Raw genomic sequence first — 72,089 nt, forward strand, 5'->3', positions numbered from 1 at the left:
TATGCCTAGTAAGTCTTGGGTTTTCTGGTGATGAAAGCTTACTTTCATAGGGCAACATCGCGTATGATACCACAGTTGATTTTTTTGTGATCAGGGTGTGCGCAATGAGGGAGAAGAATATGGGAGAGAATGAAATTGGATTGTGATTAACAGCTTCAGGAGGGATTTTCTCAATGCAATTATCGAGCTCTCTTTCTGCAAAGGCAGAATGTAGGAATACTTATCCTCCCCTGGGTAGCCGTTACTCAATCGTAATCGTGAAATCCAATGTGATGTGGGGCCCACTACTATCTCAATGGTTCATAACTCAATGACCCACTATATAAGTGGGTCATTAGATTTCTGGTTTACTACTCTGGATCTAATACCTAGATTTATATTTCAGATCCAATACTTGGATTCATCTTTGAATCTAATATCTAGATCTACTTTGACTTATGGGTTTCATGTACGAGACCACCACATTGGATCTGTACCAAGATCCAGCATATCTGTCTATTTTCTCTTGACCACGAATCTTAACATCATATATAAGGAAAATTTTCATTTAAAATTTCCTACTCGCGATGTATATATTGCTTTCTTGATAACCAACACTACTAATTTCAAAAGCTGCTTTTATATCCAACTTATAATAAAATTGATAAGAATCACTAGAGAACACATCTAAACTGATAAACCGATGCATGTGCATCAAACACAATTTCCTTGGGTAGAACAAATTGACTTTCATGCAACAACCTGAAGGAAATTTTCGTCCTTTAAGTGAGCTTAAGCATAGGACCAGATCTGTATTACATAGCACATATGTATTGTTCCTTTATGACTTACATTGTAAAGTTATGCCTAGAGTCTATTTTGCTTTTGTCTGCTCAGTTTAGGTTAATCAATACCCCGGCGGGGCAGACCATATACTTGAACTGTAAGAGGCCTACGGGCTAAAATTATAAATGAATCAAATATGTTAACCTTTCTTTTGTTCACCCTCATTGTGATTGCTTCTTGTGATTGCAATTCTTCTCCCTCCATTCTCTCTTGCTCTCTTGCACTCTAATTACAAGCTTTCGCGACTAGCAAGCGAGCGATAAGTAGTCTTGTGGCGGTAAGAAAGGACCATCATGTTGTGCTGGCCTATTGAAAAAAATAGGCCCATGACAAGTGGTACCAGAGTCCGTTCTTATGCTGAGGAAGGGACTCCAGAGTCGGTGTCGACAAACGCACCGTCAGGCTACGATTTGTGAGCCCTATCAAAATTTGTGTAACACCAAAGACAAGACAATTGTTAGAGCTGAGGAGATGGGTTCACCTTGGGGCCAAGAGCAGATAGTTGTAACTGTCAATAAGCTGGTGGAAGATGTGACTTTGCACGAAGAAGCGATTTCACATGTAGTTGAATCATTCAGTGGACTGAATGATGTGGTGGCGAGCCTGTAAGAACAGGTGATCTTACTAATAGAACAGTTCACTTCATTGACGACAATAGTGTTCGACTTACAAACTGAAGTAGGGGAGCTTTAGTTGAAGAACCATACATTGCAGCAGACAATGACCCTAAATAAAAGAAATAATAAAAGGCCATCAAGGATTGATGTGCCAAGACCAACAAAGTTCAATGGTTCTTGCGATAGTAAGGCCATTGAGAACTTTTTGTTCTAAGTAGAAGACTACTTGGATATTCAGAATGTGACAGTTGAAGATCTCATGATTAAGGCTACAACAACTCTACTGGATGGAGATTCTATTGCTTGGTGGAAGCGTAAGCACAGTGACATGGAAATGGGTCAATGCATGATAGACACCTTTGACGACTTCAAAATGAAACTGCGTAACTACTTCATGCCGAAGAATATGCAAAGATAGGCTTACAGGATGATGTCAGATCTTAAACATACTGGTTTGTTGCAAGACTATGTCAGAACGTTCCAGAAGCTTATGCTTGAGGTGCCTAACATGCCAAACGAGGACAAGCTCAACTAGTTCATTATGAGACTTCAGCCATGGGCACAGTCTGAAGTGAAAAGGAGCAACCCCAATACTTTGGAAGATGCATACGTGACGGCCGAGCGCTTAGCTGACACTCAACATAAGCCCTTCATCCAATCAACCAAGGTCGGGAAGAAGCATGACCACAAAGGCAAGAAGGATAAGCGACGTGACAACAAAGGTGAGGCGTCGACATCCCACCAATTCGATAAGAAACAAAACTTCAAGAAGTATAACAATAGCAACAATAGAGTAGTTGTTACTTGTTGGTTCTGTGGCAATAGGCATATCGCAAGGCAATGCCCAAAGTGACTCACGAAGAACGATGAGCATGCCAATACAACGTAGGCAAAATGCAGTGATATTAAGACCATGCAACCAAGGATGGAGGCCATGTGATCGATTAACGCAGCTAGAAGTTATGCACTGAAAATATATAGGTCAGTAAGGGACTCATGTATTTAAAAATCATTACAAATAGAAAGTCTACTTCAGCAATGGTAGACTCTGAGGCCACATAGAATTTCGTCTCACGAGAAGAGGCAAAGTGGTTAAGCATGAAGCTTGGGCCAAAGCAGAAAACCATCAAAACAGTGAACTCTGAAGCCAAACTCATCCTTAGTGAAGCAAGAGATGTGGCTATCCAAATTGGGAGTTGGGCCAGCAAGACCAACTTCTCTATGCTGCCCCTGGATGATTTTAAGATAATTTTGGGTATGGAGTTTCTACGCAGCTAGAATGTGATGATGCTACCAAATTTTAACTCATTGACGATTATGGGGTCAAACATATCACACAGAGTTTAATGCCTTACTTAGAAAGACAAGACTTCAGTGTTATCGATAATGCAATTGAAGAAAGGTGTCAAGCGTGGAGAGCAAACATTCTTAGTTGCCGTGTACGTAAAAGAAGAGAAGGTGCAAACAACAGTATCGTCGACCCTAGCTCCACTGTTAGCAGAGTTTCGGGGGGTGATGCCTCCAGAATTGTCGAAGCGTCTACCACCAAGGCACGATGTCAACCATAAGATTAAGTTGACCCCGAGAGTGAAGCCTCTCGCAATGGTTTTATACCATATAGGGCCAGCTGAGCTGAAAGAGTTGTGCAGGCAGTTGGAGGAGATATTGGATGCAGTCATCGTTCATCCATCAAAAGACTCATTCGATGCGCAAGTCCTATTTCCGATGAAACATGATGGCTCTAAGCAGTTGTGTAGACTACCGTGCGTTAAACAAGTTCATGGCAAAGAACAAGTACCTGTTGCCACTAATAATAAACTTGTTTGATCAGTTGGGCAATGCCTGAGTCTTTTTAAAGCTAGACTTGAGATTGGGTTACTGGCATGTGAAGATTGCAAATGACGATGAGTCAAAGACAACTTGCGTTACCCGCTATGGCGCTTACGAATTCTTAGTAATGCCATTTGGGTTGACGAATGCTCCAGCCATGTTCACAATCCTAATGAATCAGATTTTCTACTCTTACTTAGAAAAGTTCATGGTACTCTACTTGGATGACATCGTGATCTATAGCAGCAACATGGAGGAACATGTTGAGCACTTGCGAATAGTGTTTTAGGTGCTAAAGGTGAATGACCTCTGTGTTAAACAAGAGAAGTATCTATTTAGACAAGAGGAGATCACCTTCTTCAGCCACGTTGTGGGGCATGGTGTGTTGTGCATGGATGAGCAAAAGATAAGAGCCATCCAGGAATGGGTTGCGTCGAGCGAAGTACCAGAGTTATGGTTATTCCTTGGTTTGGCAAATTATTATCAACCATTCATTGAAGGTTACTCTATCATTGTTGTGCCTCTCACTGACTTGTTAAGGAAGAATCGGGTATGACTCTGGACAAGAGCATGCCAAGATGCTTTTGACGGCTTGAAGAAAGCCTTAATGAGAGAATCAGTCCTATGCCTGCCTGATCACTCGATACCCTTTGAGGTCCACACAGACGCCTCAGACTTTGCCATCAGTGGAGATATTATACAAGACGAACATTCGATCGCATATGAGAGTCGTAAGCTAAAAGATGCAGAGAGGTGTTACACGGTGCACGAATGTGAGATGACGGTCATCGTGTATTGCCTCAGGACCTAACGGCACTACCTTTTGGGTGTCCAGTTCATCGTTAATACAAATAATGTTGCCACGAGCTATTTTCAAACACAAAAGAAGTTGACGCCTAAGCAAGCTCGGTGACAAATATTTTTGGTTGAGTTTGACTTTGCCTTAAAGTACAAGGTTGAAAAGACCAATATAGTTGTGGATGCTCTGAGCCGCAGTGTAAAACCCATGAATTTTAAGGAATTTTCAATGAAATAAAAATGTGTGTTTATGTGAAATAATATGGTTTATGAAATATTCAATGTAATTTTGAGGCTTGCGGGCCAGTAGAGCGAACCCGGTAACGAATATTAGAAAGGGTACTTGGATCCGGACTTTAGCAAGATCCGATGATCCGACCCGGTTCATGAGGTCAAGTGGGGAAATTTGATGGTTTCGAGATAATAGCGTGAGATCCGAAGCACATTTAAGGTAAGAGAGTGCAAGTTTAGAACCAACGGGTGAAAAATCCACCTGAAAATGGAAGAAATCCACTTGAAAATGGAAGAAACCCATCAACAAGGAAAAATGTCCAAATATGACATAAATAGAATTTTCTTGCAAAAATAAACACCAAGTGATGGTGTGGTGTAGTGGTAGGACGCATGGTTGTGTGGAGCTACAACTCAAGTTTAAAACCCCGAAGTGCCCACATTGAAAAAAAAAAAACATTGTTTTTTCATGAAATCCAGAACGAAACTGAAAGGGTTAAATACAATTTAATCCACATACTTTGCAACGAAAAACAATGTAGCACAAGTGGTGGGGCTCGTTACCCTTTAGGATGAAGACCTTGGTTCAAAACCCCTTGTGCATGGTTTTTTTTCCTTTTTGCACAAAAAGAGGATGATGGAGATTTAAAAAAATAATAATAATAAATAAATAATATATATAGGAATGGTAAAAACGTGGGAGTTGGGTTAAGCCTACATTTTTGGCTACTTTTTCCTCTTTTCCAAAAAACAAGGGGAATCCCATGTGACATGGAAGAGGGGTACCCATAAAGTAAACTGAAAATGGAAGTTAGAGAGATTCTAGTCATGGGAAAAAGAGGGCAATTGTGGAAGCATAACCACCCACAAAAAAATCGTGGATGTTGGTGGGGCTTGAAAGTTTGAAAAAATTTGTAACTCCCCTAATTAAGAGGAGTCATATGAGGGGCTCAAGAATAAAAAAAATAAAACATGCAACCACTCTCTCTCTCTCTCTCTCTCTCTCTCTCTCTCTCTCTCTCTCTCTCTCTCTCTCTCTCTCTCTCTCTCTCTCTCTCATCTCCATTTTCGTGAGTTTGGACCTCTCTTGCTGGACGTGTAAACCTTCTATTGCTGTGCAAGTGGACCTCCATTAGCGGCATAGTGCGCCGCTTCAACAAAGATAAGGAAGTGGGGTGGTTGTCGTCGTGAGACTCCAAAGAGGTAAGGAGTATTTAACTTTATATGTGCGTGTTTGACGTCTCGTGGCACAAACATGTTGCAGTGTCGTCGAGCGATCTATGAATGGACGTCACTATAGACCCAGATAGAAGTCTCCATTAGAAAAAAACAGAAAAAAAAACTTAGTTGTGACATATGTTGTGTACCCATTAAAAAAAAAACGTCATTTTCTGATTCTAAGAAACAGAAAAAAAACTTAGTTGTGATATATGCTGTGTACCCATTAGAAAACACATCTTTTTCTGATTATAAGAAACAGAAAAGAAAAACTTAGTTGTGACATATGCTGTGTACCCATTAGAAAAAAAAAACATCATTTTCTGATTCTAAGAAACAGAAAAAAAACTTAGTTGTGCTATATGTTGTGTACCCATTAGAAAACACGTCTTTTTCTGATTATAAGAAACAGAAAAAAAAACTTAGTTGTGATATATGTTGTGTACCCACTAGAAAACAATCTTAATAATGTTTGTTTGATGGATCAGATCATTTGCAATCAAAGAAGGTTAGGTATAGGTTAACTCTGCAACAAAATAATAATGTGTAAGACTTGGACTATTACTATAGTCATTGACAGTGGAATATTCAGAATTTCGATTTTTTATGTGACTACAAGCATACCAAGTTATGCTGGGACGTCATTTGTCATTTCTTCTTGTATATTGTCATGTCACGAATGTCTACTTTTAGGATGGCTATATATGTATTTTTGAGTAAAGTTCTTACTGATCTGTACAAACATGCCACATTTTAACGCATAACTGTCTAATTTGATCTTGGGCATTAGGCCTTTATTTTATTTATTCCTTTGATTATTCTGCTAGGTTGGATTAGTTTGACATAAAGTTATATATATATATATATATATATATATATATATATATATATATATATATATATATATATATAGCTTATTTAGTGAATGAGGACTCAATCAATATGGTCTTCTACTCTGTGGGCTTGGGACAGATTTACATATCTTGCTATTTGCCAAATTTATGTTGAGCATGCTGGACCTAATGATTCTAAATTTATGCTGCCACTGATCTGATTAAATGTTTAGACCATAAAAGTCTGTAATCAGAGCAGTATGGCTAAGGGAACAATAGTGTGGGTTGTGAACTATTATATTTTTGTCTTAAACATGGGAGAGCCCTAAAATGCATCTTTGTCATGTTCTAAGTACAATATGTTCTTGATCGAACTTAATGTTTTTGGGCCAATTTACTGCTCAAAACTCAGTATGCTAGGAACTCATTGAAATATTCGTGATCTTAATGCATGCTCTCTGATATGTCCTACTTCCAGCTAGTTTAAAGCTTCGGAGTTGATCGATCTCACCCGGGCAGTGTGCCAGTTTTAAAGAGGCAACAGCGGGGGCGAAGGACACTGATTATGATGGTCGGTCGACCCATAAGGGTGTGCTGTGACCGATAGGATCCAAATGGTGGTGTTGCACCACTAGCAGGGGTGCGACAATAGTAGGAAGAAAACTCACTTTGGGTGTGTGATGGGCCTTGCACACATAGGTGGCAGGAGGGCTCCTCAACGAGCGATAGCGATGGTTAGCAGTTTTCGTGGATGGCGTCACCTGGAGGTGGCAGCCACAAGGCCACAACACAAGAGGGCTCATGACAGCCCAACTTGTTACAATGAGTCTCTGTGACCTTAGAAAGGGCACTCTTGAAGATATATATATATATATATGTAATATAAATCAAGCAAACCATGCCACGTGGATGGCTTAGTTTGTGGGTACGAACGCGTACGCCATAGTTCGTAAACAAATACGTAATTGTGGGATCTGAGTCAAACCTTGTTCTCAAAAATGCTATATTGATGATGCTTAGGGAACCTGGACAAAAAAAATGCATACAATGTATGTGAACCCAATGGCGGGTTCAGGATTTTGGAAATCCCTTGTGGTGCGATGGCTTGCACAGGAAAATAAATGAGAGATAAAAATGTATGCATAATCATAAGGTTCACGAGGCTCTGGGTATACCTGAAAGAAGGTATATGTTACTGGACCCCTCGTTGTGCGATTACTCGCACCTGGTTTTAAAGAAATGTTAAATGTATACATAAATATAAAAAACTTTTGAGATTCTGAGTACACCTGGAAGAAGGTGTATGTTACTGGATTCTTCGAGCTCTGGGTATACCTGAAAGACGGTATATGTTACCAGACCCATGATCTACCTTGGAGAGGGTCGGATACGATGTAGAATGATTATGCGTACCCATAGGATAATGGAAAGATAAACATAAAACGTTTACATTGTTCTCGTAGATGTTTGTGAATAAATGTTGTAGTCCTTGTAGTGGATCTTGTAAATGATAAAAACACATAGTGCGTGTAAGAATGAACACACACCTGATATTTTCTTATTTCATAGCAAAGTAGAAAGCATGCCTATTTCAGTAGAATTTTCCTTCTTAACAAGTTATATTTCCTGGAACTTTACAATTATGATATCTGCAAATGTTGCACATATTTGTACAGAGGACACTGAGCACAACATATAAATATAATACTTCTTACGCAGACAGGGGAGTCTGACCCTTCTGCATTAAAATTTTTCAGGTAACGCATAATTGGAGCATCGTGGCGTCATATTTGGAAGCAGTCAAGCGATCTCAGTTTTTCAGTGTTTCCTGTTTAAACTCTGAATAGTTAGATTTGTATTTCCATTTATGAGATGTACTTAATGCTTTAATAAATGAATGAAAGGATTTTAGTACCTCTTTGGCTTACCTGTAACTCGCCCGATGCTTGGACTTGTCACTTCCGCTATTTCAAAAAAAAATTACTCCAAAATTTTTATTATAAAAAGTTGGGGCGTTACACGCAAGGCTGAACTGGTTGTTGCACATGCATAGCCTTCTTAAGTGCATTTGGAGGGTGCTTTGCTAAGCCGCATCTACGAAGGTATGCAACAAGATCTAATGGAGCAACACTTTGTTTCTCTATTGCAGGTAGGGAAGACTCGGCGATTTTGGCTACGGGATGACCTCCTCGTGACAAAGAGAGGATATGTCTTCGTGTCGTGGTGGGGAAGCCTCCACCGTGAACTGCTTAAGGAGTCCCATGATACACTATGGGCCGGTCATCCTGGTCAGGAGTGGGCCTTAGCACTCCTTCAGCGAGGCTACCATTGGCCACAAAGGAGGGACGATCTGGAGGGGTATGTGCGAATATGTCTCGTCTGCCAGCAAGACAAGAGGGCCAACCAGAAGACTGTCGGCCTCCTTCAACCTTTACCGATTTCATAACGTCCTTGGGAAAGCATCTTCATGGACTTCATCATTAGTCTGCCGAAGGTAGATAACACCAGCTCAATCCTAGTGGTGGTGGATCGTTTATCAAAGTATGTCACCTTCATCCCAGCTTCGAAGGAGTGCCCTATAAAGAAGACTACAAAGTTGTTCATGAAGCATGTTGTGAATCACTAGGGTGTACCAAGAAACATTATGAGCGATCACGATGTTGGCTTCATAGGCAAATTCTGGCATGAAGTATTTTGACTACTTGACTCTGATTTGTTATTTTCAATAAGATTCCATCCGCAGACCGATGGGCAAATAAAGCGCATCAACAGGATACTTGAGTAGTACCTTAGGCATTGTTAATGCCAATTAGAAAATTTTGGTAAAACTCCTTGACATGACACAATTCTGTTATAATCTGCAGAAGAGCGAATCTTCAAGCTACAACTCATTTAAAATAGCCACGGGGCAGCAACCACTGACCCCACACTCTTGTTGTGCAAGAAAAAGAAAGGTCATCCTTCGCCTATCAGTTTGTTTGAGACTGACACAAGCAGAATGAGTTGGCGAAGGCATTCCTACACATGGCGGTAAAAAGAATGAAGAAGTGGGCAGACAAGTATCGTCGACCTACTGGGTTCCAAGTTGAAGACCAAGTGTTAGTGAAGCATTATTCTGGTCGCACAGGCATCTTCTACGGGCGACATCGTTGACTGATCAGAAAGTATGAAGGACCATTCACCATCATAAAGAAGGTGGACAAACTGGCGTACAAGCTGGAGTCCCCCCCCAGATTTCAAGGTGCACCCGATGTTTTATGTGTGCAACCTCAAACAGTTTCATATAGATGATGAAGATCTGAAACGTAGCATGCCACAACGCACTCTCATCATGTATAGAGCCCCGACAACAGAATGGGCTAAGAAATACCTCAGTCAGATCCTTCACCATAAGGTCAATTACTTGGGCGAAATAAAGAAATACCTACTACAGTGAGAGAAAACAATGAAACCTATGTGGGAGTCAACTTTTCGGATGAACAACCGCTACCCAGCTGAAGTCAGGGCTTACCATGAAGCAGACGATGACGTTGAGGACAACGCATGATTTGAAGGGAGAGCATGTTCTCTTATGCCTTACATTATAAAGTTGTGTTTAGAGTCTGTTTTGCTTTCGTTGAGTCTAATGTAAATTGCTCAGTTCAGGTTAATCAATACATCGATGGGACAACCCATATACTTGAACTGTAAGAGGTCTACGGGCTAAAATTGTGAATGAATCAAAATGCGTTGAGGCTTTTGTTCACCCTCGTTGTGTTGTGATTATAATTGTTCTCCCTCCATTCTTTATTGCTTTCTTCCACTCTGATTACAAGCTTTCGCGACTGGCAAGCGAGCGATAAGTAGGCTTGCAACGCTAAAGAAGGATCGTCGTACTATGCTGGCCTATTGAAGAAAATAAGCTCGTGGCATGTATCATCGTTCTATTATATTGGACGATTTTTTAAATCACTAGTTGTTTAGCGACTCGTAAGAAAACATCGTTAACATATGGTGAATAGCAAGCAGGCAGGGAGGGGGATGAGTTTTGTGTTTCGGGTGCCTGAGTAGCTACTCGGCTCAATCATTGCACCCTGCATCCAATTACTCCACCTAATGGTTCTTACGTTTCTTTACCCTTTTCAAAAGGTATTGTATTGGTGAGACAGTATGAGTGACATCCTTTACTATCTCACTTTACCACGGGAATGGCTGCTGCTTATTGAGCTAGCTCACACGTCCTCTTTTTTTTTTGCCAGTTTTAGCCTCTTCATCAAATAATAGTCTTGCTCTTCTTCTCTCTCTTTTTTTTTCCTATGCCAAAGTGTCCTGAAGCCAATATTTAAAGGACTTTGGAATTTGGATTAATCTTACGCCTTACAAACACATGGAGTACATTGGTGGGTGTTGCTTTTCTGTCTGCAATTGCACTTTTGGTTTCATCTTTACTCGTTATTCTGCTTCCTACATTGTAATTTTTCAATGCTTGTTTATTTTGTTTTTTAATTGTAAGCAATGGCTCTACTCATCTGGTATGGGTAGGGGTATCAAGGGGTTGGGTTTACCAGACCCAACCCAAACCCTATCAGACTCGGACCAAAACCTATAGGTCCGGGTATGGTGATAAATAATAAGGCCCCATTAAGACTCGGGTCTGGACCTAAAGGTCCAATTAATACATGGTTTCGGGTATAGTTTGTGAAATTTTATACCAGACTTGAGCCCGACCCGAGTTCCGATTAAGAGCAGCAAATTTTCAATGTAAAAATGATTCATATATTTCTTATCGGGTCCGAGTATGGTTTCTCTTATAATTGACCCGATTAAACTTGTGTCCGGACCCAATACCATACCTAAAAATGGGGCAGAGGAGACTCCCCTATGATAAATGGGAAACTCCAAAAAGCTGAGCCCGTTCCAATTAGGTGGTCATGGAATGGCGTAAATGCCCTTAAGAATGGGCTGGCTTCAAGTGGATCACCAGATTCAAGTTCTGAAAATCAATGACCTTGGAAGCGGTTAAAACTTTGGAAAGATTCCGTTTTAAGGCTTTGTTTTTTCCTGTAATTTCAGAAATAGGCATCACGTTTCTGAATTTTCAGATATAGGCCTACGACTTTTCTGAAAACTGCGAACAAAACCCTGCCCTTACCATTATACATTAACTCAAGTTAAATATCAATTAAGTTGAATCAAAATAGTAACGATAATACCCTTCATAATCAAATGACCAAAAATGCTTAACCTTCTCTTTTCTATGTGGGTACATAAGTGTTTTTTCAGCTCCAAATGACAACATGGAAAAACCAAAAAAATCACATGGATGTTAATCTGTGGTCTTTATTTGGAAATTCCTCAGAAACTTGCCCTGTATCTGGAATGTCAGAAGAGTGAAACTCGTTTTTTGTAAACAAAGGCAAATGGTGGCCCTAAATGGAATTTTCCTAAAACTTTGATGGAAAATTTAAAAGCTTTCTTACAAAAATAAAGGATAAGTCCTCAGTATGCACGTTCATAAGGTTAGGGGTGTCAAAGGGTCGGGTTTACCCAGACCCGACCCAGACCAAACCCTATAGGGTCCGGGTATGGTGACAAACAAAAAGACCCAATTAAGACCCCGGTCTGGACCCAAAGGTCCAATTAATGCATGGACCCACGTATAGTTTGTGAGATTTCATACCAGATTCGGGCCTGAACCGAGTTCCGATTCAGACCCTCAATTTTTCAATGTTAAAATGATAAAAAATATTATTTTACCGGGTATGGTTCATGCAGTTCTTATCATATCCAGGTATGATTTCTCTTAGTGGGGGATCCACCTTTGGATTATTTTTTTCTTATATATATATATATATATATATATATATATATATATATATATATATATATATATATATATATATATATATATATATATATGTATATATATATATTTGTTTGAGCCAAACAATTACAGTTATTGATTTTTTTATGTGTACATCAGAATCCAGTAATCCAAAGGCCAATCCTGAATAAACAAAACTTGTAGATCACATCTACGGTGTCAAATTGAGTCCAAACAACTCATGCCGCCTATGAATTTCGACTCATCCAAACCTTATGGGTGCTTACTGTGAAAATTTGTTGAATAATTTTTAAAGATAATTTTCCTAATATGATCTGTCCTTTTACCTGAATTTTCATGTCATGTACCACCTTTTCTAAATTCCTGACATGGACCCAACTTCTACTCAAATAAAGACTTGGTCTAACCTGCCCTTACCCTCATCAAAGTAAAATTATCCTTCTATCCTTTTCTTTTCTCATTCATTAATATATTTGTTATGAATTTAACTAGGAGTGTCAACATGTCTGACCTTCATCGGATCTATGTAGGTCCAGATCCGCATTTGACTTTGTGCAGAGACCCAAATCTTTGCAGACCTATCATGGAAAAAACTGTGATCGGGTCCTATAAGGTTTACATAAACCTAATCTGATCCATAACAAGCAATATTCTGTATGTTTTTAACATTGAAATTTGTGGATCTTAGCCAGGACTCATGCCAAACCAAATTTAGTAACCCATGCCCAGCTCCTTTTCCCAATTCGACCCAACGTGAATTCTTAATCGAGCATCCACAAATAGAATGTTAAGCAGCCCGTCCATATGGCCGGGATCTAGATATGTATGATTTATGTTAAAAAATTTATTATAAAGACAAATAAAATTAATGTGTATATAAAAACAAGTATACAACTGAAATGAAATGTTTCTTTATCAAAGAGAGATATATCACTACAAGAAAACACGTTGTTAGCGACGGAATATTTCCGTTGCTAGTTAGCGATGGATTAACGAGCGAAAAACATCTGTCACTATAATGAACGAAGCTTACGAAAATAGCGACGGAATATAGTCTGTCGCCAAGTCCGTCGCTAATTAGCGACGGCTTTTGCGACATATTGTTTTGTCGTTACGGCTGCACCATTTGGCGACGACGTTTGCGATAAAAGTTGTTCTGTCGCTAATTAGCGACGGACTTGGCGACAAAATATAGTTCGTCGCTCATTTTGTAAATTTGATTTGTGTTGGCTTAGCGACAGAATTAATCTGTCGCTAAGCCATCGCTAATTTTTGAATAACCCTAATCTCAGACAGCTTTTTCTTTTCTTCTTTCGCTGCTCTCGCCGTTCGCTGCTACCGCCGTTCGCCGGTCCCACTCCCGCCATTCGCCGATCCCACCATCCGCAGGCCCCGCCACCCGAAGACAGGTAAACGTGCGTTTTCCGGCAGGGGGTCGACCCCCTGCTGGAAAACGCAGGGGGTTAACCCCTTGCCTTTCTGGCAAGGGGTTAACCCGCAGGGGATTAACCCCCTGCGTTTTCCGACAGGGGGTCGACCCCCTGCCTTTCCGGCAGGGGGTTAACCCCCTGCCCAGTGTAAAGCGCAAAACCCTCAAGGCGTGTGCCTCATAGGACTTGAGGCGCACGCCTCGAGGCGAGGTGCGCCTCAGGCTGAGGCGTACACGCCTCAAAGCCTTTGGTCAAATGAGGGTCAAAACCCTCATTCGACCAAAAATTAGGGATAAACCCCCGACCCTTTATGTGTTGAATCAACAATTTTCGAACCCCTCTTTCTGTTTTTTTTCTCACAGCAATCTCTCCCTCTTGGCTCTCACAGATGCAGCATTCTCTCTGTCTCTCTCGTGGTGTAGCCAAAACAGGCACGCCTCTCTCATGGTGGAGCCAAAACAGGTACGGCTCCCTCTGGGCTTTTAGCCGGTTCTCCTGGCAGATGATGGCGTAGCGGGCGAGCCCGTTGGCATTCTCGTGGATGGAGAGCCCCAATCGTGATAAAGTACCAACAACCCCAATCAGAATGATAAAACCTATGGCCATGATATAAGCCCCAAACCTATATTGTGCAAACATTTAGGAAATATACTAGCCTCTAGATATTAGTCATCTAAGGTTATCTAATTAGGACATTTATGTATCAATTTTTTTTTTTACTGTTTTCATTTATCTATTCTCATATAGAACATAGTATCTGTATACTGCATATTTCACCATATTCTTGTTTATGTTTTGCTGAATCATTGTGTCCCCATTACCTATCAAAATCGAGTTTCCATTACCTGTCAAATCCCTATTTTTTTTTAGCCACACAAGCCAAGGGAATGTGTTGTAGATAAGAATATATGTATTTCTAAGATTGAGTTTATTACAAATAGGGATATATGTATGTATATACTACAGTCTCCAGCATGATAAAACATTCCTGGTTTGTTATCACTATCCCCTGTACATTATCCTTGTTTCATATATATATGTCTGTGCATTTATATAATAGTCCTAACTTCAGATTTATATTCAGTATCTACTAAGTTCATTGAAAATTGTAGCTGCCATATGAGTCATCCCTGCACATCAAATGTCTATAGCATATCTGCATTTATCATCTGTCATTTCCTGCATCTTGTTTAAATTTCAGTGTTTGTATATCATTGTATATGTGGTCTACTGTTGCACTACCTTTGTTATGTATATATATTAACATCTCATCTCAAATCATCAATAACGTGTGCATATATGGCATCGACTATGTATGTCCATCAGCATATTATCAATTTTGTACTGGTTTTATTCCTTGACTCCTTGCATTGGCTCTGTCATGCCTGCGTGTTAGCTATTATTTAATTGTCCCTTTTATGTTTACCCTATAGGGCCCATCATTTGACATTTGTTACCATTATGCTATCATGGCATATGTCCCCACCCATTGTATAAATATAGTTAGTGCTATCATGACCAACGTCGGTTGAATAGCAGTAAGGATGTGTTTCAATAAGTTATCAGACTGCTATGTATTAGTCGGCTGCCATTAAAAAGCAGTCCCTGATTTTACTGCAAGGACTAAAGGTGTTCTAAAATCTGCAGGGCAATAATACCCACTCCATAGCCCCCTTTTGTATAGTAAATGCTTCCTTTCACAATTACATGACTCCCTCATCGTCTATAGGTATCATACCATGGCACTTACCTCCATTTTATCATAATATACATGTGTCTCCTTTAGCATAGATATCATCCTTAGGCATGATCTTGAAAACTCTGGTCACTACAAATATATTCCTTCATTAACATAGGTCCAATCATACGCATTTTAATATAAATACGAGGTTTCCAATTTTCTTTATATGTTGTATCTCTTGTGCTAACTCACTTTGCAGGAGGATGCCAATTATTTGATTCTCCTTTTCTTTTGTTTTCTATCATTTTGCTTTATGTCAGTGATGTAATAATTTTGGAATAAAATTTACTTTTCCGCTTAGATTAAGATTCATATCATATAGTTTGAATTTCTGCAGTACCTGATATGAATGATTTGAATGTATTGTAATACTTGTTGCGAATCATTTAAATGTATTGCAATACTTGATGCGAATGATTTGAATTATTGTAATACTTGATGCAAATGACTTGAATGTATTGTAATACTTGATGTGAATTATTTGAATGTATTGTATGACATATGTTATTTGTTAGAATATGGTTCATGGAGGTTACAGTGGTCGTTCATCCAGTAGAAGTCAGGCCCAACCTTCATCTTCACGGGCTCCTGTGATAGGTATATCATTTAACTAATTGGATGCTTGATTAGTTCAAATGCGCATTATGAGAATTTCTAACGTATTTTTTTACAGATGATGTTTCGCCTGTACACGACCCACCTACACCAGTTGATCACACAAGTCATGAGCCAACACAGGAAGCAGGGTCTTCTCAGTCTGGCACAAGAAGACTCATTCGAATAGTGTATATCGATAATCGGCCGTAAGTATTTCGTTTTCAATTATTGCATATTTTATAAATATTTTATATTGATATTTACTGTGTACCAATTCATGTGCAGCACGAGGTTTGAGCCACAAGAAGTAGTACGGGAGATTAGGAATTCACTTCTTCAACATCTACCAGGACCGGTTGCTCAATGGAAAGAGTACCCAAAGGAGGTGTTAAATAGATTGTGGTCCTCATTCACGGTATATAGTTGTTCCTCATAGTTAATGTTTTTCATGTTTAATTTTTTTAAGTAATGTCTACTAACTTTCTGAAAATATTTGTAGGCTTCGAATCGCTTCGCAACTACTGTGGAAGAAAATGATGCAAGGAAGGTGTGGCAGAAGGTGGCTGCCAATCGATTTGCAGACATGCTGCACAATATGAAGACTGCAGCAAAAAAAGCATCTGGCGTAATAGATGATCCACTACAGTGGAAGGGCCATGGCCCAATTACTATCAGAAGAGATTATTGGGATGAAATGTGCGATAAGTGGGCGGGAGATGCATTTCGAAATCGCTCTGCGAAGGCTGCACAAAATCAAGCGAAAATGCCCGAAGCCCATCTACACACAGGTGGATCTAAGACATTTGGGAGCCACCTGAAAAAAATGGTAACTCATCAATATATATTATTAATTTTATAAGTATTGTTGCAAACTTGTGAACTAAATCTTTTGTCCTTTAACTTCGCAGGAAGTAGAAAAAGGAGACATTGTACCATATAAGGATGTGTTTGTTGAAACACATAAACGGAAGACCACGGGAGTCTTCGTATCAGAGAAGGCGAGAACGACAACGGTATGTATTTATTCTATTAATAATCATTGCAATATGCAAGTTATCATAATGTTATCATTAATTATTAATGCATACTTTAAACATTATTTTGTAGGAGGCATATGAGCAACATATGGTAGAGAGATATGGCGATGACGCTACTCAGCATCCATCATTTGATCCTGCAGCATGGGTGACTGTAGCAGGTGAACCCAAAAAAGGTCGCGTGTTCGGGTTTGGGAGTAATCTGAACACTTCACCAGTTATTGCTTCTTCTAGTTACGGCTTACAGACTTCTTTCGCCGACATAAGCTCCAAGCAGCAGCCTATTCTTTCCGATGATGATGTACGCCAGATCATTAAGAACACAATGAATGACTACTTCCATGACACCGGCGCCCCCTTTCTTCGAGATGAGATCAACAATCTTGTGCTGAACAGGGGAGCTTCGATTGTAGGTCCCTCTCAGGTATAATCACATATTCAGTTTTTTGTCTGCCTTAGAACATATATGAGCATAATCGAATCACATATATAACTTTTTGCCTGCCTTAGAGCACATATGAGCATGATAGAATCACATATAGAGTTGTTTGCCTGCCTTAGAGCACATATGAGCATGCTATAATCACATATAAAGTTTTTTGTCTGCCTTAGAGCACATATGAGCATGATAGAATCACATATAAAGTTTTTTTGACTGCCTTAGAACACATATGAGCATGCTATAATCACATATTCAGTTTTTTAACTGCCTGAGAACACATATGAGCATGTTATAATCACATATTCAGTTTTTGACTACCTTAAAACACATATGAGCATGCCAAAATCACATATAGAGTTTTTTTACTGCCTTAGAACATATATCATTCATGATAGAATCACATATAAAGTTTTTTACTTTGCCTGCCTTAGAGCACATATTAGCATGATAGAATCACATATAGAGTTTTTCTGTCTGCCTTAAAACACATATGAGCATGCTATAATCACGTATTCAATTTTTTGACTGCCTTAGCACACATACAAGCATGATCGAATCACATATATAGCTTTTTGTCTGCCTTAAAGCACATATGAGCATGGTAGAGTCATATATAGAGTTTTTCTAGCTGCCTTAGAACTCATCTGAGCATGATATAATCGCATATAAAAAATTTTTAATGCCTTAAAACACATATAATTCATGATAGAAACACATATAAAGTTTTTTGCCTGTCTTAGCGCATATATGAGCATGATAGAATCACATATAAAGTTTTTTTATTGCCTTAGAACACATATGAGCACATGATAGAATCACATATAGTGTGTAATTCATTTCATTATATTTTGTTTATCAATACTGACTGTTCTTTTCTTGTGTAGGCTGCTAGCGATAATCAGCGTAGCGGAGCTGAAGGGACAGATAAAGTCAATGAACAAGAAGACGCACAAAATCTTGGCGATGATTAGAGAACTGTGTTGAAGAAGTTCTATTTTTTTTTTGTTTCCTAATTGTAATTGTTGAATTGTAAATAATTAAACTTGTTAATTTTAAGGTAGAACGATTAATTGTTGTAGGTTCCTTTTATATGGAATTTTTTGTGTAGTTTGTTTTTTATTTACAGAAAATATAAATTGTACAGGAAATATAAATTGTATCGTTCTCGGTATTTAATTTTCAAATAATTTAAAAAAAAAAAATCATGTTTGCGACGGATTAACGATGGAAACATCCGTCGCTATGCATATAAATCTAGCGACTGCTTAGCGACAGACATAAATTCGTCGCCGTTTAGTACCGGCGGATTGGCGACGGAATACATCGCTCGTTAGTTTATCGCAATTAGCGACGGACCTGGCGACGAATTTATTCCATCGCCAGTTAGCATCGAAAAATTTGCGATATAAGCATACTGTCGCCTCGTCGTCGCTAAGACGGGTAGCGACGGAATAGCGATGGAATGTGGTCGTTGCTAATCCACTACTTTGTTGTGGTGTATGAACTATATATTAAAGCAAACAACTAACCTTTTATACTACTTGTATGAGATTAAGCATGGAAACAAAGATATTCCCACCACCAACTGTTCCAAAAACAGACTTGGAAGAATCCAATGATGTGGCAACCACAATCCTCAATCTAAACTCCAAATTCTTTGTCACCAACAAGAAAGAAAAAAGAACAAAAAGATTCATGAGTTCATATGCCAATGCAAACAAAAGTTTTAAAAAGCAGTGTCATTATTTTGTTTTTACCTGCCAAACTTTAATGATCTCACCATGGCCACCGAATATCCACTAGGGAAGAACATCAAATTGGTTTTGTAGGACTTGAACCCATCAACTCGTTGAATATCTCAAAACCGCTGATTTTTCATTGGTGGTGGTGGAAAAGAAGGCATGAGAAATAGATAGGCCCCATGAAAAGATTAAAAAATAAATAAAATATTTGGTTTCCATATCGAGAGAGAGCGAGAGAAGTGGGGGGGGGGAGTTCAACAGTTGCCTGTTTTATTGTGATTATTGTGATTTCATGATAGTTACTAAGAGGGAGAGGGAGTTTTAAATGGGAACTCATCGGTCTATGCAAATTTACAATCTGCCATGTAACAATTTTCTTCTTTTGAAAATTACTAGAGCGGGACGGGCACGGACAAGTGTGTGTATATATATATATATATATATATATATATATATATGTGTGTGTGTGTGTGTGTGTGTGTGTGTGTGTGTGTGTGTGTGTGTGTGAAATGAAAACCTACTAAACGGAACATATGTCTCTCTCTCTCAAAGCACTACATCCTGAGACTGGAGATGTACCTTCACTTTAGCCCTTTTGTGCTGCAATTTCTCTGGGAACTGTTCTATTGAAAACGATGGGCCAGGTCATAAATACCACCAATCTCAAACAGATGGTACATAAGGAGGACGGTTCTCAATAACTCCTATCCACACTTCTAGAGAGGGTTGTGTATGTTCGCCCCCGATGATTCACTGAATCCCACGTCCGTATTCGGGGGATCGAATGAGCGCCACGTATTCATGCACATGGGGCTCGTATTCCCGTGTATGTTGACATAACTTTGCATCGGACTCTGGTGCTGTTGCAAAGACTTAATCACCCTTACTTGCTTTTCTTGCCCTGAAATGACGGTTCGAGGAAATGACAAAAATATCCTCCATTCAAAAGTTGTGAAACGACGGGTGGGGAAAAGGACAAAAAAGTCCTCCTTCCAGAAAGTTTGATGTTAACCATTTAAAGTGGAGACGTTCGCCTGCGCCATCTGCTGTAACAGTGCTCCCATTATCAACGCAAACTTTGCCTTCGTCTCCAGTCGAGCTTTCCGCCTTGTTTTTTATCCTGTTGTACAACACACTGTCGCCTTCTCGTGTCTGCCTTGTGTTACAAAACATTCTAGTGTCTTCTCTTCATTTCTGCTGTCGTTAGGCATCATGGAAGAAAGCAATGATTTACAAACATTCCAACCAGTGCCATTAAGGCACCGTGAGTAGCTTTTCATCTCATCATGCTATCGATGAAGAAAGCATGTCGTCTTGTGTGCCATTAAGGCATTGTTTGGTTATTGCAGGTAGATCTTGTTATTACGAAGGTTGGAAACTTATCGATATTTGTAAGACGCTGGGACCTGTTGACAAGAACGCTTGTTTGCAGATGCTAGGAAGGGCCTCTACCCCATCAGGTATCCTACAGTCACTCATCATATGCATTGTATCTCAAACCGCTCTTCTATAGGGCACTGACCTCATTGAGAGGAGCTCTGTTGCTTTTTCCTCTTCTTTAAATGGGCAAAGCTTGCCGTTCTGTCTCCTAGACTTGTGGGTGGTATGGTATCGTATTATTCATGCGGTCTAGGATTCGAGAGCTGGTACTTGAAGGAGAAGATAACCAATACCATGAAAGCAAATAAATGATACAGCATAAGACTTATGATACTCCCCACACTCCAACCATAAGGGTTGGCTGAAACAAAGAAACCCCGCTATTCTTCATGCTTCCTAGGAATTTTAGTAAGGTTAGATCTGTGGGGCTGTCAACGGGTCCAGATTTGTATACCTGACCTAATTCGAACCTGAATTTTCAAGTATGAGCATAAAAAGTGCAGACCCAAATAATATTTGAGTAGACCCCAATCCGACCCGAGCACCATGCAGGCTGGCTTTGGGTTATGATTTCTGCCAGGTATCCGACACAACCTGGCTTTTTTGTTGGGTACCTGATCCAACCAGAGTGTTTTATATGTATTTTTGGGCCGGTTCAGGTACATGCTGATGGGTCAGGTACCCAACCCATTGCCAGCCCTACATTTGGGGGCTTCCCAACCAAATTCTACCGAAGACAGATCGTGGCTTAATCTCTCACTCATAAGATAAAATAACTCTTTTATTATTTTATTTCGTTCCCGCAGTATGTATAAGGTCTAATCTATTAGACTTCTAAAAAGGATTACAAACCCTCGACTTTTCAAGGAATCCTTCAGTGGATGTGAACGACTTAATCAATTGCAAAATTAAAAAAGTTATTTAACTGCATCCACCAACATGTTCGACAAAGTTGATATCATGACCCCGGTTTTCACACTTCTCAAATGACTTCTAAACTTTAGTCTTTTGGACAAGTACCTCTATTTCTTTAATGTTGATTATGGAGTTAAAATTACCATGTTTCCCAAGTAGAAATGCATAATTTCTACACATTATCTCTTCTGCTAAACGTACACTTATCACATAAGAAACATCACATGTTCATTGTCTTCAAGTGTTGGAGATTAGCATAGGAATGCAAGGTTTTTATTCGTCAACGCTTTTGTTGATGGAGACAATGAATTAAAATGTTGGAATTGTAACTGAATGCGCTTTAGTAACTCTGTACGAGTAAACCGGTGATTTTGATATACCAAGTTTAATGGTAGTTGCTCATGTTTGGTACTTGAAAAATGAAATATTTTTGGTAGATATAAAAGTTTGGTGGTTATTTAAAAGCTGCAAAATTAGATCTGCCAACACTCTTGCTAAAAATCAAGCACAGAAGGAGGGCTGATCTGCCAGCCCACTTTCCTGGCCTTTTCGCACCTGTTGGCACTAGAATGTGTTGGCATGGTGTAGTATATTATCGGTTACAATAATCACAATAATTCTATAAGTGGCTTCATTGGAAATGCACAGGAAGTTTTATTATCTAACCAACCAAAAATCATGTTACAAAGGATACATTGTGCAATATGATTGAACAGAAATTTGTGCATTAAGCACCCATCACCCTCCATCAGGTCTTGGGTCTCACACCTGACAGGCCCTGTCCCCAAGATGGAGGGTGATCAGGTGCTTAATGCACAAATATTTGTGCAATCATATTGCACCTGATCTTTTCACCACTGCTCCCATGTCGTGTCCTTGTGAATTTACACATGCACCTAACTCAAGGCATAATTATGTTTAAACAACTATATCTTAAAACTTGTAAAAGATAAGCGCCTATCTTTTCAAGAAATTGCTCAAATAACCGGTCACTTTTTCTTGGAAAAATTTTTTGTTTGGCTTTAACTGTATTTTTTTTCTTGGAGATGAAGAACCCTCGCCGAAGCAAGAAAAAAAACCTGGGTGGGGCCCCATGACCATCGTGCCTAATGTGGCCCACCACTGAAAGCTAAGGACACACTCGTGGGTGCGCCAGTGGAGTTTGATCCAGCACCCACACAACGTCTGAACTGCCCTTTCTGTACAGCAAAAACTATTATCCGATATTGTTTACAAGGATACACTGCTCCCACGTCGTGCCCTTAACACAAGGTGGTTAATTTTTTTTCCTTTATTGGCTTTTACCTTTTCCAAATCCATTGTAAACAACAGTTACTGAAGGTTGAATTTTGACGGATGAGCTGGCTATTCAAACAAAAACACAAGGCTGTTTGCCTTTTCAAATCAAGATTCAAATTACCTATGGTTGGACTCAACGTCTGAACTGCCCTTTCTGGGTCTGTTCTTCTTCTGTTGGTACTTGGCATAAGAGTGCCATCAGCCGTGTTGATGACCAAACCGGTCACGTTCAGTGCATGCACACTGACACCACCCAGCAGCACAAACCCAAGCGTCTGAAGAGGTACAGTCAGTATCAGAACGCGGAGAATCTTAAATCAGAGCAATGTGCAAAGACAAATGATGTCCCACCCCCTTGAGAACTCCGACAATGGTCGTGGTGAGAGCAGAGTTGACTATCGTACACAAGAACATGGTGAAGTTAAGGATAACGCCCATCAACAATGAAAGGATGAGAATTATTGAAAATGAAAAAGAATTAGCCTGTCAAAGGAAGGCAGCAACCCATAAGAAGATGATCTATTATTTATCAGCCACCAATCTAATAAACTGTCACTTAGAAAATTCTGGAAATACCATAATCTACTAAAATCCAATCATTCAAGAGTTGCGTTCAACTTAATTTTTATCTAGACGAAGCATTTCTAAGGCAAAGGAGTAATATGGGGACTCTATCCTATTGCAGCAGCACCATGCTCTCCTTTCAAAATGGTATTTCAGTGATAGTGACAAATTCTTATGCTAAAGGTGCGCATCAGATCTAGAATAGTTTAAAGAATAAAAATGCACAAGCACTCTCCCTCTTATCTCTCCTGTAGTAATCACTTGTGTTACTAATTTAAATCAGGAAAGACTCAAAGCAGGTTATATGTCCCCCCCCGAACAGGGACGGTACTGAGATCTCATGTTCGGGGGTTCCAAATAGCGCCACGTATAAGATCCAGACCGGCATGTATCCCGATGTCTGTCTGCATCATACTGCATCGTAATTTGGTGTCGCAGCAAAGACTTAAGTACCCTTTACCGCCATTCGCTTCCTCTTCCTCGAACGGACATAAATGCCCTCCTTCTAGAAAACTGAATCGTCGGTTCGTGAAAAGGACAAAAATGCCATCCATCGTTATCGCGCCAAAATGTTTCGCAGAGTTTGCGTATGTAGCAAGCGTTATGTTATAGGATTCAAATAGTTCAAAACAATCCATTCTCTCTCTAAGCACTCTACCGGAGATTCTTTGCTTTCATATGGAGTCATCGAAGCATCATTTCCCTTTGTTCCAGAGCATCGATTTCCGTCTTACGCGCAGTCGCAGCATAATAACCACCTTCTGTTGCGTATTACTTGTTACCACTGCTTACTCTACAGTTGGAATATCCAAATTCCCATCGTTTCGGTGAGTTTCGTGTAAGGTTTCTTTCTTCAATATGAAGATTGCTTCTTATACAACGATTTGTTTCTTATGAACCCAAATATTTCGACGATTTCTAATCATGATGATCGTGTAATGTGTTGTGCAGGTTAGCAATGTCTGCGCCTCATCAGATTAGAGATACCCTGTCGTTCTATGGGTTGTCTATTAGAGAAGTGATCTGCCAGTCCCATCTATCTAAGGTTTTTGAAAGATACCAAAATATACTTAAGATTGAGAACGATGAAGACAGGAAAAAAGTCTTGGAATCGTATTATGCGGAGGATTATCCATCAGATATCGAGGCTGCGGACCAAAGGAAGAACTCTGAATTACGAAAGATGTAGAACAAGGATGACGAATTGAAGGCAAAGGCAAGAAATATTGATGAGAATATAAATAGAAGGCGGAGGATTAACGCACAGGTGATGGAAAAGAGGAAGAAGAATGTGGAGGAGTTTCAAAGTTATGTTAGCTATTTAGTGGATGAAACTGTGGCACAATGTAAGAGGAGAGACTTGGAGCGTAGTGCAATGCGAAACAAGGCAAGGCTACTGAAGGAGGCGGAGGAGAGGCGAAGGCAAATGAATAAGGAGGAGGAAGAGAAGGAACAAAATATTCCTCAGTATGAGGAAAAAAAGGAAGGCAAATGAGGGAGAAGGAGTTTGAGGAAGCTAAGGAAATGCAAAGGCAGGAGAAGGAGAATGAAGAAAAGAAGGAAAGGCAACAGAAGGAGAAGGAGGAAGAAAAGGAAAGAGAAAGGAAGAAACAGAAGGAAGAATTGCAGGAAAGAAGGAAACAAGAACTGAAAGAGAAAGAAAGGCGGCGGAAGGAGAAGGAGGAGGAAGAAAAGGAAAGGGAAAGGAAGAAGCAGAAGGAGGAAGTGCAAGAAAGGGAAAGGAAGAAGCAGAAGGAAGAGGTGAAAAGGGAGAGAGAAAGGAAGCAGAAGGATGAGGAGAAAAAGCAGAGAGAAAGGAAGGAGGAGGCAAAAAAGGAGAGAGAAAGGATGCAGGAGGAGAAAAGGGAGAGGGAAATGAAGCAGGAGGAGGAGAAAAGGGAGAGAGAAAGGAAGCCGAAGAAGGAGGAGGATAATAGGGAGAGAGAAAAGAAGCAAAGGAAGGAGGAGGAGAAAAGGGAGAGAGAAAGGAAGGAGAAGAAGGAGGAGGAGAATAGGGAGAGAGAAAGGAAGCAGAAGAAGAAGGAGGATAATAGGGAGAGAGAAAGGAAGCAGAGGAAGGAGGAGGAGAAAAGGGAGAGAGAAAGGAAGGAGAAGAAGGAGGAAGAAAATAGGGAGAGAGAAAGGAAGCATAAGAAGGAGGAGGAGAAAAGGCAGAGAGAAAGGAAGGAGAAGGAGGATGATAAAAGGAAGGATAGAAAAAGGATGGAAAGGATGGAGAAGGAGGGCGAGAAAAGGAAGGCGAGAGAAAGGCATGCGATGGTGGAGCCGGTAAAGATGGAGATTGAAAGGCAATTGGAGGCAGTGGACCCACCAGAAAGTCTCAGGTTGGATGGAGAACAGGAGAAAATAGCGACCAAGGTAAATATATCCGTTCTGTCTATGAAGATTTAATAACATGTTTAGCGATTTTGGTATAGCGATTACTGTGTTAGGTATTAATATGTATAGCGATTACTGTGATAGTCTGTCTGCAACCAATATTATTTATAGCGGTTAGTAGAATAGTATTCATAAGTACAAATAGAACTAATTTACAATTGGTAGGAATAATATGTTATTTTGTGTTATAGGGAGTTCACAAGAGAAGTAGAGCAGCAGGTGAAAAGCTCGAAGGTCGGTGTCAATGGTCTGTAGTTCTGTCGTGGTATGGTTAGCTAAGTTCATATCAGAAGGACCGATTACGAAATATGCACTTCGGTGGCCTTTTGGACCAACAATATTTTGAAACTTGCTGGAATACCATGACCCACCTGGTAAATAAATGGAATGATAAGACGAACACATTCCAGTTTGATTCTTTTGAGATCACCATGACTCTAGAAGATGTGACGATGATCACTGGCCTTAAGTGCGATGGCAGTGTTGTCCTGTTACGGCATTCAAACTATAACGCAAGAGAGAAATGCACGGCCCTATTAGGAATGTCGAAGGACGAATGGAGTAAATGTATTTCTGGTGGAATGAATTCCACATCAATGAAAGTCTCATTTTTTCGTAATAAATGAGAAGGCCACTCCGCTACTTGTGCATCTGAAATAGTTGACCAAGAGTTGCGCGGCTTCCTTCTATATTTTTTTGGTCTTACATTATTTTCTGATTGTTCTGGTTCGAGAATAAGTTCCATGTGGCTGTAGTACCTGGCAGACCTAGACGAGTCGACGACTATGCATGGGGTACCGCTATGCTCGCACACTTGTACAGTCAACTCCACCGTGCGAGTAATGGTACGAAAACTGTTGGTGGATTTTGGTCATTTGTTCAGGTATTTGTTGATTACATACTTAGTAATTGTAGACAAATCTCATTGCAGGTTGTGGTGTTACTAATAATATTGTTTTTGTTAGGCTTGGGCATTGGAACATATTATCCCATTGCGTCCACGTTGTGGCCCTTCGATTTGTGGTTTTCCAAAGATTGGTCGCTGGGCTAGAATAAACGTTGCAGTTTATAATGCTAAGTCCATTTTAGATGGGCTACAACTAAACGAGGTAAACGTTCTAAAATTGTTTACAATCACGTCAGCATTTACCATTGAGTATTATAAATCATTGTAATGTTCAGCATTCTTAAGTATCCATCGCTGCAGTATTGTCTTCCGCCGTAGTACATCTCGTTGTTGCCATATCATGCGTAAATAAATTATAATATATTTGTCATTCGTTATTAAAAAGAATTACCAATGTACAGGTTTTGTGGAGACCTTATGGAGATGGGGAGGACGATGATGAAGACATTGTTGCGGAGGCTGCTAGATTGTCTGACCGCGATTTGTGGCTATTCTGCAATTTTGAAGCCGAGTTGCAGCAAGGTAGTCGAGTTCTCCTACAATCTGGCTTGGGGCAGTCTATCCCAAATAAGCCTTTGGAAGTGAGAAGGAAGATGAATAGTGGTGGGGGCAGGAACGTGAATTGGCGCGATCACTACAGAGACGAATTATTAAATTGGAACTCAGGTGGTTTCCCTGCCGTATCGTATGATCATGAAGGACGACAATTTGATCCCTTCTATTTCGAAAGGTATTGGGAACCAATGCGGCGAAATCGGAAGATTGAAAAAATTGTGAACCCATGCCTCCCAACTGCTCCTTCTCATGTTGCAGCCCAACCTCTACAACCAAAACGTCGTCTCTCTCTGGTTACTACGACTAGTCCCTCAGTAACAAAGCGCGAGGAAGAGCGAACACTTGCTCTAAAAGAGAACATTGTCTCTGCCGCAAGGTTCGAAGTTATGGAGAGGGAGAATAAAAAATTAAGGGCAAAAGTAAGCACTATGGGGATTCAATTGAACTCAGTGGTAGAGATGATGACTAGTTTTCTTAATAAAGGTCTCGCAACGAAGATGCCACGCAGAATAGACAGTCAACAAATAAAAAGTGAGAGATAAATTTATGATATTTCATCTGATTCGTCAAGTGCCTCGGAATAAATCCTAGATTTTCATTTTTATCACGCTAGGTTTTTGTTGTAATTGTATAATGAGTTGTAGTAACGTGACATTCTTTTATTGTTTAATTCTTTATTATTACATCTTTTCATCTATGAATCTCGGTAATAAATAAACTTTAATCGAAAATAGATGTTTGTTCAGAAATCGTGGCATTGCCTAACCTCTCTGGCATCGCTAAGATATAGCATTTCTGTTTAGCAATCGCTGTATTTGTCTCCGCCTCGAAAGAATATCGCAAAAAAGATTGGCGATGTAAGGCGTGAACAATAATTTAACGAGTTCTGACGACGTAAATGATAATAGTCAATAGCGATAAGAAAAGGGTTTGTTGTTAAAAAACCGCTGAGGAAAGTATGTTGCATGAATATATCGATGTATCCATATACGATAATCAATAGAATAATCGTGAAAGATTATTCATACCTGAAAGATTGTTATAATGTGACCGACAAACGACAGGTTTTTAATTATTTAAAAGTGAATAATTTAATTTGTGGGGTGTTTCCGAAAAAGTCCGGCATGTGAGACAACGTATTTTTAATTATTTAAAACGCAAAGGGCGGCTTGTGGGAAGACATATTTTTAAATACTTCGAACGCAATCATTTAATTTGGCGGCGGTTATCGAAAAAGGGCGGCATGCGAAAAGACGTATTTTTATTTATTTAAAACACAATCATTTAATTAGCGGGCTGTTTTCGAAAAAGGGCGGCACGTTAAAGGACTTTACCTTTGTATTTGACTGAAGACGGTGTTTCTGTATCTGCGTTGCAAAGGTGCCATCGATATCTCCGTTCAGGCATGGCGCCGAAGAAGGGGACAATCGGAGCAGTACCATCAGCCATGGCGTCCAAGAAGAGGACTACGAGAGCAATATGACCGGGCATGGGGCCAACAGAGAGGACGATGGGAGCAAAACGACCAGGCACGACGGCAACAGAAAGGACGATGGGAGCAAAACGATCAGGTACGACTCCAAAGGAGTGGACGATGGGAGAAAAACGACCAAGCACAGAGCGAACGGAGAGGACGATGGGAGCGAAACGACCAGGCACGGCACCAACGGAGAGGACGATGGGAGCAAAACGGCACCAAAGAAGAAGACAACCACATCCACAGTACCAGCATTAGCGCTTAAGACATATATTTTTTGAAACGCCTGAGCAGTTTAGTCAACATTTGCCTTTTCATGTCGTATTTGGACTATTGTTGTTTATTGTAGACAATAATTTCAATGTCGAATCCTGAATACCACGCTCATGGTGCACTTAGTTCAACATCCACAGGCAAGGGTGGGCGGCAACGCCCTGACGAGTTCGTAGATGACATCAAGCAGATGCAAGATGAATTTGCAGTTGGGAACACTATCAGTAATTTTGTAAGTATTTAACCACTATCAATTTCTAGGTCGTTCCGGTTTGTATGTTTTGAAGTTCATAAATTTGTGCAACCAGACAATGTGTGATTTTGTCAATTACATCCAGAGCAACCCAAAGAGCAATACAGTATGCATCATCAACCCTTATTTCATGCTATGTCTGGTCCGCTGTTGTTTTGTTTGCTTTTATGACGTACTCATGTTTCTTGGTGGTTAAATCTTACTATTTCGTGCAACAGATGTACGTCTGGCGAAAGCCATACAACATTGGATTTACAGATACACTACCTTGTTGGAACAACGATGATGAGTGCCTAGACATTTTGAAATTTGGAAAGGTAAGTGAACAAATCTCTTCTCCAAGGTTTAGTCGTAACATCCCCATCACGATATGTCTCTGGAATGAAAAAATTATTTTATCGATTTGCAAATTTTACTTCCTATACTCTGGCAAAATCCCGACCATTGGGTCCTATACGAGATGAATTTTCTGGAAAAACAACTATGGTGCTACAACTCATTGGACTGCCACAGTGGCGTAGAACGCGACGCTATGCATTTGGTAAGCTTGTGCCCATAGGTGAATTGTAGCTATTCGAGGTGGACCGGACTGTAATATATTATCCCTTTATCACAGGCGGGATTCCTTAACGGGCTTATGGGTGTCGACATTGCCGAGTGGATGTTGCTCTGTGCTGACGATGCTCTTTTACAAAGTAATGGGGTCGATTGTGGCATATTCGTAATGATGCATATTGAAGCAATATACAATAGAGAAGAACCTTCTTTCCACGCTGTATGAGTTTCGTATCCGATGTTATTGTTTATTCCTGTTATATATTGGTTTCACATTACATGTTTTGTTGCAGGATCATATGTCGAAAATACGCTACAAAATATGCGAACAATTGATTGAGTTTAAAAAGAACGGCAGACAAAATATGTAAAGTGAAACCTATCGATTGCTCTGTCTATACAACCTAACGAGCTCTGCCATCACCGTTCTCGCCCTCCTCCTCCACAGCAACTCAACCGGTGCAGTCGCGCTGAGGATGGCCAGCAGGAGCTCCACCACGTCCTCGTCCTCTTCCTCTCCCTAGCGAGGAGGTCTCAGCGGAGCTGCCATTCCGGTGACGGGTGTTCATCTCGTTCCGGTGACGGGTATTCTACGAAAAGTAAATCGTATTCAGAAATAGTTTTGTGTTGTATACGCATAACCAATGCTGGTAAAAGATGTTCCTCAGTAATGAAAAAAACTGTAGTGTGAAAGATATTTCTAAAAATCGCATTTGTTGATCTTATCAATGAGAAAGGTTTGTTCTCAGAAATCGCTGTATTGCTGAACCTACGATAATGTACACCTAAGGCGATTTCTTGGGATGCATGTGGACGTACTTGTAGATTAATTTGAGATCGAAAAATTCGGTCCAATCGCATTGATTACTATTGAGAATAGCCCTCTGGCATGACATTGTTGTATACGCATACCCCTTGCTGGTAAAAGTTGTTCTTCAGTAATGAAAAAAACTGTAGTGCGAAAGATATTTCTAAAAATCGCATTCGTTGATCTTATCAATGAGAAAGGTTTGTTCTTAGAAATTGCTGTATTGCTGAACCTACGATAATGTACACCTAAGGCGATTTCTTGGGACGTGTGTGGACGTACTTGTAGATTAATTTGAGATCAAAAAATTTGGTTCAATCACATTGATTACTATGAAAAATAGCCCTCTGGCATGACATTGTTGTATACGCATACCCATTGCTGGTAAAAGTTGTTCTTCAGTAATGAAAAAAACTGTAGTGCGAAAGATATTTCTAAAAATCGCATTCGTTGATCTTATCAATGAGAAAGGTTTGTTCTCAGAAATTGCTTTATTGTTGAACCTACGATAATGTACACCTAAGGTGATTTCTTGGGACGCGTGTGGACATACTTGTGGATATCGAGCGATTCGGTCCAATCACATTGATTACTATTGAGAATAGCCCTCTGGCATGACATTGTTCAATTTCATTAATGCGGAGTGCATTTTTACTGAAGATTTGCTTTTGGTTTAATGAAACTGACGTATATACTTGAAAACTGACGGAGGGTGATAGGACGTTTCATTAATATTTGAATGACACAACACACAGTTCCACTTTGCTTCGCGAATAAGGAACCGACAAATCAACAATTTCTGCATAAACGACTTGTTCTTGAATCGATTATATAGGCGGCTTCGACGCAGTTGTCGTATCCGTTTATACTTTTTTCATATGTCTGCAAGATCATAATTGAAGGAAACGTCATTTAAAATTCAAGAAATTTTCAAATGACGTACACAAGTTTTCATGGTGGTAGCAGTGTAGTTGACGTTAGACCACCAAGCGTATCGCTTTGTACTATTCGTAAAATATGAAAGCGACATTAATGGCTCTTATTCACCACTTTTTCATATGTCAGCAATAAAGCGATGTTTAAGCATACAACATTTAATAGCGATGTTGAATATTATCATTTCGAACATTAGAAGTCTTTGTTCATTGCATACATCGCAGTCTCACTCTGCGACTGTCAATCACGCAGGTTGAGGGCACATCTTTTATCAATTACAAGTCTTTTAGATCCTCGCGAGGCCGCCGTTTGTTTCTTCTCCGCAATTAGAAAGGACGTCAATTTTTTGCAGAGTTCTTCGCGGAATCCGGGTATATCAACTTGCAAAAACAGATTGTAAAGTAGAAGCAATAGACATGCATTTAATCCCCAATAACAGAGGCGAAGAATGGCATACACCGTCGAAACAGGGTTCTGCACCATTGTATATCGCTTTAATGTACTTCATTACAAATACGCCGCAATCAACACCATTATCTTGTAAAGGAGCATGGTATGCCGTGCGATAGATCCACTCGCTAACATTGACTCCCAAAATGGCTTTGAGGAAACCGATCTGAGAATAATCCGACCGACAGTAAATTCATGACCCCAGTACACCACTTGTTCCTCACATAGATATTGAAACTTACGAGATGGGAAATGTCTAGCCATAAACCACTGTCAACTTCCAACGAATTGTAACACCATAGTTGTTTTTCGTGTAAATCCATCACGTATAAGACCCAATGCTTTTCAGATTGCCAGAGTGTAGGAATCAATATCTGCAAATAGATCGAAAAAATGTTGTTAGCACTATTATGCTGTAATATTGCACCCTAGGTTTGTTTGCTTATCTTTTCACTTGCCAAAAGGTCTCTGCAGTGATTATCGTTAACCCAATAAGGTATGTCGTCTTGAAATTCACTGGAGTATGGCAAACGACGTAAGATAGTCTGCAAATCGAAATATTGCTAACACCAACGTTAACATACGAATCAATTGGACTAAATCAATAATGAAAAGCAACATAACATACAACCGATATACCATGAAATACGGGCTGACGACGCTTACAGTCTGGCTTGGTGCGTTGCTTTTAATATAACTGAAGAAATCGGATATAGTCTGTTTGCAGCAAATATGTTGTTGTTAACGCACGTACACATGGATTACGTATATAGAAAACTGCTACTAGTTTCATACTAACAAAATTACTAATCATGTTGTATTGTGCGAATTCACTGCGCATTCGGTTGATGTCCTCCAAGAGTGATTGACTAAGTTTTCTACCAACTTCGTCGGTGGATGTTCGACTGAAATGAATGTGGACATTACAGCGAACAATATTGAAATTACATTATATAGTACACAAAAACAAATCGCAATAAACGGCATGAAAGAGACGGATTTTGCTGAACATGTAGACGATGTGTAGACAACAAACCCATGATTCGCCATTGTTGGTCGTGTAGCTGTCTTCGTCTGCGTCACCGACCATAATTTTCTATGTTCGAGGGCGGATCGCCAGGTTTATGAAGGAACCGTCGGTTTGATTGTTGTTGGTTCACGAAGTAGAAGACAAACACAGCTTCCAGTACTTGTGCGACTATTTATTACCTAAAAGATGTACTGCTCAACCAACATGATCAATGAATACTTTACGACAAATCAAACATTTATGGTTATACGTTAGAACTGCGTAATTCGACTTCATATTCGCTGCATAGCGAGTTGTGGTTATCGCGGGAAAGCGATTTGTGCAGCAATACTCGGCCTTTATAAAGGGTGTTAGTCAACACCGATTTGCGGTGTTAAACGATACTAGTATAACGCGATAATGAACGTTTGTTGATAAAAACCCCACGGATCGGAAAGATCCCATGGGTTGAACTACATAGCGATTGTGAGAAATTATGGAGTACCACTCACACTTGCACTTCCACTGTTAAAGCGAACAAAGTTCCCCCTGTACCAGATGAAGAGGTTTACTTACCTCTTAAGAAATGAAGTGAAGAAGAGAAAAGACACATTGAGTAGCCTTTTATTTATAATATATGGATATAACTTTTCACAAGATAACAATAATGAGCAAGGTTGCGATTTATAATATATGAATACAATTTTTTGCTTCTGCAGGAAGTCGATTGATGACATCATTGTATGGCGATTTATGGTTATCGTTGAATAGCGATTTGTGACATCGCAGCATAGTGATTTGAGGGTATTGTTCGACTGTCGATCTAAGCGGGATGAGAAAAGTTGTTCAAGTAAGCTTTTTTGGGGCATTGAGCAAGGTTGCGCTTCATTTTATGATCTAAGTAGGCTATCACCTGCGGGGTGATAACTTACTCAGATCATAAAATGAATCGCAACCTTTATCAATGCCACAAAAAAACTTACTTGAACAATCTTTCTCAGCCCGCTTAGCTTGACATTCGAACAATACCCTCAAATTACTATGCTGCGATGCCACAAATCGCTATTCAACGATAACCACAAATCTTCGTTCAGTGATGTCAGGAATCGACTTCCAGCGGAAGCCACAAATTGCTATCTCTCGATTTAAGCAAACCCAACAACGGACCGCAAGTCGTCAATGACAAATCGCTATAAACTCTTAACAAATCCGACATTGTTGACTTCGGGTCATGGAAAGACGCATGACAACTACATTAATAGCCCACACGGGATTCCTGCGTCCCATACCTATCTGTCGAATGCATCAGAGTCTGTCATGAAAGAGAAAATATAAGACACTGTATTAAGTTTCACAACAAAAGCATACCTCCTCACAACATTGATTACATACCAAAAAACTTGTAAAACTCAAGCGATCGTTGCCGAAAATCTGGTCAGGAGGAATGGAGGTTTCAACGTTTGCTGGTACTTCTGTAGGGTATTGCTGCATGTTGGACATTACACGAGTTAGATATTGACAAACTTCACGTAATGGGAAGCAATATAATGTCTTACATACCTGTTCATTCGAAGGGCTTTGTTGTTTTCTATTACAGGTTGGTTGTTTCTTAGTTCTTTTCTTGCCAACCAATTCTATTGCACCCTTTGCCCTCCGACGACTGCGATCAGAGGCAGGTTTTCTTTTGATACCCTTCGCTTCATGAATATGTCCATCATAATCAACAACGTTCACTACTGACTTGTTGAAGATAATGTTTACGCTTCGGGGCAACTTCTCGGGAGTGTTAAGCGAAACATGATTTTGACCTACGCTGTTCGATCCCGTTATCTTCGGCTGGTATTCATTCGCTACAACAGACTTAATGTGAATTAACTCCACGTTTTCAAATAACTCTGTTGCAGCTTTTCTCACACATACATAGCCTTCTTCACTTCTCGATGCCAAATCAGCAACATGCATGAATGACCTACACAGTTGTTGGTAACAGGAGGCTATGTGGCACTTCTCGTCAACATCAGATTTACTCGCATTGTCCATAACGAGCATTTCAATCTTCGCGTGTCTCGTCTATCTTTGCATTACGTAAGACTCAGGTATTTCTTCTATCTTCTCTTGATTGAGTGCCTTTAATGCATGACAGCATAGAATACCTTTGAATTCATACATTTTGCACAAACATTCTACCCTTCCGTTGTCAACATTGTACGTGACATGTGCTTCTTGCCTTTCCTGATGCTTTTCGCCCTAACAAAAAATATGGTATTTGTGCACATTCTCGGTTTGCACGAGTCCTTCTATTTTGCAATTCATGACATGCAACACCTCTTTCTTCATCCATTCAAATACAGTTAGTGTATACAGAGCTGCAGGTCGCATCAATATGTTCATGTCAAAAGTTAGAGGTCGCGTATTGAAGCATTTCACGTCTTGTTCAAGCTCATTCTGTCTTAGACTGTCTATAAATAATTCATATTGTTCCATGAAACGAAATATTGTTAAACATGAATACAGGGTTTTCTTCAGGGTGGCATGCATAGATTCGGCTCTTTGTGTGCTTATCATACCTGCACAAAAGTATTGTCTTCCATATGCCAATGCCCACTTCTCTTTTTCTGCATATAAATTTTGTAACCACAGATAGTCAGTAAGGTCGTATGTCTTAATAATTTTGTCCCAATCTGACTTAAAGGTGACCTCGTCTACGCTATGAAGTACACACCTTGTAAACTTTTTGTCAAACCCTGTATTCTGATTAAATATGTGTCCTATGTTCTTTGCTGCATTTTGAAAGATATGCCACAAATATAGGCGATGATGTGCATCTGGCCACACATGAAGCACTGCAGCCACAATTGCGTGATCACCATCTGTAAGTACAGTTTCAAGATGTTTCCCGTTCATTGCCTGTGTAAATACTCTAAACAACCACTCAAAGCTTTCCTTGGTCTGGTCATACACAAAAGCACCACCTAATATACAAGTCTGTGCATGATGGTTCACCCCCACAAACTGCGCAAATAGCCACTGTTCAGTATTAATCTTTACTGTAGTATCAAACACAAGCACATCATTGAAGCATTCATAATCTACTCTAGACTTTGAATCTGCCCAAAATATATTCACAGCATATCCATCTTCGTCCACTTGCATTGCACTAAAGAAACCATGTTCATTGCTTGATTTATTCTGTAAGTAACGAACCAAACAACATATTTCTCCGTTCTTCATGTTATCTGTCCTCTTCCTTCTCAAGTGGTTTCTTAGATCCAAAGGTGTGAATGGCACATTTTCGCAACCACCATCTATGCGGGTAAACAAATTGTATGTCTTCCTTGGTGCAATGCCGGCGCTATCAGCTATTTCAGCCATTGCAGCATGCGCTACAGTTACTTTACGATGTGACTTTAGCATAGAAGTCATAAATGATGCAGATAAATCATGATTATGATCACTGATTAAAGTACGCACGACAAATTTTCCATTCGGATGTCTTCTCAAAACCAATCTCGCCTGACATCCACATCTTGATTCTGGCATGCTCCTTGTTGGATTTCCCATTGATTTCTTCCAACCTTGCTTGGAACATACATATGTCTTTCTAACCAAGACACCCTGTGCATTTTTGGACCAAGAAAACCTTCTCACACTGAAGCCAACTTTTAAGGCATAATCATTGTAAAATTTATATGCATCTTCCTCGTTATTAAACTGCATTCCTTCTACAGGAACATAGTCAAGTGTAATTCCATGTGCATTCTCAGTTCCTACGGTTTTATTAAGTGTACTGACATCAAAATCTACCTCATTATTGAATTGCATTTCTTCTCCTGGATCATTCAAGTCAAGTGTACTTACGTGTACATTCTCGGTGCCTACACTTTTATTATGTGCACTGTCATGGTAGTCTACCTCATCATTGAATTACATTAATTCCACTGGAACATTCAAGTCAAGTGTACTTACGTGTACATTCCCGGTGCCTACACTTTTATTATGTGCACTGTCATGGTAGTCTACCTCATTATTGAATTGCATTAATTCCACTGGAACATTCAAGTCAAGTGTACTTACGTGTACATTCCCGGTGCCTACACTTTTATTATGTGCACTCTCATGGTAGTCTACCTCATCATTGAATTGCATTAATTCCACTGGAACATTCAAGTCAAGAGTGGGTCTAATGCCTGCACCCTTCTTTTCATGTGCATCGTTAGTGCAAATGTTCAAATCTTCAGTTGCGTCATAAGTATAGATATTCAACTCTCTAGATCTTTCGATTGATTGAGCTACATCGTCTTTATTACAACCTGATGTTAAGCTCAACAATGTTTTAAGCAATATATCAATTTGTGTTTGCAGCAAAATAGCAAACAAATCGATATTAACTAACAAAACAGGAGTCTGTTACTAATACAACGGTTTGAGATACAATGCATATGATGAGTGAATGTAGGATACCTGATGGGGTAGAGGCCCTTCCTAGCATCTGCAAACAAGCATTCTTGTCAATAGGTCCCAGTGTCTTACAAATATCGATAAGTTTCCAACCTTCGTAAGAACAAGATCTACCTGCAATAACCAAACAATGCCTTAATGGCACACAACACGATATGCCTTCTTCATCGATAGCATGATGAGATGGAAAGCTACTCACGCTTCCTTAATGGCACTGGAAGAAATGTTTGTGCATCATTGCTTTCTTCCATGATGCCTAACGACAACAACAATGAAGAGAAGACAGTGGAATGTTTTATAAGCAATATATCAATTTGCGTTACCAAGCGGCATAGGTTAACTACGATTTAATCAGGATGCATATAACAACGGATACCACTAGGGTTAAGCAAGTCAAAGCAACGATTTAATGAATGAAAGTATCAAAGCAAGTGTGGTTTCATGTTTGCTTATACTAAGCATCGACTTGTCGCTTACCATGCCAATAAAATACACATGTCGTACATGTGTGTTGACGATAACGCTCTCATAATATCCACGAGGCTCTAAAGCGAGTTCAATAGAAGTCGCTGAGAGACGAGCAATATGCATGTGAAAATCGTCTCGCCATGCGTGTAACGATGTGTTTCTGCATCCACACGTTTTCAAACTCTGTGTACAAATATCTTACACATACATATTACAAAACATATAATCTTACAAAACGATATGTATAGCGATTTGTAAGATATTGAAAATCGATACGGCAGTTCAGCATAATAACTTACAACTCGACGATACAAAACCATACTATCTAAAAGGTCGATAAATATATCGCATAATAAATTACAAATCGATAAGGAAGAACTTCAGCATAATAGCAAACAAATCGATATTAACTAACAAAACGAGAGTCTGTTACTAATACAGCGGTTTGAGATACAATGCATATGATGAGTGAATGTAGGATACCTGATGGAGTAGAGGCCCTTCCTAGCATCTGCAAACAAGCATTCTTGTCAATAGGTCCCAGCATCTTACAAATATCGATAAGTTTCCAACCTTCGTAAGAACAAGATCTACCTGCAATAACCAAACAATGCCTTAATGGCATACAAGACGATATGCCTTCTTCATCGATAGCATGATGAGATGGAAAGCTACTCACGCTTCCTTAATGGCACTGTAAGGAATGTTTGTGCATCATTGCTTTCTTCCATGATGCCTAACGACAACAACAATGAAGAGAAGACACTAGAATGTTTTGTAACACAAGGCAGGCACGAGCAGGCGACAGTGTGTTGTACAACAGGATAAAAAACAAGGCGGAAAGCTCGACTGAAGACGAAGGCAAAGTTTGGGTTGATAATGGGAGCAACTGTTAGAGCAGATGGCGCATGAGTTTAATGAATAGGGAACGTCTCCACTTTAAATGGTTAACATCAAACTTTCTGGATGGAGGACTTTTTTGTCCTTTTCTCGACCCGTCGTTTCACAACTTTTGAATGGAGGATATTTTTGTCATTTCCTCGAACCGTCATTTCAGGGCAAGAAAAGCAAGTAAGGGTGATTAAGTCTTTGCAACAGCACCAGAGTCCGATGCAAAGTTATGTCAACATACACGGGAATACGAGCCCCATGTGCATGAATACGTGGCGCTCATTCGATTCCCCGAACACAGACGTGGGATTCAGTGAATCATCGGGGGCGAACATACACCACCCTCTCAGAAAGACTAGTGCAGTTAAGAGCTTGATAATAGCAAATGTTGAATATTCTTTGAGGAAAAAAGAAAAGAAAATTCTAAGAGAAACTATTGGCCGATTGTGGAATGATTTATGACAGTGGATAGACACTGACCTTTTCAAACAAAATGGTTAAAGAATTAGGGAATTCTCCGGTAGCTATAATAAGGAATATCAGAAAAGGAAGTGATAAAAATCCGTTATAGAACATTAGCTCAATTGAAGAGAGTCCGTCCTCTGCGCCAGACTTTTCCACCAGGATGAGGTACATCGTCTGAAATTTTAATACAACCATCAGTAATGCATGATACAGGATTCAAAAACTTTGTTTTGAAAACATATAAAAAAATTTATTTTAAGAAAGCCTGTGCGAGACAGGAACCTACCATACCCATGATTCAAACTTACCTGAAAAAAAACAGAAGAAAGAGCCATGCCGTACCCAAACAAGTCAAATGAAAAATCTCCTAGTGCTGCAATGATGACTCCAACACCAGTCAAGATAACTGAAAGAGAAACCTAGCACAGAAAACCAAAGGTGAAAAGAGAGTCACAGTTGAAAGGTTGTATGTTCACCAAATACATCGGTTAGAGGAAGCAAAGGAATGAAGCTTACCATGTTCAATCTTCAATTAACAAAATTACACAATTTTTTTGTAGTTCCACCTCCAACAAAAGTACATATTGTTCACTAATTGTGCGTAAAGGCCTGACATGACATGACCTGACCCCAGACCCAGCCCAATATGTCCTGGTCCGAACTTAAACCTGACAAGAGCTAAGTTAGGCTTTCGGTGGTTAGGGCCATGGTTGGGCCTGCTGTGTTGGGCCAGGCCATAATGGCTCAATATCCATCCCTAGAGTCCTGTCTATTTACAGACAAAATAAAGCAACTACAGTTACTATTATTACCTGGATTGGCGGGAGCCCTTTTCCAGTGAAAATTCCAGTAACCAATACAGCAAGAGGTGTAAGTCTTTTCAAAGCATTGTACATCGGAATGTTTACCCCTTTCAGACTTGCTAGAGCAAATGCCACGTTTGCATTGTAAAACAAAGATAGTGGGAGAAGCTTCTTTGCTGTCCTTAAGTTTATTGCTTTGGCTTTGGTAAATCCAAATACTCGACCAAAGTGAATCAGCAAAGTTGCTGCCAGTTGCTGAAACAATTTAAAGCAAATGTACATTGAGTAGACTAACATGGATTACTAGATTCAGTTTATTATGAATGATACCTGCAGAGTAAGAAGCGTCATCGAGTGCACGTATTGCATAAGAACAGCCTTGTTGATGAACACCATAGCCATTGAAGCAATTCCATAAGATAAGGCAGCAGTCAAGTTACCGTAACACCAAACAATGTCAGGCCATGATATGAGAGACAGAAACATAAGAAAATAGCCAAATCACTCGTAATCCGTGGCTTGAGTAATTCACAAGGCCTCAGTCATAACTAGCCTAGAGAAATTAGAAAAACTCGTAACACCACGAATTTGAAAACAAAAAGAAACTAGACAACTATCAGGGGGAAAATCATAAAGGAGGATTATTGCAAGATGGCCACACAAATTTGATCAGGAGTTGGTGAAAGACTGCCATGCATGGTCAATTTATCTAATACTTTATGAAAAGCTACAGTCAGACATAGCAAAACTTACCAAAACTGAACCCAAATCATCACACTGTCATGAATCAAAATAGTGCACGAACAAAATTGTAGGGATTTTTGGCAACCAATATCAGATCAATCACAAACAAGCGTTATGCCCAAGGCAACAGTCTCATGAGAGCATAGCACCATGATTTTGACCAATCTAGGTTGATCAAATTGACAAATAATGCCAGTAAATGTAATGAAACAAGGTGTGCACAAATACAATGCCACTAAAGGGCTACAAGGTGCACGATCACAAAAGCCACTTACGGCAAAAATACACAAAGCCACAAAGGGCTAACACTCAAAAGCTAAAAATATAATCTTTTTATTAAGATTGAATGCACACAAAATGCATAACATACAAGGGGACTTGAAGTCTCATATTTATACACAAAGAGGGGAGTGAGGAGCTCCCAATATAGCTGTTGAGAGCTCCCAACAGCTAGAATTCTAGCCGTTGGGGAGACCCTAACAGCTATATTGTCAAGGACAATAATGCCCTTGACAATATAGAAAAGGTCACCAATATAAAAATAAAAATAGAAAAAGACAGTTTAACCCCTAATGGGTTGTTCCTGTTACAAGGGTCAAAAGACCAAAATTCCCCTAGAGGGTATAACAAATTACAACAAAAATTCTACATATATATATATATATATATATATATGCATATATGTATATATATACATGGAATATATATATATATATATATATATATATATATATATATATATATATATATATATACATAGTTGTTATATGAACATATATATATAGTAGAGCGTAGGTGCTTAAGGAAATATGCTTTAATGATACGTGCTTAATGGATTTTTCAAGTTTTTTTCAATTTTTCAATTTTATTTTTAAATTATGACAGTACAGATGTGATCTATGTACTTGATTTTACATGGATCAGCTCTTGAAGTGTTCGATTACGACACATGGGTGTGTTTTTATAAGGTTTGAAAAATCAACACTCCAAAATCTTTGTAAATTTTTTAGGCTCCAAATATCATTTTTTTTCATTGAAAACACATGATCCAGGTGTGGATTCCTCATAAATCGACCATGCCCAATACATTTATGGGGTCAGAACTACGAAAAAAACGCTGAAAGAGTAGAAAAACCCATTAAGCACGTATCATTAAGCACCTACACTCTACTATATATATATATATATATATATATATATATATATATATATATATATATATATATATATATATATATATACACAGACACACACAAGATGCTCACATGTCATATTCTAACACCCCCCTCAAACTCACAGAATGATAACCAAGAGTTTGCCAAGTAGAAAGTGGAATATAGGAGAGGGCAATGCCTTAGTAAAGAAATCCGCCAGTTGATACTCAAATGATACGTATGATAACGAGATGGTCTTTTTCAGGAATTCTTCACGGACATAATGACAATCCATTTCAATATGTTTTGTTCGCTCATGAAATATATGACTGCTTACAATAAAGAAGGTGCTCTTGTTATCACAACATAATCTTGAGGGTTCATTTATAAAAACTCCCAAGTCTTCTAGTATCTGTCGCAATCACACCAATTCAGAAGTCGTAGTGGCCATGACATGATATTCAGCTTCTCAGAGACACCTTTTGTTGCTTTTTGCACATGCAAGATATCAAGGAATCACCTACAAAAATACAAATTCCAGTGACCGAGCGACGATCATTTACATCTCCCCAATTAGAGTCAAGATAGGCAATAACATCCAATGGAGATGATTATAAAAATAAACCATGACTAATAGTATTTTTAACATATCTAACTATCCTTATTACAACACTCATATGTACTGTAGTATGAGAATGTTGAAATTGACTAGTAGTATGAAATTAGGAATAACATAGGCAATATCAGGACGAGTAATAAAAAGGTAAGTTAGAGCGTCAATCCTTTGACGATATGGATATGAAGTTATGTTTTTCAGAGATTCTCCATCATCTTTCTTCATCTTTACATTTATGACCTCAGGCATGTCAACTCTCCTTTCATCAGTAAGACCTGACCTTTCGATTATCTCGGTTTCATACTTAGGCTAAGACAAAAAGTACCCACGAGGTGAATAAGCAACTTCAATTCTAAGAAAATATCGAAGAAAACCAAGATTTGTCATATCAAAGTTGTTTTTTAGAACATCTAGCTCTATGTTTATCACCTTCTGTGATAATCATATCTTCTACGTAGAGGAGTAAAATTATTATACCTGCATCAGAAGACTTAACGGATCTAAATCCTAGTTGAACCATCACATTGCTAAAACGACCATACCAAGCCTTAGGAGTTTGTTTTAGGCCATATAAAGCCTTTCGCAAACGAAAAAGTTTCTTATGTGCCAACCCTAATACGGGGGAGGTTCCATATAAACTTCTTCATTTAGATTATCATTAAGAAAAGCATTTTTAACGTCTATTTGAAATATGGGTCATTTTCTAATAGATGCTATAGTAATGAGAGTTCTAACCATAGTCATCCTTACTACCTGGACAAATGTTTCCTCATAGTCTATCCCATACCCTTGATTAAACCCTATGACTATTAGCCTAACTTTGTATCTCTTTAGTGATCCATCACTTTTAGTTTTGATTTTTGTAGACCCATCTACATCCTATGGTTTTCTTTCTTATACGTACACTTTGAATTTCCTAAGTTTTAGCTTTTTCCAAGGCTTCTAAGTTGTTACTCATGGCTTTAACCCATTCATAATGATTTTAGCCTCATTATAGGACGATAGTTTTATATAGAAGTGAATGGTCATTAGACAAGCTCTATAGTTGGGTTCAAACGATTCATATGATACAAATCTACTAAGTGCTTTGGATAACGTCATAGACCTTCTACCACTAGTTTGATCTATGTTTTGAGTTTAGGAGTATCTTTCTAAGACACATGGAAGAGGATCTTGAGTTCGACAAGAATAAACTTGTAATTCATTGTGAGGTTCAACTATATTGGTAGTAATATCATTCTCATGTGCATCATGAGTGTCATCATTGTCACTTTCATGCACATTTTGAATACCATCATTCACATTATCATCAACAACATTATTCTCAACAATAGCATCATACATAGTAATCCAATCAAATAAGAATGAGTAGTCACAAGATTTCTTAGACTCAATTTTGCCAAATCCATTTTACTTTTCAAGAAGTCACATTTCGTGAAATATAAAGTTTATTTTTTTCAATATCATAACATCTATATCCTTTTTTGTTTTCAGCATAGTAAAAAAAACACATGGAATAACTTTGGTGGAAAGTTTTTTTTTGTTAAAAATAACAAAACATTTACAACCAAAGATTCTCAATCTCTTATAATCGAAAGGAGTTTTAAATAATTTTTCAATGGAAGAACAATTTTCAATAGTGATTGAAGACATTCTATTAATCAAATAAATCACCGTAAGAGCGGCTTCGGCCCAATAACTTTTAGGTATATTTTTTTATATAAGGGTCTAAGTGGTCTCAATAATATGCCTATGTTTCCTTTCGGGTAAGCCATTTTGTTGAGGAGTATAGAGACATGGTTTTTGGTAAATAATCTAATGTAGATCAAAATAATTTTTTAATCTTTTGAGTTTTAGAATAGTGATGAAATTTTTGAAAACAATCAAAATATTTCAGATTTGTGTTTAAGGAAATATATCCATGTATGTCTACTATAATCATCCACAAAAATAACATAGTATGATACACCTCCTTTGGACACAACCGGAGCCCGTCCCCAAAAATCCAAATGCACTAACTCAAATGGTTCTTTAGAATAGTGATAAATTTTTTTAAAACAATCAAATACTTCGGATTTGTATTTAAGAAAATATATCCATGCATGTCTACTATAATCATACACAAAAATAACAAAGTACAATACACCTCCTTTGGACACGTCACAAAAAATCCAAATGCACTAACCTATGTCACAGGGATTCGGCTAGCAGGGTGCCGCACCCGCGTCGACGCGACTCGACGCGGGTGCGACACCGGGTGCGGTCAACCCGATCCTGGGTGCGTTGACCACACCCAGGGTCAATTCGGTCCATTATTTTGGATTTTTTTTTTAAATTTGTCCTATGAAATGGGCTGCGGAATTTAAAAAAAAAAAACTGATGACAACTGCTTGCTGCTGCTGCTCTTGTTTTATAAAGGGGCACTTGTGTCCACAACATCTGACGAGCTTTGTTGGCATCACATGCTACTCCTGCCTCTAAACAATTAATTTGCAGTGTTGGAAAACATACTGTTAACTTAGAAATGATGATCCATCTTCCTCAAAAATTAAAACCAAAATTCAAGAGCCTTTTGAAGTCTTTATCCTTCAACCATCCAGATCCTTCTTCGTCAAGGATTTTCTCTCTCCATAATAAATGATAATGGTGGTGGTAGCCTTGGTGGCTATTAGTATTCACTTTTCTTCTGACGAGATGGGTGCTCTAGCCGTAGCCTTGTGTAGACCTCTCTTTTCCACATGTCAAATCCAATAAATTTCTTTTAGCTGTCATCTCTGTGCAACTGTATATAAAATGAAATTTGAAGAACCCTAGGCAGTGGCATGGCAGTGGAGTCGTAGGCTTCATGAAGACTCTCTCTCCAACAAACCACATCAAACCTTTCACTTATATTTTTTTTCGTGAAGACGAGGGAGTTTCAGACATGATTGAATCATGACAGTCAGCAGAACGCAGCAGGCTGGGTCAATCAGATTGCCAATCCTTTTGGTTCATCAATTTTGTCCTGTTGCGCCAAAGTACACAACAAGCAGAACGTGGGTAACACGTCTTCAAACAAACACACCAGCAAAAAAAAATTGGACCCCCGACCCGCGTCGGGGGAACCCCCTGACCCCCTTCTATATATATATATATATTACATTTTTGCCCCTGTTGCACCCCCGCACCCGGGTTTTTTGGAAGTGTTGAATCCCCGCACCCGCACCCGCACCCATGTGACATAAGCACTAACTCAAATGGTTCTTTAGATAAAAAATGGCTAGATCCGAATGGTAAATATTTCACTTTTCTAAGAATACAATCCTCACAAACTAAATCCTTTTCATTACAATTTGCAATAAACCGGAAACAAATGAATTTTTGACATACTAGGATGTCCTAATCTTTTATGCCAATTTTCTATATTTTTCTTTCCCACAAAATTACAAAAAACATGTTTTGATAATTCAAGTTTGTCCATAAAATAGAGATCTTCAGTTCTATGGCCTCGCCCAATCGGCTTCCAAGATTGGAGATCTTGTACAAAATAACCATTAGATGAAAAAAAAAAATCTTTCACCCATGTCCGCAATTTGGGAAACAGATAATAGGTTTAAATTTATTTTTGACACCATTCAAACATTTGGTACATAAAAGGTTTGATGTTTTTGCAAAGTTTCAAAACTTTTTATTTTCAAAAAAAAATTATCGACAGTTAAAACATAAGAATCATTTAGGTTAATATGGCATTTAGATAGTATGGACTCATTTGGAGTCATGTGAAAGAAAGTATCGAAATCAAGAATCCAAAAAGTCTAAACGGGATCAATGCATGTGGATATAACCGCACCGTAGAGGGAAGAGGCTTGATTTTTTAACATAGGTTGTAGTGCCTCCATGAGCTTTCATCTACACCATTTCTTTTAAAAGATGGCCCTACGAAGGCCACTTTCTTATCAGCTCTTCGATCTTCTCTTCTTCTCTTTGGGAAAAATGGCCTAATGTGACCCAACACATTCCAAGAAATGGCATATTATCTTACCACTCTACTTGTATCCATAATCATTTGAGCTTCATCCAAAATTAGGAGCCTTGTAAGTTTTTGCATGATTTCTGGGTCTTGACATAGCAAGAACAGATTCTCCATCTTTGGATGAAGTGAGTTTCTTTAACCTATTCTCCTCTATAGTAAATTTTTCTAGAGTTTCTATTAAGGTAGGAACACCCCCTCTACGGAGGAGAGCTGATTTGGTCCCCTCAAACTCTGGTCTAATTAAACCCATTAACAAATTGGTAGAAATGCTCAGTTTTGATTTGATTTTCACGGAGCTCTTTGTCTTGGGGACAATGCCAGCTCTCCTTTTCACTTTTCATAAGCGAGCCCGACTCTAAAAAAGCCAATTCATCCCAAAGAGATGTCCATTCCCCTTTCTCTTCAGTATCAAAAAGTGATTTTTTTTTCAAGAATTTTAGGCATGTTTTAGAGGAATTTGGCTTCAATATTCTCTGTATCTCTCCAAAACCAGATGGCATCGTATTCTTTGGCAATTATCTTCACTTAGAAAGAGAATTGCCTTACAAGTTTCCAATGTCAATAAGATTTTACATACTTGAGGACTCCAAATATTTGATTCAGAAAACATATTAAAAGGGCCTTGGGCTTGAAACAATGGTCTTGGACCACTTGATGGACCAAAATCCAGCATCAGTCACGTGAAGAAACTGCAACGTTCTTATAAAATTAATTCACAGAAAATGCCTTCTTAGGGAAACCATACATGTCAAGTTCCTGAAATCTGTTTTGGGGGAGAATTAATGCTGAAAGTGCATAGATTACTTAATTTTAAAAACCCCAAAAGACTTGTCTTTTTGACCAAACATATGTTAGGCATGATAGTATTCTTATTCTGCTAGCTGCTGATCATAAACTATAGCAGCTAAAAGTTTCAGCTTGTTCTTCTTAAAGGAAAGTATTTAGTCACTTATTTGTTGGTACATTCAGCCAATTGACCATTTAAACACGCAATTTCAGGAAAGCTCACAAAAATCCAGTCTTGACCTGATTACTCAAGAACATCCATATTAGAGTAAAAGCATGCCGACACATTCAAAGAATCATATAGACAGATTACAGAAAGTCAAAAGAGTTGGAGATTTCCCTCATATTTTCCAGTATAACCATAAAAAGTACATTTCCCTTGCATCATCGAGATAATTATGGCATCTCTTCATTAAACATCACTGCTTTTTGGCTAAAGAATTAAGGTCCAAAAAATACCTCATGAAAGGACTAACTTCAGAAACAACACTATCCATGGTGATCAGTCAATAATCCACCAACCTTTGGAAGTGGAAAACCTGCAAGGAAAAAAAAATGCATCCAACAAGGGCCATATCCATCAACATACTACATGAAAACAATACCTAATCAGCATTAAAACAAGATTAGATCGGATGACATATCTGACCATATTTCTCATGATAAAGAAAGGGGGGGTTTGAAAACAAAACCAATTGCAGAAAAACAACAATATAGGAAACACAGCTTATGACCAAACATCTATAAAGTTACTGGAGAACATAAAAAACAAAAATTCAAGTATTTCATTTTAATTCTCAGACTTCTACCCACACAAATAGAAGTGTCTGATAAACATATAATCCAGTAGCATACAAGCTAAGAAAATTGAACAGCGCTTCTTCACATAACTGCAATAGAGCTCCAAGAGTAGCCTAACATCCCACCCTATCCCCCTCCTTTTCTGATATTTATCAAAGAGTGCCATGAGAGGCATCTTGACTAGGAAGCCAATTGCCAGTCTGTAAAAACTCAAATGTAAAAATTTAACAGGTATTTTATATTTTTTTAATAAAAAACTTAAATTACTTTGTAGCAATGCCATAATTCTGGCCTTCTCTAACTATTGTTTATGAAACACCAACACTTGAGAATAAACATGCAGGCTAGACACTTAAGCCAATTTTGTAGAAATGTAGTGAACACGGGTTGAGAATTTAGAGATCCACTTTGTGTAAACATTTCACAATTTCTATAGCTATCAAAGGATGCTACCAGGGGCGGAACCAAGGGGGGGGGCAAGCAGGGGCCCTGCCCCCCACCAAGAATTTACAAAAAAAAATGTTTGAAGCTTATAATGTATGTTTACACTCTGTCAGCTTGTGAATCCTGTAACATTCAATCATGTTTCGTACAACAGCTTCTTTTCAACCTTTAGATTTTTTTCAGCATCATCTTATGGTTCAAAATGTTTTCTTATTCTTTATCTAGTAATCTTATCTAAGTATATTGCAAACAAAAAAGCTTATTTCACTAACAATTTCTATAATAACCTTATGTTTTCTACTTACTGAACCGATACCCCCGCTACACCCACTTGCATGTCGGAGCCTAGTGTCGCTGGTGCTGACTGCATCCTCTTTGAGCCCGGAACTGGGCAGTTCAACCTGTCTCATCCAGTTTTCATGTTAAGAGATGCATGGTGACCATTTAGACAGATTCATCTGTGATTCCAAATTATCAAAAGAGCCCTGAACCCAAGAGGTGCATAGGATGTACAGTGTACTAAGCTCATGTTAGAGTTAAAACAAGGAAGAAGGTCAAAGCATGAGGGTTCATTCTCATAACCAACAGTCTCTAGGTCCATAACATTAAGATCTTGTGAACTAGGAGTCTAGGAAGGAGCATGATATCATAGTTTTGTGGCATTATGGTTGGTGGAGAAGGCAGTGAGAACCCCATAAATTGGCCAGTGGTGCCACGGCAAAACCCCCAACTGTTAAAATCATATTTCATGGCAAAGAAGAAATATGGTTGTGAGAGAGAATAGATTGAGAATAGCAAGCTACAACTTGCAGGGACAATGAATTGTTAAAATATATTATATATACATCTAAATGTGTATATATATAATACACATATGTATCTTTCTCTATGTAAATCAAAATATCCTTCAAGGGTATTTTGGTAATTTCACTGTCACATTTGTCTTTGTTATTTTTATTTTTCTTCTTTTTTTATTTCAATGTAAATTAATTCATCATTGGAGGGCATAATGGGGATTACCCATAGAGCCGTTGGGACCTCTCCAACGGCTCTATTGCTAGCCGTTGGGGAGGCCCAACAGCTATATGGGCCTCCTCCTTTCTCTAATAAAAGGGCTTTAAGCCCATCTTGTATTTCAAGCTTCTCACAAGAGGTGTTCCTAAAAAAAGATATATATTTTTAAAGTGTTCTTGCCCTTTGTGGCTCGTGTTAGCACATTAAGTGCATTTTGTGTGTTATTTATTTGTTCCCTTGTGGACTCTAAGTTTGTGATTGTTCTATCGCGCTTGTAATTCAACTTTTGTAATATCTCACATTTCCCACTGGTTCATGACATGAATATAAGGGAGATATTTTGGTGTTCGAATATGTGAAGAACTGCTCAATTTTTTTTATGCCCCATTGTTTGTCATTACCAACCTTGTTCAATTAGATTGGTGTAAGGATCAGCGTCATCAATTTCCAAAGATTGAGTACAATTGGTATCCACCTTCTCCTCATATGCTGCTCATTGAGATGCAAATTTTAGTGGGCAGATATAGAAATCTAAATGATCACACAACAATGTCATAAAAGTGACAGCTTCTTGTAATTCCTACCACATATTACACCTATATCCAAGACAGGTTAATGAAGGGTCGCAGGCATAAATGTGGGCTCCTTAAGTGCATAAAGGCATGTCATGGTTAAGAATCATGCACTTGCATTATGTAGCATAAACAGCTCTTTCATAATCATCATGCTTCATCAAAGTCAGATCCCTTATCACAAGGCTGTCTATGACATGCACACCTATAGGGATAGATATCTGTGAATGTGCCTTTTGTTGGTCTGTCTGTCAAGACCAGTGGATCATCTTTTTCAAGGCTTAAAGAGTGCAGCATCCCCTTTGTATCTATATCCTCGCAAAACAGCTTGCCAATATTCCACATTGGTGCAAGCAGTTCCCATTTCATGCAAATGGTGCATGGTCTACAAATTAATGCAAGTAGCTCTGCTTTCAAGCAAGTTTTAAAACAAAGTAGAAACTGTAGAATAGAAGTTTGAGTTATTTTTATTAATAGAAGGGATAGCAAAACTAAAACATGATCATGAAGAAGCCGTATCTAAATTAGGTAGTGTCAGCGTTATAAGTCGCATGTCTCCATTTCTTCACACCTAGAGCTACAACATGAGTCACCACACAATTTCTCATATCCCTCCTCATGACATCTTGATTGGTCGTCTGTTCAACAAATTGCCTCTACTTGCATTTTACCAACCTTCTCTAAAGGTGTTGTAACAAGCACCCCAAATTTTTCAAAATTTTGTAAAAATGACCCTTTTGCCCCTAACCCCATTTTTTGAGAAAATCAAGTCATTTCTTCAGATTTTTTGAATTAAATTCCATAAAGCTATATTCAAAATTAATTCCGGATCCGAATCCAGTACTTTAAATCCATATTTCCTCCAAAAATCCGGATCAAAACCCATTTCTGAAGAAATTTTTTCAAAATAGCTTTTTAATTCTTAGAAAAATTCCCTTTTGCAAATATTTTTGCAAAAACACCAAAAAATTAGTTTTAATCTTTGTTTTCTCACAAGCTTTAGGACTTTATTCTAAAAATGCAAAAAAATGGAAAGATACTGCAAAAACAAAAAAAAATAGGAAAATTATGAGAAAAATGAATGAATTTAGAACTTTTAAATCAATTTTGCTAAAAAAATCATTTTAAAAACATTTTTTTATAAAAGCAATTTTTGAAGGAGCCTCTTTTTGGAAAAACCAAAAAGTTTTTACGAATAAACCCTTTCTTCCATCTTCTCCTTTTCTCCCCTTTTTGGTTTCCCTTTTACGAGGCCCTTGAAACCCCTCTTCTCAGATGGCTTCTCCTTCTCCACCTTCCATCACCAGTGGCCGTCACCTTGGCCCTTCATCCTCAACTACCTACCCTTCCCGAACCATCATCCCCTCTCCTTAAGAAGGGGACGATGAGGAAACCCTAAACCATCCGCTCTCACCCCCGCACCCTTCTTCACTCTCGATCCGTTTCCACCCTTCTCCCTTTCCTCTTTCCTTCAGATCACGCTTCACCCCTCTTCTTCCAAGCAGCAGATCCATCTTCACACTTCCATCGCACCTTTCCTTCAATCTCCTTCATCATCTTCACTCCAATCTTCTGATTCTCTACTGGTTCTGAGAAGAATTCCACAATCGGATTCCCCTTTCATCCAAAATCCCCGTAGCAATCAGGTAAGTAGTCATCCTCTTTTCTTTTTTTTTAGCATTTCTTTGTTTTTACGTTGTTTTAAATTTCTTTCTTTGCCTTCTTACTTTTTCCCCAAACGGACAGATGGTATGGTCGATCTTCACATAGTAGAACCGACCTGCCTGCGTGCAAAATCGACGGAATGCATCTATTCCGACAATTTTCTTTTTATGGCATCGCCGATTTCTTTTTTTTTTATTATTATTATTATTTTCCCATTTTTTTTTCTTTTTGATCCTTCTGCGGATTCTTGATTTCTTATCCCTTGTTCGTATATAGTCTTCGTCTGGTCATTGATTTACGATTGAATGATAGTTGGTCATCCTTCTGTTGATATTTTTCCTTTTCGTTGTTCAGCACCTTTTGATTCAACTATCCTCTTATATTCTGCCGATGTTGCTCTTTGCCTATGGCTCCTGCATAATCCCAACAGCCGATTTGGTTTAAGCCCGTAATCATAGTTCATCCTTCCTCATACGTGGTTTACATTACCATTAATTTAGTCCCTGTTTCATGCTTCCCTTTTAAAAAGAGGGGGTATGATTCGATGAAACATTCTATCCCATCGATTCTCCTTGATGTTGATTAAAAGGACGTTGAAGTGTCTTATTTGATTCATCCCTGCTTGCCATCATACTGTTCAGTGTAGTCTGTACGTTATATAGCACTCATCCACAGGCATTGTATCCATTTTTTTTTATCAATGATCGGCATTCTGTCCATTTGGCATTTTCTGGTGATTTGTAGAATCATCAATTTAAGTTTAGAGGTTACCCCATTTCATTTATTCATGTTTAGCATCTTCCATTATTTTCTTTTGATTATTTAATCGTGTTTCCATGGTTTGATTTCTACGGCATCTCCTGTAGACCACTTGTCTGTTCATTTGCTCATCTGTTGAGGCTGGGTCATCTTGTCACATTGAAAACATATGAAGATCTTTAAGTTTCTATTATCATCTGCAATATATGTGTATCCCCGTTGCCTTAATGTTTATTTCTGAAATTAAACTTACAGAGGCCATCAGATAGATCCGTTTGCTTTTCTTTTACTGATTCATCTTTGGTCGAAATTAACCTGTTAATTAAGGTCATTTCATGATGTTTGTCTCAACAATGTGGGAAACTATTTGGTTAAAGGACATAAAAAAAAAAAAAAGTGGAAAAACTATTGGTCAATGTGCCAATGTTTCTGCTAAAAGCCAGTTTTCGCTCCATACACTAAATGGTCCATAGCCTTTTTCTTTTGGCAAACCATGTATGCTCAGTTAAGAAGTTGTTGATGCATTGATGAATCTAATATTTGAAGCAGTATATGTGAATATCATTCCTTTTGCCAGGCGAAACTGGTGATGTTAGCTATATATATATATATATATATATATATATATATATATATATAGCTTTCCCAATGCTAAAGGTGATGTCAACATTATGTTTATACTCTTATGACAGCCAATTTTCCTGCTAAAGCCAGTTCTTCAAGGAATGAATATTTGGCAAAATTTGTTACCTTAGAGATGTTTTACGTCATCAAAGGCTGCATTCGGCAGAGGAATACAGTTCAATGATCCCATCATGAATCAGAAGCCTAAGGGGCTTATACTTCTCAATTCAATATACTTAACTTACGTCATTTTTTTTTTATTCATTACAGTCATCACAGCTTCAGTTCCTAGTTGATGTTTTAAAATTTCATCTCATGATGACCTTGTATCAAGCGGGTGTTCAGTTTAAGTCCCAATATTAGAATAAGATACAACTATTGAATATGAACCATCTGATGTTGTTGGATCGGCAACGGTGTCAATTCAAGGAGCTTCTGAAGCTTCGGTGTCAGAAGCTGGCTCTACAGACAATACTGAACGGAGATTGACCCCCCCCCCCCCCCGGATGATATAAAAGCAGCAATCAAAAGACCTTCAGGGAAGTTCTATTTTGTTTAAAAGAATATGAATATCCAGTTGAAGCAGAGGTACCTTTCACAGCAACTTTCCCTTTCTCATATAATGTTCGTATATTTTCAGGGCCTATATCATCTGGCAGCAAATTCCTGCAATTAGAAATCCTGACAACCTATTGCGATCATGAGTGATGAATCGAGAGTGACAAATGGGAATATGGTTTTTGCCTCTCGGCTCATTGAGCATTACCATTCAAGTGATGTCTTTAAGGATCCTCGCCTGCCGGCCCTGCAAATGTCTTGGACTACCTTGAAACAAGAGATATGCAGTACCAAAACATTTTATCAAGGAGGCACATCTGGTTATACAAAAACCATTTTTTTTGACAATTTATTAAGATCGAGGGTCTTGCAATACCTCAGTTTTCAAAGGGGGATGATGAACCTTGGCAAGTTGCTATGTCAGAGTGATTTCCTTCATAATATACTGAGTGATTGTTCTGAAGATATTTTGGAAAGCCACTTCCAAATCAGGTACCAAGCAGTATAATTTTCAATAGCTCTATCTTATCTAAAACATCCATCAGTTTCACATTTTTGCAGTATGGCAAGATCGATCTAAATCTTTATATTTACATTTCCAGTATGACATGTCCAATATACCTTGTATCTTCTGTAAGTATTGATATGCCCTTCATCTGTATACCCATCTCTAATATCCAATGCCACTTGCGACCTTGTTTTCAGTTATCCATTACTACTAAATCTAAATGGTGAATGACTTTCTATTTTGCAGGTAAGAACATTAATTCTCAATCTTGCTCCTCTTTTGAAGACACACAGTTCCAAAATATGTTGTTTTCTTTCTGAGAAAGCTTTAAAAATTGGTAGGTCAATTCTGCTTTACACCTTAGAAGATAACTCGAGGGTGGCTGTGATGTCTATAACTGCAGCTGTGAGGGATACATAAACTTCAATCCCTGTGTTGTTCTTTATCTCTGGGTTGTCTATTGTTTTCTTAGATAGTTAATTCAAATGCCAAAATATCAGCTGAAAGTTGCCAGTAAAGGCATGTTGTTTTTAATAAAAAGCATACCTATGGGAACAATCAGGAAGATGTTTTGTAAGATATGTGTTATCCTAATTCCAGATTTGTTTTGAACATATTTGACCTGTTTATATTGCATATATGTAGAAGTTCTGGCGATTTCTTGCTTGTAATATTAACCCTTATCAATAACATTTTGAAAGAATATTTTCGTCAGTGATGCTAATCTATCAGATTTTGTTTTTGGCTGGTCGTGACTATGGGACTGCAACTGTGAACCGTGGGGTTGTGAATGTCTTTTTCAAGTGAGGCCATCGACAAGGGGTCTTCTTAAACCATCTACTAAGGATGTTTACAACATTAGGAATCTACACTGAGAGCTTTGAAAAACCATTTCCCGAGGGGGACTTCAGAGTTTTTTTTTTTACCGCTGAAGGTGTAAATATAGGCAACAGCCAGATGTTCCAGATTACCAGAAGTGTATGAAAACAAAAGCAGGAGTCCAGTGGAACATCCATTAACTCACTTCTGCTTGGAAAAGGGGAAGTACTCTGATTTGTTGAAATGATCCTGGCATGCTACAAAAAGGTAAGCTGAGTTATTTTTAGCTGTTGAATTCTCCATCGCAAGCTTACATGTACATTTCCATAGTCATGTTCATCTGCAGCCTCTTCCCTTATCTTCTTGCAACAACATTTACCTTAGGCTTGTCATTTGCCTCAGTTTTTCATTGGCATACCTGAGTATTTCCCAGTTTTGTATCTTAGTAATACACTTGAATTCGCTGGCCACTGAATGTTTTTCTATTAGTAGGTTAGCAATGCATTTACATTCGTCAAATCATTGAATCTCTCAAATCTGCATGTTAGCAGTGCTTTTGCTCTTGCCAGTCACTAAGTATTTCCAGCTGGTGTATTAGCCATGCCTCTCGCTAACCATTGTATATTTTATGTTTTACATAATAATAATGCATAACCACTGTATTTCCTTCTTTTCTACGGTGGTTCATCAAGAACCACCATAGATGCTATATTTCATGATGGTTCACCATGAACCACCGTGGTCTCCTCTCTTTTATAGTAGTTCATCAGAAACCACTACAGTAGTTATCTTTTGCAAAGGTTCACAAAGAACCCCTAAATCCTTCTTTACTACAGTAGTTCACTAAGAACTACTATAGTAGTTTTCTTTCACAGTGAAGCACTGTGTCCCTTCTTTTCTATGGTGGGTCATCAGGAACTACCATATTTCAGGTTGATTCATCTTGGACCATCCTGGCTCTTGACTTCACCCATTGTGTATATCTTTCTCATTCAGTATGAGCATAGCATCTTGCATTAGGATCGGCACAATCACATGCAATTTTACTTTCAAGGAAGTATTTTTCTTCTATAATTGTGCTAACTCATTTTCTTTACAGAGAATATGTGGAAAATCTCATTAGTTGGAGTCATAAATTCAATTTCATACATTGTAATAGTTAGATTTTAAATAAAACTCTACATTTCTAGCTTTTTAGATAGAATAAATGAGCATTTAAATATCATAAATTATCTATTTTCATATTTTTTCTTTCATTTTCAAAAATTCATGAATGGGAACACGAATGGCACGTGCACCATTTTGTAAAAGGTAATTAATCCTAAATTGATGATTTACATCAATGACCATAGTCAGGGTATAAACAAGACTTAGGATCTTTATCTTTTACGAAATAACACTGGATCCACACTGGATCCGTTTTCAAAATTCATCATATTTTTCTTAAATATTTTCTTCTTTTATCAGAATTTAACTTAAAATTAATTCAAAATATATATCAATGGCCATAGTCAGGGTATATTGAGAGTTAATTTCATGTTAAATTCTATAAAAGCACCAAATGTGTTTCATTCTTCACCTGAATTTAAATATAGATTAGTATATAATACATTCAATGACCATAGTCAAGGATGTATTATATCTTCAATCTTATTTTAATTCATCTAAAGAATGGAATAGCTTTTCAAAATTTAATTTCAATTTCTTCAAATTCATTCATCAATTAGGATAGAACTGCATCATATTTTCAAAATTCCTTTTTCAAAAACTCCAAGTGATGTAAATATCTTCCTCAATCTATCTTCAATTCTTATAAAATCCAATTCATCCTTTCATTTTCAAATTCAATTTCATTTTTATCTCAAAGTTCAATTTAACTTTGAGATTTCAAAGTCATTTTTATTCAAGTTCAAATAAGATTTCAAAGTTCGATTTGACTTTGAAATTCTAAATTTAATTTATATTCAAAACTCTAATCTAACTCAAGTTCAATTTTAACTTTGAGACTCTTGATTCATCTTCTAAATTCCAAATTCAAAAATTCAAGGTCTAATTTGACTTTGAAATTCGTTTGTATATTCAAAATTCTAAATTTCATTTTTCAAGTTCAATTTAAAAGTTCTTGATTCATCTTCTGAATTTAACTCCAAATCCATTTTAGGATCTAGGATTCAAACACTCACTTCGGATCTTAGATCCAATTCCTCTTTAGGATCCAGACTCCAATTTCACTTTGGATCTTAGACTTCATTTAGGATCCAGACTCCAATTTCACTTTGGATCTTAGACTTCAGATACAATTCCTCTTTAGGATCCAGACTCCAATTTCACTTTGGATCTTAGACTTCAGATCCAATTTTCTTATAAGATCCAGAATCCAATTTCACCTTAGATCTCAGACTTCATATCCAAATCCATCTTAGGATCCAGAGTCCAACTCTACATTTGGATCTCAGACTTCAGATCCATTCCACTTCAGGATCCAGAACCCAAAGTCCATCTCGGATTCCAAATCTCGGATTCCAAATCTCGGATCCCATTCTGTTTAGGATCCGGAATCCAATTCCAATTTTAGATTTCAATTCTATTTTCGGATCTAATCTGAATCTCTTAAATCCATTTTTTATTCTTAAATACCATTTGATTTTCTCAGTCCATTCCAATTTCAAACTTCAAAATCTAAATTCAATTCCATCTCAAGTATTCATTTTCCTTCCTAAAATCAAGTTCAAAGCTCAAAGTCCATTTCCGACTTTGAAACTTCATTTCCTTTCATTTCAAAAACTTCAAATCATTCTTTCTCAAAATCAAGATTTATTCTTCCAATCCTGATTTACTTCAAAGACTTAGAACTTCTCTGATCTATCTCAAGTTCTAAAGTTAAATTCAAACATTTCTTCACTCCCTTACCAAATTCATCTCAGAACACTTGGAAATTTTCAAAACATCTTTTCAAAAGAAGCATACATCTTTACATGACACAAAGCATGATTCATTGTGCATTTAGAGTTAGAATAAATTCTTAGATTATATTTAGGCAAAGCAAAAGGCATAGATTCGATCCTTGGTTCGATTACCCCTGGTAAAGGTGCCAGGAACGGTCGAACCTCGTACCGACGAGCGAATCCCGTCTCTCCATTTTTCCCGCAATATTTTTAAAACGGAGGCGAGTTAAATTTCTAAATATTTTTCAAATCAAAGTCAAGTGAGACCGCGCAAAATAGTTCCTCTTCTCTTTTTCTTTCTTTCTTTTCTCTTCTCTTTCTCTTTTCTTTCTTTTATTCTTCTCCCTTCAAAAAGGAGGAAAATAGAGGTTGGAAAAGGAAAAGAGAAGGAAGAGAGAGAAACAACGAAAGAGGAAAAATTTTGCGATGATCACAATACACAAACAAACACTACAACAAAGCAGTGGATTAGCGATGACCTCATTCTGTCGCTATTCCGTCGCTGATTGGCTTAGCGACAAAGTAGCGACGGATAGCTTACGTCGCGAATTTTTCGACGCTAACTGGCGACGACATAAATCCATCGCTAATTGCGACGGAATAACAAACGACAGATTCTGTTGCAAATCCGTCGGTACTAAACGGCGATCTCGGCTTGGCGACGGATTTACAACCGTCGCTAAGCTTTCGCTAAATTATATGTATAGCGACAGATATATCCGTCGCTAATCCGTCACAAACAAGAAAAAAAATATTTGAAAATTAAATATCGAGAATGCTACAATTTATATTTCCTGTAAATAAAAAACAAAGTACACATAAAATTACATATAAAAGGACACTAAAACAATTAATCGTTCCACTTTAAAATTAACAAGTTTAATTATTTACAATTCAACAATTACATTTTCGAAACAAAAAAAAATAGAACAAATTCAACACATTAATCTAATCATCGCCAAGATTTTGTGCGTCTTCTTTTTCATTGCCTTGATCTGTCCCTTCAGCTCTGCTACGCTGATTATCGTTAGCAACCTACACAAGAAAAGAACAGTCAGTATTGATAAACAAAATATATTGAAATAAATTATACACTATATGTGATTCTATCATGTGCTCATATGTGTTCTAAGGCAGTAAAAAAACTTTATATGTGATTCTATCATGCTCATATGTGCTCTAAGATAGGCAAAAAACTCTATATGTGATTCTATCATGAATGATATGTGTTCTAAGGCAGTAAAAAAACTCTATATGTGATTATATCATGCTCATATGTGTTCTAAGGCAGCCAAAAAAACTCTATATGTGATTCTACCATGCTCATATGTGCTCTAAGGCAAGCAAAAAGCTATATATGTGATTTGATCATGCTCATATGTGTTCTAAGGTAGTAAAAAAACTAAATATGTGATTATAGCATGCTCATATGTGTTCTAAGGCAGTCAAAAAAACTTCATATGTGATTCTATCATGCTCATATGTGCTCTAAGGCAGGCAAAGCAAACAACTTTATATGTGATTCTATCATGAATGATATGTGTTCTAAGGCAGTAAAAAAACTCTATATGTGATTCTAGCATGCTCATATGTGTTTTAAGGCAGTAAAAAAACTGAATATGTGATTATAGCATGCTCATATGTGTTCTAAGGCAGTCAAAAAAACTTTATATGTGATTATAGCATGCTCATATGTGCTCTAAGGCAGGCAAAAAACTTTATATGTGATTATAGCATGCTCATATGTGCTCTAAGGCAGTCAAAAAATTCTATATATGATTCTACTATGCTCATATGTGCTCTAAGGTAGGCAAAAAGCTATATATGTGATTCGATCATGCTCATATGTGTTCTAAGGCAATAAAAAAACTGAATATGTGATTATAGCATGCTCATATGTGTTCTAAGGCAGTCAGAAAAACTCTATATGTGATTCTACCATGCTCATATGTGCTCTAAGGCAGGCAAAAAGCTGTATATGTGATTCTAGCATGCTCATATGTGTTCTACGACAGTCAAAAAACTGAATATGTGATTATAGCATGCTCATATGTGTTCTAAGGCAGTCAAAAAAATTGAATATTTTAAGGCAATCAAAGTTACATGAAATCTAACGACATGCAATATATTGCATGAAACTTTCATACCTGAGAGGGATCTGCAATCGAAGTTTCCCTGTTCAGTAAAAAAATTGTTGAACTCAGCTCGAAAACGTCGGCGACGGTTTCATGGAAGTAGTCACGCATTGTGTCCTTAACGATCTGGCATACATCATCACCAGAAAGAATAGGATGTTACTTGGAGCTTATGTCGACGGGAGAAGTCTGTGAGCCGTAACTGGAAGAAGCAATAACAGGTGAAGTGTTCATATTACTCTCAAACCCGAACACACGACCCTTTTTGGGTTTACCTACTGCAGTCACCCATGCTGTATGATCAAATAATGGATGCTGAGTAGCGTCATCGCCATATCGCTCTACCATCTGTTGCTCATATGCCTCCTACAAAATAATGTTTAAAGTATGTATTAATAATTAATGATAACATTATGATAACTTGCACATTGCAATGATTATTAATAGAATAAATACATACTGTTGTCGTTCTCGCCTTCTCTGATACAAAGTCTCTCGTGGTCTTCCGTTTATGTGTTTCAACAAACACATCCTTATATAGTACAATGCCTCCTTTTTCTGCTTCCTGCGAAGTTAAATGATAAAAGATTTAGTTAACAAGTTTGCAACAATACTTATAAAATTAATATTATATATCGATGAGTTACCATTTTCTTCAGGTGGCGCCCAAAAGTCTTAGTTCCACCTTTGTGTAGATGGGATTCGGGCATTTTCGCTCGATTTTGTGCAGTCTTCGCAGAGCGATTTTGAAATGCATTCCCCGCCCACTTGTCGCACATTCCCTCCCAATAATCTCTCCTAATAGTAATAGGGTCATGGCCCTTCCACTGTAGTGAATCATCTATTCCGCCAGATGCTTTTTTTGTTGCAGTCTTCATATTGTGCAGCATGTCTGCAAATCGATTAGCAGTCACCCTCTGCCATACCTTCCTTGCATCGTGTTCCTCCACTGTAGTCGCGAAGCAATTCGAAGCCTATATATATTTTTAAAATGTTAGTAGACATGATTATAAAAAAAATTTAAATATGAAATACATTAATTGTGACAAACAACTTTATACCATGAATGAGGACCACAATCTGTCTATCACCTCTTTTGGATACTCTTTCCATTGAGCGACTGGTCCTGGTAGATGTTGAAGAAGTGAATTCCTAATATCGCATACTACTTCTTATGACTCAAACATCGTGTTGTATATGAATTGGTACACAGTAAATATCAATATAAAATATTTATAAGATATGCAATAATTGAAAACAAAATACTTACGGTCGATTATCAATATACACTATTTGAATGAGTCTTCTTGTGCCAGACTGAGAAGACTCTGCATCCTGTGTTGGCTCCTGACTTGTGTGATCAACTGGTGTAGGTGGGTCATGTACAGGCGAAACATCATCTGTAAAAAAATACATTAGAAATTCTCAGAATGCGCATTTCAACTAATCAAGCATCCAATTAGTTAAAAGATATACCTATCACAGGAGTCCGTGAAGATGAAGGTTGGGCCTGGCTACTACTGGATGAACGACCACTGTAACCTCCATAAATCATATTCTAATAAATAACAAATGTCATACAATACATTTAAATAATTCACATCAAGTATTACAATACATTTAAATCATTCACATCAAGTATTGCAATACATTCAAATGATTTGCAACAAGTATTGCAATACATTCAAATCATTCACATCAAGTACAATACAACCCATTCATTCACATCAATTATTACAATACATTCAAGTCATTCACATCAAGTATTACAATACATTCAAGTCATTCACATCAAGTATTCCAATACATTCAAGTTATTCATATCAAGTATTGCAATGCATTCAAATCAGTCACATCAAGTATTGCAATGCATTCAAATCATTCGCATCAAGTATTACAATACATTCAAATCATTCACATCAAGTATTTCAATGCATTCAAATCATTCATATCAAGTATTACAATACATTTAAATAATTCAAATCATTCACATTAAGTATTGCAATACAACTCATTCATTCACATCAAGTATTACAATACATTCAAATAATTCAAATCATTCACATCAAGTATTGCAATGCATTCAAATCATTCGTATCAAGTATTGCAATACATTCAAATAATTCAAATCATTCACATCAAGTATTGCAATACAACTCATTCATTCACATCAAGTATTACAATACATTCAAATAATTCAAATCATTCACATCAAGTATTGCAATGCATTCAAATAGAGGTTTGTATTACAAGATTTTGCTCACTATCTTGAGAATTATTTCTCGTCACTTGTTTGACTTTCATATTCTTCTTCTTCTTCTTCATTGTTTACCCATCCACTTGGTATATCATTTGGATCACATTCTTCTATGAATGTTTCATCGGCCAATTGAGATATGACATGCATATCATGCGCAACATCGTGACCATAAGAGAAGTCATAGATATCATCTGATTGATAGTAATCATTGTCTTCAGCTAACTTGTCTTCCTATAACTGATCATACTCAGGGTATAGTTTGAACTTCACCTTGCAAACTGCCCACCATTTATTTCTATCTAACTTTTTTATACTCGGATATGAAGTATAATAAACTTGTTAAGCTTGCGAGGCTAATATGAATGGTTCAGATGTTCAAAACCTTGATTTATGATTCACCTCCATAATGCCTGAGGCATTGTCGAGTCTTGTTGTAGTTGGATCAAACCAATGACACTTGAATAAAGTTACCCTATTATTTATGCCTAAGTAAGTCAACTCCATTATTTCCTCTATAACACCATAGTAATCATGTTTATTTTCACCATAGTTGTTGCCCTTGACACACACACCACTATTCATCATTGATTTATTTATATCGTAATCTTTTGTATGAAATCGATAACCATTTACGATGTACCCGTTGTAGCATTACTCAACTTTGGTTAGACCATTTTCTAAATCACATATTCCTTGATCTTTAACATCACCATGGCGGACCTACGCACAGACATAAACAATGATTGTGATCACGACCAATTAAGTAACTTAGTGTTGTTTACAAGTACAAAATTTATGTTAGCGTCCTTACCAACTGTTTCAACCACTTTACAAACTTAGTTTCACATTTTTTTTGTACTTTTGCATCAGTGAGATGTGAAAATTCTCTTCACAACTCTAGATCAAATCGTCTGCAAACCATAAATACTTATATTACTGAACCATGTATGCACATATAGAACATAAAAGGATTTATAATTGTGTTGCGTCTACATATACTTACTCGATGTATGGGTCGATCGCTGAGCAATTAAAAAGAATATAGATGTGTGCTGCGTCTTGCTCTCGATCTGTCAAGAGCCTTGATCGACAACTACCAAATACATGCCCAAGTGGTTGAAATATCGACAGCTTGTCAGCTACAGTTACTTGTTCTCCATCATCGTTACGAGGCGGGCATGTGTAATGTGTTGGAATGTGAGGTTTAAAGTACATGGATGAGAAATTTGAAATCTCTTTTAAAGTGTACACCTCACAAATAGAGCCTTCTACTCTTGCTTTATTACGAACCTTTTTTTTGAGGTCAAACTTGCATCTGTCAAAAATATATATTTCAAATTTGAAATATCTGTCATTAAAGAGATAAATATAAAAAAATATATATCTTTCAAATGAGTACATCCATCGATATTGCACAGGGCCACCAACCCTTAGTTCATATGACAAATGTATAATCAAATGTTCCATAACATCGAAAAATGATGGCGGAAAAATCTTTTCTAGCAGACAAACAATGGTGATGACAGAGTCCTTGAGATTATTTACATGAGATACTACGACTTTCGATGCGCACAATGTTTTAAAAAATCCACTCAACTCAGACAATACCCCCCATATAGGTTTGTCTAACATATCATGGAATACTAGAGGTATCAATCGTTGCATAATGACATGACAATCATGGCTTTTCAACCCATATAACTGTCCATCGTCAATCTTCACAGCCCGAACAATGTTAGAGATATATCCATCTGGAAATCTCAATTGCCTCAACCATTGACATACATGCATTATTTGATCAGGTCCAAGCATGTACTTTGCCTTAGGTTTCAGTACTTTGACATTATACTTTTTGAGTTCCAATTCTGGTCTTTTACATATTACTTTTAAATTCATATGGGCCTTCGAATTATCCTTCAATTTCCCTTTAACATTAATTATTGTATTGAACACATTATCAAACACATTTTTCTCCACGTGCATCACATCCAAATTATGCTGTATCAATAGGGTCGGCCAATATGGTAGTTCCTAAAAAATAGATTTCTTTGTCCAATTGTAATCCTTCCCAAATCCACGGAAGGGTGTTGGACTGCGGGCATCTGTTAATACATCTGAAAAGTATCGCAATCTTCTTAGAATCTCTATGTTAGACAACCTTGTGGATGAACCTTCCATTTCAATTGTGCCTGCTCTAAACGCATTCATTTGTCGTCGAAACGGATGGTCGTTGGGTAGAAATCGACGATGGTACTCAAACCAGCAAGGCTTCCTTTCATACGTCAATCTAAAAGCTTTGGAATCCTCCATGCAATACGGACATGCCAACCTCCCATGTGTGCTCCAACCAAATAACATACCATATGCAGGGAAGTCACTCATTGTCCATAGAACATCAACCTTCATATTAAAAAAAAAAAATTGGGCATTATACGTGGTAACACTGTCATCCCACAGTACTTTTAGTTCATCAATCAATGGCCTTAAATATACATCAAGATTTTGGTCAGGTGAGGTCGGACCAGGGATCAACAGAGACAAGAAAAGATTTGGATGTTTCATACACAAGCTTGGTGGAAGGTTGTGTGGAGTTACAAATATTGGCCAGCATGAGTATGGAGTTGATCTACCCCCAAATGGATTAAATCCATTTGTACATAGACCGAGCCTAACATTTCGCACTTCCATTGCGAAATTCTGATAATTACGATCAAAGTGCTTCCAAGCTTCAGCGTCAACAGGATGCGTGATCTTGTTTTCATCGTGTCGAACTTTATTTGCATGCCATCTCATGTGTTTAGTTGTCCTTGAAGACATATACAATCGTTGCAATCTAGGAGTGATAAAAAAGTAGCAGAGCGACTTGTATGAAACTTCTTTTGATCTCATGCTACCATTGTCTCTTGTCTATGGCTTGAACTGAGGATGCCCACATGACGGGCATGATATGTTGTTTTCCTGATTCTTGAAATACAACATTCAGTGATTTGGACAAGCATCAATCTTTTTATACCCCATACCTAGAGCGTTGACCATAACTTTCGCACAATAGAAATTTTGTGGCAATTTCTCATCTTTGGGCAACATACTCTTCACAATCATGCACAAACGGTCAAAACATGATTGACTCAAATTATACTCGAACTTCAAATTCATTAGTTGAAGAACTGTAGTCAATATAGTGTGACTCTCGCAACTGTTCCAAAGTGGCTCATCAGCATCTTTAAGTAAATCATAAAATCTACTAGTTGCATCGTTTGGTGATTCTTCATCTACGACAATTCTTATATCACTAAGACTCATAGCAGAACCCAGTTATGTTCCTGCGGCATCAAATATCATATCCATATATGGATTATCCTGCACCACATTCACCCATGCATCAAAATTGTTTCTAAATTCTTCTCCATGAAACGTCCAATTCTGATAATCACTCACAAAACCCTTCCTGTATAGGTGATGTCTAACGCCATGAGGTTCTACAAATCGATTATTCTTACAAATCTTACAGAGACACCTAATCTGACCTGTGAGATTTATTGTACTGACACTTGCCGTTGCAAATTTAATAAAACTTTCAACACCATCTATATATTCATGCGATAACTCATTGTCCACTATCCTACGGTACATTCATTCACGGTTTGCAGTCATTTTCGTATGATGTTACGAATAATAACCTAACCAGTTAAAAGAGAACCATCAGAATGCTATGATGAAGAAAATATCAAATTTATCATGCAATATATGATGTCATACAATAACAAGAATTATGATGCATGTATTGATAACTTAATATTTTCATGTGCAAACTATTAATGACACGATACATTCATTTGAAGCATGCTTTTATTATACAATTTCACATGAAAGACATAATCAAATTGAAAGTAACTACATGCAAGCATGGATACAATTACATCAAACATTGCAATACATCGAAATCATTCATATCAAACGAATGTCAAACATGTACCTGCAGCAAACACACTTCAATATTCTACTAACTACTACCATGCCTAGCATGGAATCCGTACTCCAAAAATAAGAACACTTCTATTCTCATACATTAAAATCATGCTCAGCATGATCTCTGAACTTCAACAAAGCAGCTCTAGATATCAACAACTAAGTCAGTGTGTGAACAATAAAGTGTTACATCCAATAAATTAAATAACATGTGATGTGCTTGCATCACTTACTCACCACGAGTATTTACCAGATTTGCATTGTTTTTGTCACTTACTTACCACGGGTAACTGAGCACAAGCGGATTCCATTGAGAAATCTGCAAAAAACACTATTTTAAAATGAAGTCACCACCTACCAAAAAAAAAACCCGAGGCAAATGAAAACATCTTGCATAGGCCTTGAGAAGCCCAGCACCCAATGACCTACCGAAATGCATGGGGTCGACCCCCTGCCAAAAAACGCAGGGGGTCGACCCCCTACCGGAAAACGCAGGGGTCGACCCCCTGCCGGAAAATGCATGGGGTTGACCCCCTATAAAAACGCAGGGGGTCGACCCCCTGCCGGAACCGTAGGGGGTCGACCTCTTGCCGGAAACGCAGGGGGTCCCCTGCCAGAATTTTAGAAATTACTTGCGTGTCTCCGGGAGGCGGCGGAAGGCTGACGGGGATCGACAACCAGCGAACGGTGGACGGTGGGGGCCGGAGAGAGGCCGACGGGACAGATAGGGAGGCGAGAGGGAGAGGGAGCAGCGAAAGAAGAAAAGAAAAAGAGGGTTGGGATTAGGGGTTATGTGACATTTAACGACGGATTAATTCCGTCGCCAAGCCGCCGTAAATCAAAACACGAAAATGGCGTCGAAATATATTTTGTCGCCAAGTCTGTCGCTAAATCGAGACGGAATATTTTCCGTCGCAAAAGGCATCGCTAAATGGTGCGTCCATTACGACAAAATATTCCCTCGCAAAATCCGTCTTTAATTAGCGACGACTTTTGCGACAGGATATATTCCGTCGCTATTTTCGTAAATTTCATTGATTATAGCGACAGATGTGTTTCTCTCGTTAATTCATCGCTAACTAGCGACAAAATAATTCTGTCGCTAAATTTTGTCGCTAATCACCTATTTTCTTGTAATGAAACTCCAAGGACACTCATGATTCTTACTTGAGTAATAAGAACTATATTATTCTGCAAATAACATACATCAAGAAATCCTATCATGAATAGAAGATGCCCTCCACCTACAACTAATGAGAATAAACATTGGCATAAATCTAATCTAGCCCAGCCTTTGAAAACTTTGTTGTCACACCACATGCAGTTTTCAAAGTCTCTCTCTCTCTCTCTCTCTCTCTCTATATATATATATATATATATATATATATATATATATGTGTGTGTGTGTGTGTGTGTGTGTGTATATATAGTAAAAGTGAAAAACTACAAATATTGATAATATGCATGAAAATATTACCAATTTACAAATAAATTCACAAACAAGTCCACAAGCTTCTACATTATCAGCTACAAGAATGAGGAACAATTTCCAATTCAAATAACATCATAAATTGTGATAATCCACAACACTGTAAGATTCTTCTCTACCATAAATAACATGGAACACTCCATCTCATGGTTTATCATGTTCTAACAATAGAAATCAAAACCAAACACCCAACTCAACTATGCACTAAAAGATAACAACCCCATTAACCCGAAACAAAATCTCTCGAGTAACCATATTCAACAAACACTCAATAAGGAAAAACCCATAGATGAAAGATTGTAGGATCAAGAAAAGAACTAGTTAATTTACGCTCACGTGCGGTCGATTTGCTCGCATCCTCCAAACACAGACACCTCCCAGTCTTAATAAACGAACTCCTTCACATTTGTACTTCAAAACCGAACACCAATTGCATCAAACAAAAAGGTTCATCAGGCACAATCCGATAAAGATCCGTCTCGCAAATACAATTAAAACACGCAAAAAAATCCCTGAACCAAAAACTCAAAAACCTAAGTTCAACCTAAAACCCATTACTACACAACATGTATAAACAATCAAATGAACAACCACGCAACGAATATCCATTTTACATCTTCCACCAATTTCTCAAGAAATGCACAATTCCCTGCCGAACATCACCAGTAAAACCCCCCAAAAATCTTCTAAAAAATATATGGATATCATAATTTGAAGAAAAAAAAGAAGGGAGAACACTCTTCTCAGTGACTTAAACTATAAAACCCTAAATTCACCACAACATGAGAGAGAGAGAGAGTGGTGGTGGCGGAAGCATACCCAAGGGAGCGGAGAAGTGAGGAGAGAGTCGCTTCATGTGCTGCAGAAAAATTGGGGGAAAGAACATGAAAGAAACGATAAAAAAGGATGATGGAGAAAAACCAAACTCGATTTGGGTTTTCCACGGAGAAAGCGACTACCACCGAACGCAACAACAACAACAACTACGCCTTCATCGCAAAACAATTGGGGTCTGCGATATGAACCAAAAAAGAAAATCATTCTGGGTCTTCCACATGAATACTTCTCCTCCAATCATTTTTATCCAATGCCATGTCCTTGGTGAGGTTCAAAGCATTCATATCATTTCCTATCACCTCCATCCATGTCTTCCTAGGCCTACTTCAACCTCTTTTAACTAATATATTTTCCCATTTCTCCATCCTTCTAACTGGAGCATCATTAGGCCTTCGCCGAATATGTCCAAACCACCGTAAACGATTCTCTCTCATCTTATTTTCAACGGGTGCAACGCCTACCTTCTTACATATCTCCTCGTTCTGAATCTTATCTTTTATTGTATTTCCACACATCCATCTCAGCATACGCATCTCAGCTACACTCATTTTTTGAATGTGATGTCTCTTGGCAGCCCAACATTCTGTACCATATAGTAAAGCGGGCCTAATAGTCATCCTATAAAACTTTCCCTTCAACCGCAATGGAATTCTACGATCGCACAACACTCCAGTTGCACCCTTCCATTTCATCCACCCAACTTTTATCCTATGATTTACATCTCCATCAATTTCTCCATACTTTTGAATAATAGATCCCAAATATTTGAAACAATCATCCACCGGTATTTCTTGCTCACCAAGCTTCACTGCACTCCCATCACTACTTCGTTGCTTACTAAACCGACCTTCCATGTATTCTGTCTTACTCTTACTCAACTTAAAACCTCTTGCTTCCATTGTCTCTCTCCATAATTCTAACTTAGCATTAACCCCAGCTCTAGACTCATCAATCAAAATAATATCATCAGCAAACAACATACACCACGACACATTTTCTTGAATTGATCTCGTAAGCTCATCCATCACTATAGCAAATAGGAAAGGGCTTAAAGCAGATCCTTGATGTAACCCGAGCGTTATAGGAAAATTGGTTGTCACCCCTCTACAAGTGCGGGCATTGGTTACTACTCCTTCATACATATCTTTAATTATACTAATGTACTTGAGAGAAACACCTTTCTTCATCATTGTCCACCAGAGAACGTCCCTAGGTACTATATCGTATGCCTTCTCCAAATCAATAAAAACCATATGCAAATCTTTGTTCCTCTCTATATTTCTCTCAATAAGTTGTCTAAGAAGATGTATAACTTCCATAGTTGATCTTTCAGGCATAAAACCAAATTGATTCTCTGATATCATGACAACCTTTTCCAACCTAGACTCAATCACCCTCTCCCAAAGTTTCATAGTATGACTCATGAGTTTTATACCACGATAGTTTGTGCAATCTTGTATATCACCCTTATTCTTATATAGAGACACCAAAGTACTCTTCCTTCACTCATTAGGCATCTTATTTGTCCGCCAAATCTTGTTAAAAGGATTTGTCAACCATTCTAAACCTTTCTCTCCCAAGCATTTTCCAAGCCTCGATAGGTATACCATCTAGGCCAACTGCCCTTCTTGATTTCATTTTCTTCAAAGCCTCTATAATTTCTTTATTTTGAATCTTGTGCATGAAGTCATGATTCATCTCATGAAAAGGAATAGAGAAGTCTCCAAGATCCTGAGCATGACTTTCATTAAATAGCTTATCAAAATAATCTTTTCATCTCTCCTTAATCTCCTCATATTTGACTAAAACCCTTTTGTGTTTCATCTTTGATACGTCTAACCATACCCGGATCCCTCGATTTCCTATCTCTCATCTTTGCAAGCCTATAAATATCCTTCTCGCCCTCTTTGGTATCCAACTTGTCATAAACCTTCTTATATACCTTATTTCTCGCGTTCTGAACTACTTTTTTAGCTTCCTTCTTTGCTATCATATACTTCTCCAAATTCTCATTATCACAACTCTTACTTAGATTTCTATAACACTCTCTTTTAACCTTAATAGCTAATTTGACATCCTCGTTCCACCGCGATGTATCCTTACCTAGCGGTGCACCGCCTTTAGACTCACCCAATACCTCCTTAGCCACATTTCTCATGCCACCCGCTATCTTATTCCACATTGATTCTGAATCCTTCTCAAGACACCAATCAACTTCCTTAACTACCTGCTCTACAAACATTCCTTGTTTAGCTCCTTTCAGTGTCAACCACTTAATTCTAGGATCTATCTTATGTCTATCCCTTTTGCGACATTGTCTAATTCTAAGATCTAAAATTAAGACTCTATGTTGTGTAGCTACACTTTCTCCCGATATAACCTTACAATTGATGCAGCAACCCTTATCTCTTTTTCTAAATAGGAAAAAATTTATCTGACTCGTATTAACCCCACTTTTAAATGTTACTAGGTGAGACTCCCTCTTCCTAAACCAAGTGTTTGCTAAGATCATATCATAGGACAAACCAAAATCTAAAATCCTTTCTTCACTTTCATTTCTTTCTCCTATACCATAGCCTCCATGGATACTCTCAAATCCATCCCTACTAATGCCTACATGCCCATTAAGGTCACCGTCGATAAAAAGCCTTTCTCCATAAGATATCCTTTGTACTACTCCATCTAAATCTTTCCAAAATTGATGCTTAATGAAATCATCTAAACCTACTTGAGGTGCATAAACACTAATAATATTAATAATATCCGTGCCTAATACTAATTTAATAAGTAAAATCCTATCACCCTTCCTACGGACCTCAACTACATTATCTATAAACTCACGACTCATAACAATCTCTACTCCATTCCTATTCCTATTTATTCCTGTATACCAAATCTTATATCCCCAAGGTTCTATCACTTTTGCTTTCTCACCTACCCATTTGGTCTCTTGTAGACAAAAAATATCAATCTTTCTCCTACACATAACATCTACTAACTCTACCAACTTACCAGTTAAAAACCCTATGTTCCAAGTGGCTAACCTAATTTTATGGTCTTGGACTAACTTCTTTACCTCCACCCGTCCAACAAAGTGAGGGAACCCTTGCCTATTTGACACCACACCCGAGCGCCGGTGTGACACATCACTTCCGGGCGATGACCTAGCAACCCTTGCCCATTTATCACTGCCTCTGAGCCTATAGAGTACAACACATCGCTCAGTAAGGAACGCCCCAACAAAATTCTCATATTGGTTCATATTCATAGGGTATGACTAAGTTTTTATGTTGACTGTCACAGGCCTACCGCAACCCTCCTCCTTTATCCGAGCCTACTACCACCCA

The 72,089-nt window shown here is 38.1% G+C and overlaps 1 pseudogene; it reads right to left on the minus strand.

Moving 5' to 3' along the window:
* Positions 1-9,074: 9,074 nt before the first annotated feature.
* On the minus strand, positions 9,075-40,517 carry LOC149835032 (UDP-galactose/UDP-glucose transporter 7-like; annotated as a pseudogene).
* Between the last annotated feature and the right edge of the window lie 31,572 nt (positions 40,518-72,089).

This window comes from Nuphar pumila, chromosome 6 (assembly GCF_984573655.1).
Source record: "Nuphar pumila chromosome 6, dmNupPumi1.hap1.1, whole genome shotgun sequence".
In the NCBI taxonomy this organism is placed as follows: domain Eukaryota; kingdom Viridiplantae; phylum Streptophyta; class Magnoliopsida; order Nymphaeales; family Nymphaeaceae; genus Nuphar; species Nuphar pumila.